Raw genomic sequence first — 71,328 nt, forward strand, 5'->3', positions numbered from 1 at the left:
GCAGAGCCACTGGCTAGGACCAGACAGTGCGGTGACCAGTTGAGGACTACAAAAGACGGTGAGGTGGAGAGACAAGGAGGCCCAAGGAGACAGAGACAGAGGGAGGTTTCCAAGTAGCCTCTTCCTCAGCCAGCAGCCCAGAGCGTTCCGGTCCCTGGAGGCAGGAGAGCCAAGCGCACACCCTCCCCCCCAAGCCAGCCAGCCAGCCAGCCAGTCCGCCTGCTTGTCTGCCCGCTGCCCGCTGCCCGCCACCCGCCCGCCTGAGCAGGCAGGGGCTCCCACCGCTCCCTCAAGCTGCCTCCCTCCTCCCTCTCCCTCACTTCCTTCTGCTCAGCCTGTGCCAAACCCATCTGGAACTGTTTAAACCCAAATATTCAGCCCCCTCCCCCCTCCAGCCAGATTCCTCCACAGTTTAAAACAAGCCCTGTGCTGGCTCTGAGAGGACGGTGGGGCTCGGAGGGGCGGGAGGGGATGATGGGGAGGGGGAAGGGAGGGGGGGCCGGGGTGGAGGGAGGCTCTTCATTTCTGTTTAATTTCTGGGGAGCGGGAGAGGGAGGGGGCGGGGATCGGCGCTTGGCCATCGCTCAGCCTTGGCCATCGCTCAATCTCGGCACATTTTTCCCATTAATGAGGAGAGGACTTGGATTTCGAGTCATGTGTGCCCGAGGAAGGGCTCCGGTCACCCTGGTGGGGAGGGGGCTTGCTCTCTGGGGAAGGGGAGGGGACTGCTCCCTTCAGCAAGAGGTAGACCCTGAGGTGCTTGTGTCCCAGCCTCAGGAAGGGCACAGAGGGGTCCCAGAATCCATCTGTGTGGCACTGGGAGAGACAGACCCAACCCAACAGAGCCCACCTTTCCTCCGCTACATGTGTGCCGCACACGCGTATGCGGACACAAGCTGGGGTGAAGTATATGAGGTACCGGAGGTAAGGACAAGAGAGGACTGAGAGAGCAATCTCCAAACTCCCCAGCTGCCAATCACACCCCCATCCTCCTCTCTCCCCCATGTGGCTGCTGGAGGGAGACCAAAAGGCCGGCAGCCACTCTCCGGTACCGGGCTCTGTCGGGCCAGAAACCCCACCGGCCCTTCCAAAGTGAGCAGGGGAGTGGACAGCAGGCCTGGGGGCTTTCCAGGATGGAGCTTCAATGTGCAGAAGTAAACCAGCACCCCTTTCGGGTTTCCAAAAGGCCACAGAGAACGGACACGTGGCGCAAATCACACACACGAGCACTCCCCAGTTCTCCATGGCTGGGCTCATTCTCTGCCGTGGGGGCCAAAGAATGACAGGTCAACACATGTAGTGGACAAAACACACAAAGCCACAGCCGCCCGCAAACACACACACACACACACACACACACACACACACACAGCTTCATAATCAGCCATGGTCTGTCTTTTTCAGACACACAGACGCATATGGTACAAACAGATCTGTCTTCCTCAGACACTCACATACAGTGAAGCCCTCCTTTACACCGATTTGGTTTGCCTTAGGCAAACACTCACTCTTACAGTCTTCACGTGTGCGGATTTCCAGAGACATCTACGTACGGAGGGCACGCACACCGAACGGTGCGTTCTCCTTACACACCCAACTGCACACGATTGCCAGCCTCGAGTGACAGTCTTGAGTGTAGTCAAGTGCAAACGCAAACACCAGCTTCTCCATACAGACTCAATGACGTGCTCTCACGCAACCACACATGAGCCTGGGCCGCATACTCATACGTGCCCTGGGAGCTCGCAGACAGCGCTGAGGCCAGCACCTACAGTTTGGATAAAGCCTCCAAGGCCCATCCTCCACACACACGCAACACACATACACACACCAAGCATGTTCTTTCTGTGAGCTGAGTCTCCAGGTGGGGTGGAGGAAGGGCCAGGAGAAGGCAGCGTCTGCTAAGAAGGGAGAGGGACTAGACCAGTCTTGGCCAGAGGTGCAGGGAAGGAGCAAACCCCAGACCTGCTATCTATGGCCCTGGCCCAGGCGGGAGCTGTCACCAGTCCAAGTCACAGGGCTGGGGGCAGGACAGGGGCATGAAGATGGTTCTGGGTGTGGCTGGGTGTGGCCTCCCCAGGTACCGCCCTGCCAGTACAATGGCACTGTCCCCAGCACTGAGCCCCTGCAGCGGGGCGGGGGCGGCATCACTTAGACACTTAGCCCCAGGAGCTTTGGGCAACCCTTCCATACATATGTTGGGTACCCAGCAAGAAGAGCCCCCAGTCTGTGTCTGACAGCCTCCCTGGGCAGCCCAGGTGTAGCTGGGAAACAGCCACCAATCCCAGTAAAGGGCCAAGTCCACACAGCTTTATGGGGGCTGCCAGACTCCACAGTACCCCAAGTCACAGAGAACACACTGCTCTGGGTCCGTGAGACCCAGGAAATCAAAAAACCCCTGAGACAAAAGCAAGAAGCCCAAGCTCCAGATGAGGGACTTGATGGGAGTGGAGAAGGTCACGCTCCCAGGCAGGTGGACAGAGAGGCAGAGCCTGGACAAGGAGGCGCATAGCCCTGCCTGCAAAGAGAGGGAGAAAACCCCCTGCCAGCCCTGAGTTTGTCCCCCTCCTCCCTGAGGGGCTCCTCACCTCGGCCAACCAACCCAAGGGATCTGTCCCATCTTCTCCCTGCTTGCCCCTACCCTGTATGTAAGCAGACATACATGATATACCAAGCCGCACACTCAGGGTGGTCAGCCTGAGGAAGAAGGGAGCCTGGGTTGGGGGGAGGGTTGCTATGGGACCTAGAAAAGCCTAACTCACCCCAAGTTACCTCTCCCTTTCTCTGCCCATGGCCCTCGATGCTGGGGTGGAGGGGAGGGGAGCATCTCAAAACAGAGAACACATTTTGTTTTCCATTCCACCCCTCAGATCGTGGGGATTTATAATTAAATAAACCTGAGAGGGAGAAGGGAGGAGAAAGCACAGAGCAAGGAGCCCAGATGCCTCCATGTTCGTCCATGCCCCCACCCTAGCCCTGGCCTTGTCAGCCAGCCAGCTGGGACCCAGGACAGACGGACAGCTAGCCCTTCGCCGGCATCCCAGCCACAGTGGGTCTGGCCAGGGGTCTGGGGGCAGGAGGCAAGAGGACATCTGGGGCCAAGGCAGCCCCTAGGGGCAGGGGGCCTCTCCCACCCCATCAGGTGCCCAGCTGTACCGAGTCCCCCCCACCGCCACCCCCCCCCCACCTCCCCAGCTGCCCAATCCCGACAAACCAGTTTGACTCAGCACAACAGGCAGGGCTACAATTTTCAAACTATGCAGGCCTGGTGATTCAGCCTCTTCATGCTGTTTAATTAGTGTAAGGCCGGGTGGCGGAGGCCTTGCCTTGCCCACGGCAGCTTAGGCTCTAGCTCCCTGCTGCTGAGGCCACAGAGCCGGTGGTGGCAGCAGCCCTGGCTGAAGGGAAGGCAGTGACAAGCAAACTGGTTCCCCCAAATACCTGCCACTGTCCTTCAGCGGCTGCTCTGAGGTGCCAGCTCGTGACAGACAGGGATGGGGTGGGGGCCGCCAGAGGCGACTCGATGCGTGAGCCAGCCCCAGAAATCCCAGGCCTGGCGTGCCCTCTCAGGGAGCACCTCCTGGGGGTCACCACTGCCGCCTCTGAGAAAGAGAGGGACACACATGCTACCTCCTTCCCTTGCACCCCACGTGCTCTGCAGCGGTCCCCACCTCTCACACCTGGCAACCAGGTCTCCCCCTCAAAAGGGTAGGCTCTCAGCAGACCTCTCCCCGGTCCCACGTGTAAGTGTCCCACGGACCAGACATCCTTCCCCTTTCCATGCCTGTTCCTGGTCTGCTCGCCTTCCGGTTCGTGGTCCTGGAGGGGAGAAGGATCTTGCCTCGGGGGACTGGGAGACGCTACTCGAAGGGAGAGTGGGCAACAAGGTGGCTCTGTTTCCCTATGACTGAGGGTAAATCTGAGGGCAAAATTGGTCTGTGTTTGCACAGGGAGGGAAGCAATCAGAGGGCAAAGGGAGGGGAGTTTTTTCAACCAAGAAGGACAAGCAAGGACCCTGGCTCCATCCTCAAGAAAAAATGATGAGGTCCTTGGATGCTGCCTTGGGGGACCCCAAGTGTGTAGGGAGGAAGAGCAACCAGGTGCTAGACAGCACCTAACCAGGGCATCCATGACAAAACAGTACGCACAACTCAGGACTCCTGGCTCTAGGTATAAAAGCCCCCAGATGTGGAGAGCCAAAAGGCTCCCCTAGGCCCAGGGCAAGCCAAATCCTGGCAAAGCCAAATGGAAGGCTGGAGCCTACACCCCCTGCCTGTAAAGCTTGGGAGTAGGGAAGCTCCTAACTAGCCCCGCCCAATGGCCCTAGCCCAGGACCACCAAGTCTTCCCACCTCACCCTTCAAGCTCCAGACATGGCTGGGGGATGGGCAGGACACAGAAGCTGCCCCGGACCCAGCTCTCATCCCATCCCAATCCCATTGCTCCCAGAGCTGAAGGGAGATGGAAGAGGCAACAACTTGCTCTTCAGATCAATCTTCCCCCATCACCCCCCCAACCCCTTCCTCTAACCTCTCTCCAGCAGGTAAGGCACACACCAGCTTCACTTCTGCCCCTGCTCAAGGGGCAGACCCCAAGATAATTATAATAGCACTTAATCCCTGAATAATAATGGCTGTGTGCTAAGTACACACATTAAGGACTCAATCTTCACTATAACTCTAGGATAGTGGGTACTACCACTATCGCATCTCAATATGAGGGAGAACTGAGTGGGGAGGCATACTTCTGTGTGGGGCTCCATGCCCCAAAGTATCTCTTTTTCCTTTCATTCTTGAGCACACACACTGAAAACCCTAAGGTCTGAGATATGGCAGAAGTAAAGGAACTGGTAAAAGCCACACACGGAAGGCACCCCACACTGGCCTGGCCTCCCAGCCACCACCTACCCAGTCAGGGAGTAGCCCCAAACACAGCTGGGGTGAGGGGGAAGGAGGGACAAAGTTGGGGCCCTGCTGCCTGCTCTTTCCTGTGCTGCTACTGCTCATGGGCCCTCCAGTCAGCCCAGTCAGCCCCTCAGCTCCTCGGCCCCAAGGCCTGGATGCCAAGCTCCCAGCTATGGCCTGCCGCTGAGGGTCTAACAGATTGTGAGGAGTGCAGAGGAGGAAAAAAGGAAGGAAGGAGTGAGCCTCTTTAGGCAGTCCTTGCTCCCCAGACCCAAACCACACCCCTGCCACCCCACTGTCAGCAGCAGCACCCACCACACCTGACAAGGAGGGTCCCGTGCCTAGCACACAGAGTCCCATAAGCACCTGTGCCTGTGTGGCCCCTCCTGGGCTAAGACACAGAGACACAGACCTGAGAACTCCAACAGGCTCCCTGGCTCACACCCTTGAGGCAATCAACAACAAAGCCCCACACTGGTTTCTCACGCCTGAGATCCTATCACACACATGTGGGCGCGACCTCAGTGTTTCTGCTGGGATTTGCATGTGTCCACCCGTGTGAACCGGCCTGTCAGCGCCGGTGGTGGCCGGTGGGCTCCGAGATAAAAGGGGTTGGGGGTTTGTAGGAACGTTTCCCAGAGAGAAAACTGGAAAGCACCAGAAGATGCCTTTCTCTCGGAACTGTGCCCTTTTTCCTTTAAGTTTACCAGTTGTGAACATACAAACAAACCAAGCTACACAGAATTCCTATTTTGTTCCTGTACTAAGAAAGTGACTAGACGTGCTGTTAAAGACGCCAAAACTAAGTACTGTCTATATTCCAATGTCACACAAATTTCTGTGGTGTCCTATCCTCCAGATAGATTAAGGTCTTCTCTCCTTTAATGGCTCCAAATTTTTAGGAAACCCTGTGTGTGTGCGTGTGTCTATTGTCTGTGACCAGTGTCAGTGCCTCTCTCTCCCGCAGGCTCCTGTCAAGTGGCCACATGTGTGTGAGCTCTCCCACCAGGGCCAACAGCATCCTGTTCCCCCAAGTACAGTCGTTTGGAAGTTGGAGCCACCCGCTCAGCACCGTCTGGATCGGTTTCACACAACCTACTGAGAAACTCGGCCTTTCCCCACCTCCAAATGGGGCAAATCCCTGAACCTCGGGGGTCCAACGAAGACCCGAACATTCCCATGTCCTGCTAGAAGGCGGAGAGCCGCAGAGCAGCGCGCACTGCCCGTGGGGGCAGCACCTCGTGTGTAACTGGCGCTCCATAAACCATAAACAATAACAGGCCCCCGCCTCTCCACCCCCGCAGCCATCCCCCGACAAAGCAGGGTGCACGCACTCACACCTCTCACAGTCGACTCCAACGGGTTCCTAACCAACACCGCCCCCCAGCCTGGGAGTCCCGCTTCGCCCCCACCCGCCACAGCCCCGCGGCATTCTCGGAGGCCCCCCGCCTCGCCCGGTGGGTCGCCCACACTTCCTCGCCTCCCGGGGCAGCTTAGGGCTCCGCTCCTCTGCGGTGAGTGCGGGGTTCTCCCCCATGAGCTCACAGCGGTTCTGTGACTTTCGGGGACGCTCAACCCGAGTCGAGCTGCCCGAGATCCACGACTCACGTACCGCGGGCCTCTGGGCCAGCTGGAGCCTGCGAGGCGGCTACGGGGGCGATCTCCCCACCCCATCCTCCGGCCCCCGGAGCGGCGCGGGTGACGGAACCTCCTCCGACGTGCGCCCAGCCCGCATCTGACCCACAGCGTGGGTCCTCTCCGGCCTAGCTCGGGCGACCCCGGCCACCGTAAGCCTCGGATGCGCCCCCCGACGCCGCTCACCTTCCAGCGCCCGGCAGCCGGCGGGCAGCAGCAGCGGCAGCAGCAGCAGCGGAGGGAGCAGCGGCAGGAGCCCCGGCGGCGGCGGCGGTGGCGGCGGCGGGCGGGCTCGGGCCATGGCCGGGGCGGGCTCCGGGAGCCGAGCCGGGCCGCGCCGGGCCGCGCCGGGCCGCCGGGCTGCGGGAACCCGGGGAAGGGTCCGCTTCGCGGGCTCCGAGGAACGCTCGCGTACGGTCCCAGGAGATCCGGGCAAGGAGAGGGTGCGATCCAGGCGGGCGGCTCCGAGACCCAGGCGGCGGCCCGAGCCTGGCGATGCTGGGGGATGCAGGCAGGTCGGACCCGCGGGAATCTGGACGGACCGGTCCAGGAGGATCCCGGGCGCTGGAGAGCTCGGAGCCGGAGAACTCCGGGAGGCGGGCCGGGGCGGGAGGGCGCAAGTGGTGGTAGTTCGCGGGCACAGTTATCCGGCGGTCTGCCGCGGGCCCGACTCGGATCCGGGGCTCCGGGTGCGCGCGCCGTCCGGGGTCCGAGCAGGGTTCTTGCAGCGCCGCTCACGTACTCACTTCTGCTGTCCCCAGCGCCGGCGCTGCCGCTCTGGGCGAGAGGGGCGGGACCGACCTCCTGCCTGTCAGCGCCTTGGCCCCGCCCCTAGCCTCGGGCCGCCCACTCACAGACCGCCAGGAGCGCGGCTTCGTCCTCAGGAGCTCTCCGCTGGAGTTCAGTTGGCGGCGCCTCCATCAGGCACACCTTCAGGGTCTCCGAAGCCTGGAGTGGGCGGAGCCAAGAAAAAGATGAATTAGATTGGGCGGAGCGATGCTGTCAATCAGACGGAAAACCCGCCTCCTGTTTCCCATTGGCCTTTAATAGCCGAACCGGAGTCCGAAGAGGGGCCGGTCACATACAACGAGCTGAGGGCGCCCCCCTGTGGCCCGTACGCTCCCAGGGACGCCCCCACGTGGCTATCTTTTCTCCAGGCGCCTCCAGACCCTAACCTCGAGTTTAGGCACTTCAAGTGGGGGGCCTATCCACAACACATCCTTCAACCAGGGCCTTCTGCTCTTTTATTCATTCAATCAATCATTCATTCATTCATTCAGCCGTTCTCTGAGCGAAGACTCTATTACTGAGGGTGCTACAGCAATCGACAGAGGTCTGTGTTCTCTGGGAGCTAGTTTAGTGGTGGAGGCGGGCATTAAGTCATCCCAGCAGAACAGAAGACAGAGTTGCCAGAGCACATGTGACGGGGATAGCTATGTCTGGCCCTGAGTGAAGGACATTTCAGCTGAAACATGAAAGATGCATAGTAGGTGAAGGATGTGTGTTTAGAGACAGGGTCAGGATGGGGTGGCTGTTTCAGACACAGCAAACACACTTTGTGCGACATCCCGGTGGCAAGAGAAACTGATATTCACTAGAAGAATCTGAAACAAGTTCAGAATATCCTGAGTGTAGGGTTAGAGGCTGAAAAGAGGCTTAGAAGTAGGTGTAGAGGGCCAGAAGAATTGTTTTCAGACTCATACGGCATTCTTGAGAGCTGGAGCTTGAAGCAAAGGCTTTGCCTTACCTGCTTAGGGTGGCTGCCCTGGGAAGCAAGAATGGGGGAGGCAAGGGTAGAAACAGGGAGCTAGAGAGGGAGCTGTGCGATAGCCAGGTGGAGGAACGTGCTGCTTTGAACTAGCGTGGAGACTGTGGGGATAGAGAAAAGCGGACAGGTCTAAGGTGTTTCAGGAGGTAGGATTCATGAGATTTGTGACTGAGTGGTTGAGAGGTACATGGTGGATGGAGCCATGATGGAGAATCCCCCCGGGGTTTCTGGATTGGCAATGAACTTCTATCCCATTTGCTCAACCAATGTTTACAACATGCAATAAACACTTTGAAAAAATAGGTCTTGTTTCTTAAGTGGTAGATGTTATTATAGCCTCATTTTACCAACAGAATTGACATCTAGAAAGGCTTGGTGACTTGCCCCAAGTCATAGTGCAAATAAGTGACAGGGGTGGGATTTGAATCCAGGACTGTATCATGTTTAGGCTCCCTTATTCCACTTCATCAGAGATCTTAGGATCACCCACATGCTTGTTAGAAACTCAGAATCCTGAGCCAGCCATTCCTCCTTGGATCTTGGGACTCAGAAACTCTGGGACATGGGGCCCAGGATTCTGCATTTTAAATAAGCATTCCAGATGCTGCTGCTGCACACTGGTGGTGGAGAATGACTATCACCATGCAGCCCGTCACTGTCCTAGCTGGAGAAACGTCCTTCCATGAGCCATCCCAGGGCCTTCCCCAGCTACCCTGAGATGTCTGGGGGGCAGAGCATAAGTGATGAGACTCTAGGTGGGTTCATACTTAATCCTCTGATCACGAAGTGCCTCAGTTCCAGTCCTGGAAGCTCCGTGAGAACAAATGAAGTCACAATCTGGTGCCTGAAGACATTGTTCTGACAGCAGGCCATCCTCCCAGCCGGAGACAGGGTATGTGTGGGCACAGAGGGCTGCAGTAAAGGGCGACCATGAGACAGAGGGCCAGACTGCACCTTAGCCTCCAGGCTCTTCTAACTCCAGATCTGTTCTCAAGCCCAAGAGATCTCTCCCGACATCCTTCAAGGCTCAAGAGCACAGAAGGGACCTTGGAGCTCATCTCATGCAACTCTCCCATTGTAGAGCTAGAAAGCATGAGGCCCAGAGAGAACTGTTTGCCCCACAGCCCCCTCTACCCTGGGGTGCTGGTTGGCACTGGGTAGTATTTTGGCAGGCGTCTGACAACAACACCTCTCAGCTGAAGCCCTGCTCGTTGCAAGGCGGATCTGTGAGGCCGGCCCTGCTGTTTGCTCAGCAGCTGTGCCAGGCGAGGCCTCACCCTGGACAAACACAGCCTGCCGGGCAGCAGGCACCAAGATCCTTTGTTCTTGGGCCTGATAGCAGGGCCAGCAGGTAACAGAGGGCCCGTCACCGGATGTTGGCACCATGGTTCCCACGGGAATGCTTCCTGATCAAGAGGCCGACAAGCTGAAGGGCACCCAGTTACTGGCTCCAACAGCCTGGGGCAGGAAGGCGACCACCTGGCAAGAGAGCAGACGTGAGTGGGGAGCAGGTGGAGGCATGGGGACCAAAAGCCAGGCCAGATAAGGAAAGCTGAGACACCTCTATCTCTTTGGGGCTAGGCGGGCAAGAGGTCCTAACCTACCTTCAGGCTGAGAAGGTGCCAAGGAACCCAGGGATTGGCTCAGCCTCTGACCTTTGATTTGGAATAAAGGGAAAATGTCCAGAGTGAGGTCCAAGTCCCTCTCTCTAGCCCACCATCCTTTGTCCATCTGAAACTAGGAGGAAGCTTCATGTCGAAGCAAGAGCTTGCTGAGACCCAAGTACAAACCCTGGCACGGTCATTCACCAGCTGGGGGATAGGAAGCTAAAACTTCTTGAGCCCAGGTATCCATGGGAATGAAGGTAGGATGGTGATCACACTTCCCTAGCAGGCCTATTGTGGTAGTCTGGCCAAGGGGCAGGAGCGCAGCAGGTGCCGGTTAAATAGTCCTGATGATAATTAATACCAGTCCCCATAACCTCTCTGGCAATGCTGACAACTAGAGGAATGACTATTAATTGAATTGGGGCTTAAAGCCCCCTGCCGCTGTGACCAACTTCAGATTCTCTTTTAAAAAGATAATAAATAGGGATACCTGGGTGGCTCTGTAAGTTCAGCTCAGGTCATGATCCCAGGACTCAGCTCCTTGATCAGCGGGGAGCCTGCTTCTCCCTCTGCCTGCCACTTGATTTCTTTCTCTCTAACCAATAAATAAATAAGTAAATAATCTTTTTAAAAAGAAGGATAATAAATATATGTCCCTGTAGGTTTGTAGGTTGGGGATTGTTGCAAGAAAATTGAAACTGGGAGAAGAGAGCTTGGAGGCAGTAAATGATGGTGAGAGTGATCTGATGAGTGCTTTGGGGGTTCTGATTGAGGACCCCGGGGTGGCAAGGAGACCAGTGAGGAGACCACAGGCGAGCACTGATGATGGCCAGGCTGGCCAGTGGTCTGAGCAGCAGTGTGGGTGGTCATTTACAGGAAGAAAAGTGAGGACTTAGGAGCCATTTGGTTGGGGAGGGGCTAGGGGTTGAGGACGGAGGGTGTCATTTTGGACTGATAACTTAGGAGGCTGGTTAGACATCCACACATGCACATCAAGGAGACAGCTGGCTTCACCACTCCCATGTCCTCCACTGACACCCCCCCCACCCGCCCTTGCTATCTACACAGCCTCAACTCTGGTCTCTCTCTGTCCCTTGGAGCATGACCTCGGGACCTTTGCACTGGCTGTTCCTTCTCCTTCTGCCTGGATACTCTTTTTCCAGTTCTTACAGAGCTGCATTCTCTCAGAATTTAGGTCTTTGCTTAGAGGTCACCCCCTCCCTGTCCACTTTGATTCCCTCCCTCATCCTCCACACCAACACTGTCTAGCCCGTGGCACTGTCTCATTTCCCTATACTACTGAGCACTAACTGAGATTATATTATTTTGTCATTTGTTTACATGTGTATCAGCTGTCTCCCTTTCTAGAATGTAAGCTTTCTGAGAACAGAGGCTGGCCTTATTTACCAACAAATCCCTGGCGTAAGGCCCAGTGTCCTGCAGGAAGTGGCCTCTCAGTAACAGTTTACAAATCAAGTCAGTAAGTATGGCCAACAGATGGTATTCATGCTGCCTCTTCTTCTCCCCAAAACTTTGGTGGACATTGCTCATGGCTTCTGCACTCTTTCTTCAACATGGTGCTGTAGGCAGCCCTTGTCAGTCAGAGTTGGCACCTGAAGTCAAACCCATCTGCCATCCCTGTGGTGGACAAAAGTCCCCTTCTTACTACTGGTGTGGTTTTGTGTGAATCTTTTCTTTCCTTTTTTTCTTTTAAAGATCTATTTATTTAGGGGTGCCTGGGTGGCTCAGTGAGTTAAGCCTCTCCTTTTGGTTCAGGTCATGATCTCAGTGTCCTGGGATCAAGCCCCACATCGGGCTCTCTGCTCAGCAGGGAGCCTGCTTCCCCCTCACTCTCTCTCTACCTGCCTCTCTGTCTACTTGAGATCTCTCTCTCTATCAAGTAAATAAATAAAACCTCTTTAAAATTTATTTATTTATTTATTTTGAGAGAGAGAGAGAGCATAAGCAGGAGGGGCAGAGGGAGAGGGAGAGAGAGAATCCCAAACAGACTCTGTGCTGACCCCGGAGCCCAACACAGCCCTGAGATCATGACCTGAGCAGAAAGCAAGAGTTGGACACTTAACCAACTGTGCCACCCAGGCGCCCCCTCCCCCCCGCCCCCATGTGTCTTTTAAAGTTCCTTGGGCCTCAGTCTCCTTCTCTCCTCCAAGGTGTAGGAGTCTTCCCATCGCTCCTAACTGCGGAGGGCCTCCCGGTGGGAGCCTGCTGCCACAAGGCAGACAGGTGGCTCTCTTACCATCTTTCCCCAGAGTCACTCTGCACTTCCTCCCTGTTGCCCTCGGTTTTCTCACCAGCCCCAGACGAGACGAGGCTAGAAGGGACCTTTGGTACATGACCCAACCAAAACCCTCATTTTCAGGTGAGGTCCTAAAGACAGGGACGGTCCATGGAGCCAGAAATCCAACAAAAAACGAGTTGCCCCCACCCAGGGCTCTGGCAGCAGCCATCCCTTCCCTGGATCTCTGGCAGGGCCTGGGCACTTGCCACCAGTTCCCTCCTCCTCCTCATCATCGCGGGGAGGGGTGGGGTGGCCTGCACTTCCTCGAACTCAGGCATATTCCGAAGCCCCAGGAGGCACGAGGCCAGGCTTCCCTTCAGGCCTTGGCAGTTGGTGGAAGAAGGATGGCCTGTGGATTCCTGGCTCCTTCCCCAACTTCCGAGCTGCCCGTTCCAGAAAGAGGGGAGAGAGGTGCAGCCCTCTTCCTCCATGGTTGCTTTTGGAAGTTGCCTCAAGTTGTTTGGACCAGGGCGAGGCTCTTAGGGGTTTCAAAGCCAATTAATGGCCTGTTGGCAGCTTCTCACCTTCATCCTCTTCTGATCCAAGCTGGATCACCCCCTTCACTCTCCTGAAGCCTTTCCACAGTCTCTCTGACAAGAGCTGGGTTCTGGCTTCCCTTGAGGAAGGGTGGAGGAAGAAATGGTTGAGTATTGACTAAACCTCTCTGTGATCTTAAGTGGAGGAGCTTCAAATGTCTCCCAGAGAGGGGAACGCTTCGGTTCCTTTGAGCTTGCCTGTGCAGAGCCCTTGTTTGCAAACTGTCTTTTCTTGGGGAGCTGCCGTACTTCCTTTTCTAGGAGCTATTTGGGGAAACTCTAATGTTTGCAGGAACAGAGAGCTAGCTCCCTGCTCAGGAGGACAATGAGGACCCAGAGGAATCCAAAAGTGCTAATTAAGGACCAATACCCATAGACATCTGGGGAAAGTTTAAAAAAAAAAATGGAAAAGGCTGGGGCTTTCATGTTTAATGAGGAAGGAGGGAATAGCAGGATCACAGAGAAATTTGGGGAGACAGAATTCAACATGATATTGGACATTTCAGCCCACTTATTGAACAGTTCCTGGGTGCTGTGGGGCACGGGCAGAGACAGGCACCGGCCCACTCTGCCCAGGGGAGGAGTCACAGACACCTTCCCGAGGTGGCAGATGCTCAGCAGACACCAGGCTAAGGCCCCGAGAATAAGAGGAGGCTGCCAGGGGAGGATGATAGATGGGAAAGACCAGGCAGTGGGCCTTCGAGGGCCCAGACATACCATGGAATCACCTGGGGAGTTTTTTGAAAAGAAGGGTGGCTAAGCCCAGAAAGACTGGTTTGGGGGCAGGCCCTGGGCCTTGATGTCAAGTGGGTCTAATGTTGGGGGGCAGGTAGGGAGATCATAAGATACAATCATAAGATCATAAGATACTGGGGGTACAGTCCAGGAGTCTTTGGTCCCTGTCAGCGGCAGCCACATGGCTCTGTGAAGGAGTTTGGGATTCAGATGAGGGAGATGGGAAGTCCCCCATGGGTTTTAATCTCCCTGCAGAGGATTAAGTTGGTCCCATTTGCTTTATAAAACTATGTCATTTAGTTTAGCTTTCCCCCGCTTCCCTCCCCCAAACTCAGCTGATGGGAAAGGTTCCCTACTGAGGCCCACTCAGGACCACTGGGGTCAGTGAGACCCGCTGGGGCCTCTCCCTTCCTCTGTCAGGCCCAGCCTTGGTCTCGGCAGTGTGGGTCCTCTGTACCCATGTCAGGTGGTGAAGGGTCATCGAGAGGCCCAGCCCCTTCTCCCCACTTGTCTTCTGTCCCCAGCAGCTACCCAAGTACTTGCTCTGGTCAGTTCCTCCTGGGCTTCTTTCTCAGCCCAGCCAGACAAGGTGCTTGATCTGCCTCAGGGTTCCAGCCGGCACAGTACAAGTAAGGCAACGTCTCCTCTCAGTTTTCCAAAGCTATCACTCTAGGGGCTGGAAGCCCTCACAGCTTTTTCCCTCTCAGAATGCGTTCTGTCAGGCCTTCCCAGGTATCTGCTGATTTCCACAAAGCCTTCATTGGGATGCCCCTCATGCTCCCACCTGGATGGAGAGCGCAGGGAGAGAAAGCTGGGCTTCAGAGTCTGTGGGGCTTGGATTAGAAACCTCTCAGGAGCTCTGTGGCCTCAGGCAGATCACTTCACCCCTGTTCCTGTTTCCTACTTGTTAAACAGCAACACCAACTTTACGGGACTTCTGAGCATTAAATGGGAGAAGTATGTAAAAGTTTGAATGGAGTACCTAGTACATAGTACGTCTTCAATAAATGCTAGTGTCATTTACTACTACTACTAATACTACTACTACTATTACTAGTGAGGGTGGGTAATAATTCCTCCTCCTATGGGGGTATAGCCATGAGCCAGATAGGTACAGTCCTAGCCTTCATGGAGCTTCCTGTCCAAGAAGGGTTCAGGGTTCAATGTTAAAAAGCACACTGGTGAGGCCAGCAAGGCCATGCTCAGGAGATGCTATGGACACTGAAATGATGAGACTGACTTACCCAGGTCAGGGAAGAGGGGAGAAGTAGCGGGGGCCAGAAGAGGCAGAAAGAATCACTCCGGGGTGCGGTACCAAATGAGACACGTTCCCCCGTAGCTTCTCATACAGTTGCAGAACCCTGAGAGTATTGTGAACTACTTCTAAATGTCATGACCCCCGCCTTGAGCCACAGGCCTCCATTGGTCTCATACTACATGGCGTCCCCGGGGAATAGCATCTGTGCCTGTGGCTCTTGCCCATGCCTTGGACCCATTCCCTGGCTTCTGGACATCTCCGTTTGGGTGTCAAGTCCACCATGTCCTCAAATCCAATACATCCAAAGTTATACTCATCTCCCTTGGCCGCCTGCCACACTGCTTCCTTCTGGGTCTATCTCAAGGAAGAATAGGCGATTCCATCTTCCAGGTGCCCATACCAGAAGTCAGAGTGTCTGTGTGGACAACTGTCCTTCCTTCACACATCCCATTCATTATCAGTCATGACAGGTTTTAGCTACTTAGAATTTCTTTTCCTGCTCTCTAGTGGTTCGTGTCCTCACAGCCATCTTAGCTACGGCCTTGGTATAAGTGAGTCCTTCCTCGCCTGCCTGTTTGGTTGCAGTAACCTAATAATTGGTCCCCAAACTTATTTTTTTAAATATTTTATTTATTTATTTATCAGGGAGAGAAAGAGAGAGTGCGCACAAACGGCGAGCAGCAGGCAGAGGGAGAAGCAGTCTCCCTGAGAAGCAAGGAGTCTGCTGCAGGACTCGATCTCAGGACCCTGGGATCATGACCTGAGCCGAAGGCAGACACTTAACCCACTGAGCCACCCAGATGCCCCTGGCCCCCAAACTTGACTATGATGTTATTCTGACAAATTACCATTTGTGTTCAAGCCAGGTGCCCCCACGAGCCACCTACCCGCGGTATAGAGATTCTGAATGTGGCTCTGAAATCAAGCAGGTGGGGTTCAAGTGCTGTCACTCACTAGCAGTGTGACCTTGAGCTCCCGTGGACCCTCCCAGGCCTGCAGTGTCTGACATTTCACAGTAGGTCTTCAATAAACATCTGTTTAGTGTTGATGACGTTCAGAGTCTTCAGATAAAACCACCTGTCATTCTTGCCAAGAGGATGGTCCTTATAAAACCTGGCTGGCCTGTGGTTGTTAGAGCTGCCAGAGTCTTCCCTCCCACAAGAGCAGTCCTGCTCCCCAGCTCAGAATCGGCCTTTTTAGGAATTGCTCAGGCTTCCCTGCTCTGGCCCCGCATGTCTGTTATTTCTGTCTTTTCAAGATCAGCCGAATCTCCCCACTTTGGGGAATTGCTTCTCCCCCAGTCCAGTGATGTGATTCCAGTGAGTCCTCCAGTCAGTGTAGCCCACGCCACAGTCCCAGGGGTGATCAAAGGACAAGCAGGAGAGCATGGATCTGCCTTTGTTTCCCAGAGCTGAAATGTTGTGAATTGGGGCTTGCCGGTTGCCAACCTCCCCAGACATGGAGGCGGTCTGGACAATAGAAAACGAGACAGAGGAGAAGGGTAGAAGGGAATAGAAGATTTGCCAGTGTCACCGAGCTCCTCCACCCAGTCTGCTTCCGGGAACAAACCCTTCCAGGTGAGGGGGGCGGCTCCCTTCTTCCTTTAGCAAACTTTGGCTGAGCTGCTAGCACATGAAATAATTCAGATACCATCACTGTCCTTGTGAGAGTAATTGTGCTGTGACAGGGATGTGTGTGCACACACACACACACACACACGTTCATTATGGGTCATGGAAGAGGCACAAAAGCCAGAGGGTACGCTGTCACCTGGGGGCAGCTCAACACAGACCTTGTGGAGGGGGTGATCCCCAGAGGAGTCTCGGATGCCGCTGGTAGGAGTAATCCTCTATGGGTCTACTCTTCAAAGTGAGAGGCTAAGCTTCCGAGGCGGGTCAGTTGGAGGTCCTGTGTGGACTTATTTCTAAGGCGAAGCCTTTGTTGTATGAACACACCGCAGAGCCGCAGGCATTCTCCCAGGAGGTGGCAAAGTGCTGGAAGGGAACCACCCAATGCGGATGCCCTGAGCTGTCCCCTGCCACAGATCTCCCATTGTGTCCTGCCATTTCCTCCGGAAGTTTCAGCCTTGGATGGCCGCCCTGACCTACCTCTTCAGGTTGATCAAATGGCCCAATTCTCTAGCTAGGATCCCAGATTGTCTTGAACTGAATGGATGTGGGTTTGGGGGGGTGGGGGCGGCACACGTCTAGTAAAGAAAGTGCCAGAGGGAGTCCAGCCATCCACAAGCTGTTAGCTGGAGCCGGCTGCCACAAAGGATCCTTTTGTTATTCCAGGAGGTGTTGTCACAAGAGCTTGGCCACCACTCACAAAGCACATCCAGGAACTGTGTTCATGAAAGGGCTGGCAGGGAACACTGTCTGGTGGCCTGGAATGGATTCTGATCTTGAGGAGTTGGGGAGGGGAACACCCGCCAGGCTACCCGGCACCACCTGTCCTGGGAGCTGGCTGTCCCGTGGGCAGTGACCAAGACGCATGGCTAGGACTCCGCGGTGACAGCAGCAGAGCTTCTCAGAGAAGGGATTCTGGGCTGTGGTCAGCTCCCTCTGAAAGTCTCCGAGGGCTGCTCCTTCCATCTTAAGCCTTATTGCAGCAACAGTTGTAGCTCTCCCCCTGTGATTTGTAACCCACGGACTCTCCTGGCCTCAGTCAAAGCCACACTGACCTCAACAGAGCTGCAGAAATCAGACCCGTCCCGGATAGGAAATTGATTTGAATTGCCACTCTCATAGCTAGGGCGACCCTCAAACCTGAACACTCCCAAGAGTCAAAGGACATGCCACTAATGACTTTACTGGAACAACTGAAACGGACAAGCAAGCCTAGAAGTTCGGGCTCCCTGTTTATTCCCTGGAACAAAAGGTCAAGACAAAAGGAAGACGTGTTGAAGCAGATCATCAGTGGAGACAGCCAGCCAGCCAGCCCATCCAAATCCCCGGTGTGCCTCCTGTCTCTTACTTCCTGTGTCTCAGCAGGAGGCTCTGAATTCAGAATGGCACAGACTGCCTCCAGACTTTGCTAAGACTTCATAGCCAAGAGTATACTCTAGATGCATTCCTGTGTAACTATTCTTCCATTGTTCTTACCACAAAAGGCTACTAAGCACAGACTAGAAGGTAGGCTTGTGCATGTGGGGGTGAGAGCACTCAGCTGGAGTGGATGGGGTTTGAAGACCACAGTGCCCTCAACCCAGTTAGTCCGCTCCTGGGGGTACCCCCTTGTGAGACTCTCCTGTGTGTGCAGAAAGCAAGCTGAACAAAAATCCCTATAGCAGCATTGTCTGTAGCGGTAAGAAATTGAGGGCAAACCTAAGGGTCCATCAATAGAGTCACGGATTTTTAAAAGGGACGATAGAAACAAACAATGCAATTTAAAAATGGGTAGAAGATCTGAATAGACATTTTTTGCAAAGAAGACATCCAGATGGCCTAACAGACACATGAAAAGGTGCTCCACATCTCTAATCATCAGGAAAATGCAAATCAAAACCATAATGAGATAATACCTCACACCTGTCAGAATGGCTGTTATCAAACATGCAAGAGATAACAAGTATTGGCAAGGATGTGGGGAAGAGAGAATCATTGTGTATTTCTGATGGGAAAGTAAGCTGGTGCAGCCACTATGGAAAACAGTATGGAGGTTCCTTAAAAACACTGAAAATGGAACTACCATGCCGTCCCGCAAGTCCCGTCATTCTGGATCATTACCCAAAGGAAATGAAGTCGTGATCTCAAAAAGACATATCTGCACCCCCATTTCATGGCATTTATAATACCCATGATGGGAAACAGCCCAAGTATCCATTGACAAATAAATGCATACAGGAACTGTGGTCATATATATAAAGGAATATTATTCAGCCACAGAAAAGAAGGAAATCCTGCCATCTGCAGCAACATAGATGGACCCCGAGAGCATTAAGCTAAGTGAAACAAGTCTGACCAGGAAAGACAAATCTGAATAGATTCCAGAGGCTGGCAGTGGGGGTGCGGAGATGAGTGAAATGGGTGAAGGTGGTCAAAAGGTACAAACTTCCAGTTATAAAATAAATAAGCCCTAAGAATGTCATGTACAGCATCATGGCCAAAGCTAAGAAGACTGAATCGTAGATTTGAAAGTTGCTCAAGGAGTAGATCTAAAAAGTTCTTGTCGCCAGGAAAAGAAATTGTAACTATGTGTGCTGATGGACATTAGACTCCTTGTAGTGACATGTCACAGCATACACAAATATCACATCGTTATGATGAAACTGAACACCTGAAACTAATACAATGATATATGTCAATTATATCTCAATTTTAAAAAATTTTAAAAGTGAGGATAATACATAAGTTAGAGATAGATGCATCAATGCGGGTAAATGTCAAAAATGATTTTGAGAGATAAACTCAAGTTGCAGGAGGACTTCCTTCCTGGGACACTGACTGTAGAAGGTCTAAACACTGGGAAGGGGACTACTTGCCACATGAGTTCTCATATAGATGGTAAACAAAATAAAGATACATGAAAATGATAAATACCCACACTGGGCTTCCATTGTATAATAGTTGTTTTTTTTCCCCAGAGATTTTATTAATTTATTTGACAGAGACAGGGACAGTGACAGAGGGAACACAAGCAGGGGGAGTGGGAGAAGGAGAAGCAGGCTTCCCACTGAGCAGGGCTCCAGGGATCACAACCCGAGCCAAAGGCAGATACCCAACGACAGCCACCCAGGTACCCCTGTGTAATAGTTTTTGAAAGATTTTTTCATTTATTTTATTTTGGAGAAAGAGAGAATGCACTCGAGCAGGGGGAGGGACAGAGGGAAAGGGAGAGAATCTCAGCAGACTCCGTCCTGAGCACAGAGCCCGCCCACTCGGAGTTTCCAGAGCCTCTGAACAGACGGTTTCAAGGTGATGCCAGGGATGAGGGCTCACTCACTCCAGTTCCCATGTGCTCCACCCTTCCCCCATACCCCCACAGTCCAAGCGTCCTTGGGGTGCTTTAACTGCTAGCCAGCCTGGAGCCCCGAAGTCCATGAACTTCTTGACAGCACAGTACGTACCCTTCATCCTTGGAGTGCCTCCCTAGAAGACGTGTTCCTAAAGAAGCAAAGGCTGTCTCTGTTCCTAAATAACTACTGCCTCTGTCCAGATTCTACTTATCTTACCACCGCCAGTTAAGTGGGAGTTTCCTCCTTACATATCTTGTTCCTAGAGGTGCAGAGTTCCAGTTCAGGAAGGTGACTGGAGCTCATCTCCTCCAGCCTCCAGCCACCCCGGACAGACATGTTCCCAGCAGCAGCTCTGCATACTCCATGGTGGGACCATACCTCACTGGGCAGACAGCTGGCACAGCTGTGATTCTTGGAAATTCCATCCTTCCTTGGGTCAAAGGTCACACTCTGTTCCCCCATCGATTGGTCCTGTTCTGTCTTCTAGAGTGGCAGCATTCTTTTCTTCCACACATAGGGTCTTGTAGGTCACAGGAAGGAGTTTGGGTTTTATATCAAGTGAAATGGGGGATAAATAAAGTATTATTAAACAGGGGATGGCAATGTGATCTGACTTATGATTTTAAAAGAACACTCGGGGGTGCCTGGGTGGCTCAGTTAGTTGAGCTTCCTCTTGATTTCAGCTCGGGTCATGATCTCAGGGTCATGGGATTGAGCCCCCCCCACATCAGGCTCTGTGTTCAGTGCAGAGTCTGCTGGTCCCTCTCCCTCTTCTCCTCTCCCTTCCTCCCACCTTGTGTGCACGTGCACATGCTCTCTCATAAATAAATAAAACCTTTTTCAAATAAAATCTTTTTTTAAAAAAAATGATTTAATTTATTTGTGAGAGAGAAAGAGCACATGTGAGTGGGGGAGGCAGGGTAGGGGGAGAGGAAGAAAGAATCTCAAGCGGACTCTTCTTTTAAATTTTTTTTTTTTTAGATTTTATTTATTTATTTGACAGAGATCACAAGTAGGTAGAGAGGCAGGCAGAGAGAGAGGAAGGGAAGCAAGCTCCCTGCCAAGCAGAGAGCCCAATGTGGGGCTCCATCCCAGGACCCTGGGATCATGAACTGAGCCGAAGGCAGTGGCTTAACCCACTGAGCCACCCAGGCGCCCCAAGTGGACTCCTCTTGAGAGCCATTTCTGCCTGAGAAAAAAAGAGCGTTGGGAAGAAAGGGAAAGTTTGGGCTTTCCCCTACTTACCCTGCTTTCCTGGGCCAAGTGGTCTCAGATCTGGTCTACTGACATCAGCCCTTCTCCCTGACCACCCCAGCCTCGCCCCCACACACCCTCAGTTCTAACTGCACCTCCCTCTCTGCAAGGCAGAGAGACCAACAGCAAGGGAGACCAAGCCCGCCTGGATTCCCAAAACAGTGGATCCTCAAACCTAAAGTTCAGATAAAACCCACTAGAGGGCACTGCAGCGCTGCCCAGAAAAGACTATCCCAGGACTGATCTCCTTCCCCCGCTGCATTCAATTAGCAAAGAAATCCTGCTGTGTTGAGCACACGTTTAGACACTAAGATACCGAGATCAGAGCACAGGTGCTGTCCACAATCGAGTTGAGGGGGCAGGAACGGGCTCAGAGTCATGGAGGTGAGTCAGGTGGTGGTACCCAGGGAAGGACTGTCTTTTTCCTGCTTCTGGGGACTTAGAGGCCATATGCACACATACAACACATTAACAAGGCACAAACAACACACAGGCATATATGCACGCGCACCACACAAACCGCACACGCACACCCCACAGTCCCGTGAGGGCTGCAGAGGAAGCAGGCTAGAACTACAAGAATAATGAGGAGCAGAGGAGTGGTGAGTTTACAGCTCGAGAGCACAACCCCACAGCCCCCAGACAATCCACACATCATTAGAGTCACTGTATAAAAGCCTATTAAAATACACACATGTTAACCACATGTGACCCAAGGGTCATGTGAAGTCACTGACACCGACTAACACATTAGCACAGATTTACTGAGCGCTGGGGAGGGGGCATCTTTTGTCAGAGGGTCCCAGGGGAGAAGAATGATAGCCAGCCTTTAAGGATCGCTGAGGACGCGCAGACGCCATTGGGGTCTGTGAGCTTTCTTTTCTTAATGCTCACAGCTCCACGAGGCTGCAGGCACGGACACATCCCCAGTTTATAGAAGGGGACACCAAGGCTCAGAGAAGGGAGGCGGTGCACCCAGGGTCACATAGCTCTGCAGGCAGAGGAGCCGTGATTAAATGCCGCCCCAGAGGCACTCACGGTTAGCTGGGAGACATAAAAAGATCCACACAACACCAGAGGGGCCAGCAAAGAGCAAGCTCATCTTCTGTCTAAGAGCGTACCATGTTTAATTTGCGGTGCTTCACCTGAGACTAAAGGAGAAGCCCCTGCCCAGCCCTACTCTGAGTCCACAAGTGGCCCTGTGTTACCTGGGAGGCTGGCAGCTGTTGCCTGAATTGCGTGACTGGCGAGCACTGTGGTGCCAAAGGGTTCTGTGGCAGGGAAAGAGGCCTTGTGGGGTTGGTGGCAAGTTCCCATGGGACTCTCGCAGTGAGACCCCTTCGCTCTCCAGCAAAGTCACATCAACTGCTGCATAGAACTATTCATCAACCATCGAAACAAAAGAAGCTTCCACGGGACACCAAGTGACCATGCAGCTGAACTGCCCATCCTGAGCTGCGTCTGGTCGGGATGGAAGGCCTGGCAGGCACAGTGTCAGTCCCTTGTACCACGGAGATGGTGTCTCCGGGATTTAACAAGGCAGGAACAGAAGGTACAGGCCAGCTGTGCCACACACCCCGCCCCCTACTGTTGTCCCAATGTGCCTCCCTCAGCTCACACCCATGGCTAAAGGGACTCCTGTCTCATCAGCTGAAGGAGGAAGAAAAAGCCAGAGCTGGGGTTACAGGTGGGCCAGCTTCCTAAGCCTGTGCCAGCCGCACATGATGGTAACGGTACAATGGCTCCCTGAGGGGCGGCCTTGACAAACGCTGGGTGAAAACCCTCCAGTAAACAGGCAGTGTTATGGATGGCACAGCTTATCATTTCCTTTGTGTGAACCGAGAAGGGTCCTGAAGTCAGAATGGGTACGATGCATGGGTGGTGACTAATGGATGAGCTAGTCAGGAGCCTGGAAGGAAAAAAGATGGGAAGATGCAGGTGGGGAACTGGGGTAGAAGATACGGGTAGACATGTGGGAGTAGACCAAAGGGTGACAATCTCTGTGTCACGTGCTAATAACCACCAGAGAGCATCTGCCACGGAAGAGGCACAAAATATCCAAGGACATGAAATGACCTTGCCAATGGCCATGGGTCAACCTCTGTCATTACACACCCCTGTGCTGGCACGATGGGTGCAGTGGCCACAGAGCAAAGCTGCAGGTGGACCTGCATGGACCCAATGGCCGGATTGTCCTTACCCAAGCCCCAGCCAGGTCCAGCTAGGTACATCCTCCTCTGAATTCCAACCTTCTAGGTGGGTGACATTAGAGAGACTCCTAAGAGTCACCACCAGGGGGCACTAGTTGAACAGCCGCCTCCTTGGGCAGCAAATGACCCACCAAATGTGGAAAAACTCCAGTCTGGGGAGGATCTGTGTTTCTCTTTTCCTACTTACAGGGAGTGGAGGCATGGAAACTCCAGGAACTGGGGAGATAGGAAGAGAGACTCAGTCTCTACCCAGGACAGGCCAAGTGAAGAAGGCTCCTCAAATATCCAAGAAAATGTTTAAGGAGCTTGACTAGTAGTGAATCTGGGTAAAGGGAGAGTTCTGCCTGTCTGTCTGTCTGTCTTCCTTTCCTTCCTTTCCTTGACTTCCTTCCCTTCCTCCTTCCTTCTTTCTTTCTTCCCGCTTTTTTGTGGTTTAAGAAAACATTTTATTATTTTAGGATTTTAAGGTTTTCAAAGTACCCCCAGGTAGGTTTTGTTTGTTTGTTTAAGTTTAGCCTAACCTCTAAACAATCTGGAGAAGTAGGTATCATCATGCTCGTCTCATTGAAAGACAGACTCAAAAGGCTTAGCTGACATGTTCAAGGTGACACAGATGGCCAGGGGCTAGACCCGCACCCAGGACCTCTTCAACTTGAATGACTAGATTCAGACTGAATCTCAGCACAGTCGGATTTGTGGTCTTTTTTTTTTTTTTTTAAGATTTTATTTATTTATTTGACAGACAGAGAGAGAGATCACACGTAGGTAGAGACAGGCAGAGAGAGAGGGAAAGCAGGCTCCCTGCTGAGCAGAGAACCCAACACAAGACTCGATCCCAGGACCCTGAGATCATGACCTGAGCCTAAGACAGAGGCTTAACCCACTGAGCCACCCAGGCACCCCAGATTTGTGGTCTTAAGCCAGAGCCTCAGGCTTTCTCTGTGACTCAGTCTCCATCTAAGTGAGGGAGAGCAAGGAGGGCTTAGTCACCACTTTTCCAGCTTTCATCAGGTACATATACTACTACAGCCAGTGGTGTGCTGGAACCAGGGGCCCCTAGGCTCCCCCAACCCCCAGATCTCTTTGATAATGTTCACAGCACACCACCGCATGCGGTCACACGTGGTGGTCTTGATGTTTACCTCAGGTGGACCTCAGCGCTGCCCAGCAGACTGACCATAATCCTCCAAACCCAGTGACCTTCAACCCAGGCTGCTTCTAAATGATGCCAGGCCCAGGCCTCCCCAAGCTGAGCATACAAGTGCACAGGGCACAGAAGGCTCCCTGGTGATCCTGCTGGAGGCAGCAGGTCAAGGACCCCATCCTCCCATAACTGAGGGGCAGAGCCGACGACCTGTCTGCTTCTGGGAGGGGCTTCCATGACTGATGTGGTTGAAGCAAGTTTGCCCCATGTCTTTCTTCATGAAGCTTCAGGGCAGTTCACAGAGAGGGAAACTAAGGCACAGAGATACTCCCCCACCCTCACCCCATCCCACCCCAGGACTGCTAGAGGATCACAGATCAAGCCCTGGAAACTGAGAGAAGTCTCGGGCTCTTAACTGTCCTGTTAGAAGCCACCTGGTTTAAAGGGCCCTGGGCTCAGGCTAAACTCTACCTTTTCAACTAGTTGCGGGGCCTTAAGTTTACCTCAGGTGGACCTCAACTTCTCTGATCTTCTATTTCTTTATCATAAAATGAAGGTAATACCCATTTATTAAAATCATTTGGAAATTTCCATTAAAACCATCTATATACAGGGGCACCTGGGTGGTGAAGTCGGTTAAGCAATCAAATCTTAGTTTCTTTTTTTTTTTTTTTCTTTTTATCGTGCTGTGTTAGTCACCATACAGTACTTCATTAGTTTTTGATGTAGTGTTCCATGATTCACTGTTTGCGGATAACACCCAGTGCTCCATGCAATCCGTGCCCCCCTTAATACCCATCACTGGGCTCCCCATGCCCCCACCCCCCATCAGCTCTTGCTTGATCTCATGGTCATGATCTCATGGTCGTGAGATTGAGCCCCGAATCCAGCTCCACGCTCAGCACAAAGTTGGCTTAAGACTCTCTCTCTCCCGGGGCACCTGGGTGCCTCAGTGGGTTAAGCCTCTGCCTTCGGCTCAGGTCATGGTCTTAGGGTCCTGGGATCGAGCCCCACATCCGGCTCCCTGCTCAATGGGGAGTCTTCTTCTCCCTCTCTCTGCCTGCCTCTCTGCCTACTTGTGATCCCTCTCTTTCTCTCTCTGTCAAGTAAATAAATAAAATCTTTAAAAAAAAACCCATCTATATGCAGATGCTTTCATAACCTTGAAACACGAATATCAAATAGAATGTTCTTCTTAAAAACTTTAAATTTTACCTATTTTTTGAAATAAGAAATAGATGTATATGGACAAAATTCAAAAAAATAAAGGACCCTCCCTCCTTTGTCCCTGCAACAAATTTCCACCCCCAGAAGGCGACTGCCCTTACCGGTTTCTGTGTGGTAGTTAATGCAGTCCTAACAGGAGCTCTGCTGAGCCCGGTGACCCCTACAGAGACCTTGAGGCCTCCCAGAATGTGCCAAATTCGGGCTCATCTAATGCTATGGAGCTCTTACTCCGTGCCAGGCTCTCTCACACATAGCCTCTTAATTATCAAGAGCAAAGGAAAAGACACTGATAATAAGAACAAAACAGTGACACCACCAGGGCCCCAAATCAACTCCTGTAACTCATTTGCCGAACCACGGCGCTCCCTCCCCAGAAACTTGCCCCCCCCACACGCCCACCTCCTTACCCCCCATGAGCCGTGAGCTCACCCAGTCCCTGTGGTTCTTGAGTCAGCCAGCTCTTCCTGCGCTTGGCTTGCCTTCGGTCATTTATAGGCCTAATGTGTGTGAACATGGCGTCCTTGAGCAAAGCCCTTCCTTTCTGAGGAGACTGTGAGCCCCCTGAGGAAGGCGAGCATGTGATACCTCTGGTGGGCCTCCCAGCACCCCAGTCAGGGTGGTACCATGTGCAAAAGACCAAGCGCCCTGGCCTGCCTGCAGGGGCTTCAGCTCAGGGGGCCGGAGTGGAGGCCTCTTTCCACACAGCCCCTGCCAATGCACGATCACTCTGATTCTGTTTCCCCTGGAAGCCCCTCCCCTGCCCCAGAGGAGGCTGCCACAATCCAGGTAGGGACGCCAGAGGCCACAGGACCCTGAACGTATAAGTTTCTCCCCACGCCAAGCTCTCATCCCATGTCTCTCTGTCCTCTGAGTTTCACACAGTGCCCAAAGGAGCACCAGAAAGAACCCACTGCTCCTAATCCTAGAACCTGCTGCCCCAGTCGCCCCCTGGGAGCAAGATCTTGGTCTCCAGTGGTGCCTGGGGCTGGAGGACAGTCAGGGGGGAACAGCTAGTCCTCCATACACCTCTGTTCCACTGGAGGAAAGGGAGCCTGGAGATAAGGGTTGGCATCTGGGAAGATATTTCTCTCTTAAACAGATGGAGCCTGTTGGAAGTCAGCCTCTCCCTTCTGAGAAGCTCAGGAAGGTTCTCCAGGACTGAGGCTTGAATGACAGGAGAGCGCAGAGACAGGCAGGGAAAGCTGGGCCAAGGAGAAGCTGTGAGGAGGCTGCCGGAGGCAGTGAGGCAAGAGAGGAAGGAAGGCAGGCTCCCCAGCACCTGGTGGGAGGGCTTGGAAATAGAGGATGAGCAAGTGACAGAGATGGGAATCTACAATAGACTTCCTGGTGGGTGGCCTCCTCTAGCAAGGTCATTAATCAATCAGTCAGCATTCATGTAGCCCGTCCCTCCCACTCGGCTTTCAAGAAAGCTTAGATTTTCACCCTACCAGTTAACTTTCTGTCCTGTTCCTTTAAAAAAAGGAACCTGACAACAAAGAGAATTTTAGGATTTTGGAATTATCTACAGAAGTGGAATCCTCACTCCACCCTGACCCTGGCAAACAAAGAATCTAAGAAGACAAAAAAAAAAAAAAAAAAAAAAAGATATAAACAGTGTTAATGAGGCGAGATGAGCTATTTTGTTGGGGGGGTGGTTTTCTGCTTCTTTAAGTAATAATATATCCTAAATAAGGTTAAATAAACCTCCCCATGCCTCAGTTTCCTCATTGGTACAGTGGGGATCTGAACAATATATGCTCCAGAGGTTTGCTGCAAGGATTAGACGAGGCAAAGTTTGTACCGTGCCGAGTATGGTGAGCACCAGGGAAATGGTAACTGTTCTTTCATCATCGGCAAATGACTTCTGAAGCTGAGGTGAAATTTGTTGCAGTGTGGTCCCCTTCTGCGTCTTGACTTTAACAGCTCGTGATTGCTCCCAAGCTAAATGTTCGTTCTCAGGAAGCATGTCTCATAGACTCTCTTTGACAGCAAACTCCCCCGTCAGTAAAAAATGTGATTCAATTTATAAAAGTTCTATTTTCGTCCCGCCATTTTTAGAACTATCTTTCTCTATTAGCTAAGGAATTGGACCAGATAAGCTGGGAGATCGTTTTCCAGTGAAAAATTCATGACTCGGTTGCATAAAGTGAGGAACTCTGTCTACTCCAGTATCTTCAGGGCCAAATATCAACAAACGCAGATTAATATTTTTGCAGAGAATGATTTGCAGACTGAGAGAGCCAAACCCAAGCAGTTAGCATCCAGGGATGAATGTCTTGTCAATAATGAGGTCATTTGTATGCAGTGCATAATTCAGAGAGGAAGCAGACTCTTGTAGGCTTAATTTAGCAAACTTTTAAAAATAAAAAAGAATTAACCCGAAGGAACCCATCCATAATGCAGGGGGATTAAAAACTTGAAGGTGTTCAGCCGTGCATTATTTAGAGACCCAATCAATAGAGAATCTCAATCTTTCACAATATGAAAACGGCTCAGTAAAGGAGGCTCATCCAAACATTTGAAATACCATGCAACCTTCGAATGGGTGCCGTACAAACTTGTGGTGCTGGCCACCTGCGCTGGTATTAGGCTGCCTGAGTTCGAATCCAGTCTCTACCACCTATGAGCTGTATGACTTGGACAACTTCATTTCTTCGTCCTTGTCTTTCTTCACTGGTAAAATGGGGATTAAACTAGTATGTTTCTCAGAGAGTCGTTGAAGATTAAATGTAAAGCTCTTAGAACAGTTGCTGATGAAGAGTAAATATTTAACAAGTGTGAGTTAATATGTGATGTTAATAACGCAGGGTGTCAGAGACTGCTAACTTAGTATCCAAGCCTTTTCCTCCTCTTCTGGGGCTCCTGGCTAGACGACAGCTACCGGCCTCCCTTTCAGGTAAGTGTAGCCATGTGGCTAAATCCCAGCCAGCGGAATGAGGGCCCATGTGACGTGGGCCCCTGCCAGGCCTGGCCCGTAGAAAGCTCCCACGCAAGATCTCTTAGCTTTAACTCTGCTGCTGGCTTGGTGGAGACCAATGCAATAGCTTTGGAAACCATATTATGGGAACGGTGGAGGCCAAGATTCTGAAATCACCACTTGGAGGAGAACAGCCTACAGATCATGAGAATTCATTTTGGACTTCCCATGAATGAGAAACCTTTCTATATTAAGACAGTGGGATTTGGAGGTTCATCAGGTAAGGCAACAAACCTGTAACTACTTCACAAAGGAGGGTTTCTTGCATTAAGTGAAAAAATACAAGAGATGGATGATATGCCAGACCCTGAGATATCCCCCAATATTTGTTCTTGGTTTCTTTTTCTTTCTTTCTTTTTTTTAAGTTGAGGAACACTTAAATACAGTGAAATGCAAAGATCTCAAATTGTAACACAACAGGTTTTGATGATTTTTACTCCCATGTAACCAGTACACTAATCAAAATTGTAGACTCTGTCCACCACCCTAGAGAATATGCTTGTCTGCAACCCCGCAAGAAACCACTATTCTCATTTCTACCACCATAAATTAGTTTCACCCGTCCTTGAAGACCATATGAATGGAATCATAAATTAGGTACTCATCTCTGTCTGGTTTCTTTCACTCAACAAATATGTTTTTGAGATTTATGCATGTTGCTCAATATATCAGTAGTTCATTGTTTTTAAATTGTTAAACCATGTTCTGTTGTATGAACATGCCATACCTTGTTTATTCATTTTCCTGTTGATGGACACTTGGATGATTTCTAGGTTTTTACTATTGTGAAAAAAGCTGTTCCAAACATCCACATATAAGTATTCTGGTAGAATTCTAATCCTTTCTCTTGGGTAAATATCTAGAAGAGGGATTGCTGGGTGTGTTTTTCTATTGCCGCTGTAACAAATTATCACAAACGTTGTGGCTTAACGCAACACAGATTCATTATTTTATAATTCTAGCGGTCAGAAGTTGGACACGAGTCTCACTGGGCTAAATCAAGGCATCCCTTTCCAAGGGCTCTAGGATTGCCTCAGTTAGATCTGGCAGCCAACACAAAATACCAGAGTTGGGGTAGTCTCAAGGACAGAAATTTATTTCCTCAGTTTGGGAGACTGGAAGTCTGAGATCAGAGTGTCAGCACAGTCCAGTTCTGATGAAGATTTTTTTTCCCCTGGCTTGCAGAGGGCTTGTGTGCTCTCACTGGCTGGGAGGAGACAGACAGACAGATAGATAGAGACAAAGAATCCTCTGGTGCCTCTTCTTTCAGAGGCTCTTTAAAGAGCACTAGCCCCACGGGTGCCTCACTCTTGTGACTTCATGTGATCCTAATCGCCAACCAAAAACTCCATTTCCAAATACTATCACCTCAGAAGTTAGGGCTCCAACATCTGAATTATAGGAGGACACAGTTCAACCCGTAGCAAAGGTATTCTGGTTTTGTACCTTTTTCAGCTTCTAGAAGCTATCTGCATTCCTCTGCAGGCAGAGGAACACCCCCCACCCACTGTCCCCAAAGCCTACAAAATCCAGTTGTTCCACATCCCTGTCAGCATTTAGAATTTTCAGTCTTCTTGGGGTGCCTGGGTGGCTCAGCTGGTTAAGCACCCGTCTTCGGCTCAGGTCTTGATCACAGGTTCGTGGATCGAGTCCCGTGGCGGGCTCCCAGGCAGCAAGGAGTCGGCTTCTCCCTCTTCCTCTGCCACTCCCCCCAGCTCATGCTCTCTCTCTCTCTCTCTCTGTCAAATAAATAAAATCTTAAATAAATAAATAAATCATTCTCTGCATTAAAAAAAAAGGATTTTCAGTCTTCTAATTTTCCTCTCCTAATGGGTATGAAGCAATATTTTGTTGTGGTTTTAACTTGCATTTCTCTGATGACTGAAAATGTTGAATATCTTCATCTGTGCTTATTGGCCAGAGAATCTTGTTTTGTAGTTTCTCTTCAAGTCTTTTATCTATTTTAATTGGGTTGTTTGCCTTATTATTATTAACTTACAAAAGTTCTTTATATATTCTGGATATAAGTTCTTTCTCATATACATGGAATATAAATATTTTCTCCTAGTCTAAGTAGGATTTTTTTCTTTTTCTTTTTTCCTTTTTCTCCCCCCACCACTGTCCCCACTCCTCTCCTCCCCTCTCCTCTTTCCTCCCAGAAGAGTCTAGATGAGTTTATCATAATTGGAATACTTGAACAAACAGCAGGTTCCTACCGGCCGCTCTGTTGCATCAGGAGCTCGCCGCTCCCCATAAGACCCCGGCGCCCCCTTGCGGACGCAGCTGTGGGAGCACTTGGTGCTGCGCCGGGGAGTGGGGGGGTGGGGGGGGCAGCAGGAGTCGCAGCTCTGGCAGGAGGCGAATTTGCGCTCGGCACTTGTAGAAGCTGGTGCAGAGGCGGCTAAGTCCACGCAGCACAGAAGAGCCTCTCCGGATGGCTGGAAGCGTGGTGGTCTTGACTTCATTTTCTTTTTAAAGTTTATTTATGTGTTTGAGAGAGAGAGAGAGACCGCGTGTGCACATGCAAGCAAGCGACCTAGCTGGGGGGGAGGGGCAGAGAGAGAGAATTTTAAGCAGACTTCCTGCTGAGTACCAGTGGGGGGTAGGGGAGACCAGGCTCCATCCGAGGACCCTGAGATCATGACCTGAGCCGAAACCAAGAGTCGGCCACTTATCCAGCTGAGCCACCCAGGTGCCCCGATTTCATTTTCTTTTCTTTTTTTTTTTTTTTTTCCCGATTTCATTTTCTTAATAATGCTTTCTGAGGAGTAGATTTTTAAATTTTTGTTAAGTCCAAATTATTATTTTTCCTTTTGGTTTGTACTTTTTGTGTCCTAAGAAATCTTTGCTTATCAGTATCACTGTGGCAGATTATAATTTCCAAATATAACTGCAAAAATAATTCCTCTCCATGTGCTCCTTCATATCATCTTGCCATTATTTCCACTTTCCTTAATTATTTTTTAAGATTTTATTTATTTATTTGAGAGAGAGAGAGTGAGACAGAAGACAAGAGGGGGTAGGGTCAGAAGGAGAAGCAGACTTCCCATTAAACAGGGAGCCCAATGCGGGATTCGATCCCTAGACTCCAGGATCATGACCTGAGTCTAAGCCAGTTGTTTAACTAACTGAGCCCCCAGGAGCCCAATTTTCCTTAAATGTTTGATAGAATTCTCTCTACCTGGGCCTGGAGTTTCCTTTCTGGGAAATTAAAAAAAAATTATTATTAGAATTCACTGTATTTAAAAAAAAATAAGAATTCACTGTATTTAATGGGTACAGGAATATTCAAATTTTCCTTTTCTTCTTGAGTCAGTTTAGGTAAGCTTACAAAGATTCTGTTCACTTCGTTTAAGTTGTTAAATTGGTTGGCATAAGATAGTTCATAATTGTCCTTTTTAAGTTTTCTTTCAAGGTCTGAGAATTCCAATTGACTTCTATCTTTTTGGCCTGGTACTGGTCATTTCTCTGTTCTCTCTCTTTTTCTTGACCAATTTTATAAAAAGTTTATCACTTTTATCAATCTTTTCACAGAACGAATTTTGGCTTTGTTAATTTTCTTCTGGTTTGACTATTGTCTGTTTTACTGATCTTTGCCCTTTATTATTTCCTTCCTTCTACTCCGAATTTAATGTACTCATACATTTCTTATTTTTAAGCTGGATCCTTTTTTTTTTTTTTTTTAAGATTTTATTTATTTGACAGAGAGAATGGCAGCGAGAGAGGGAACACAAGCAGGGCGAGTAGGAGAGGGAGAAGCAGGCTTCCCGATGAGCTGGGAGCTGGATGCAGCGCTTGATCCCAGGGTTCCATCCCAGGGTTCTGGGATTGTGACCTGAGCCAAAGGCAGAGCCACCCAAGCACCTGTTAAGAGGGATCCTTAAATCATTACTTTGAAACCCGCGTTGCTTTTCTGATATAAGCATTTAAACCCATACACTTCCCTCTAAGGGCTGCTTTGGTGTACCTCAAGAATTTTGCTGCTTTATATTTTCATTATCCTCTAACTTTAAATATTTTCTAATTTCTCTTGTGATTTCTTCTTTTGTTGATAATCTATTTAGAATCACCTTGTTTGAAAACACATGAATAACAAACACAAGCAAAATCAGACTATAAATAAAGAGAATAAACTGATGGTTACAAGAGCGGGGGGGGGGGGGAAGGGGACAGGCATAATGAGTGACAGGGAGTGGGAGATAACAGGCTTCAGTTATGGCATGAATAAGTCGCAGGAATGAAGGGCACAGCACAAGGAATGGAGTCGGTGATACTGTAATACTCTTGTATGGTGACAGACGGGAGCTACCCTTGTGGTGAGCATAGCATAGCACATAGAGATGGTGAATCACTATGATTTACACCTGAAACTAATGTAATATTGCATGTCCACTACACTCTGAAAAAAAATGTTTAAGAATATGTAGCTGTTATTAAATAATGTGAATGTCAAAAATAAAAATAAATTTAATTTAAAAGAATTACCTTGTTTAATTTCCAACAATTTGGGGATTTTCTAGCTATCTTATGGTTACTGATTTCTAACTTAATATTCTTGTGTCAGAACATACTCTGTAAGCTCTCAGTCGTCTCATATGTATGAAGAGCGATATTATGCCCCAGCATAGGGTCTGTCCTATTGAACATTCTGTGTGCACTTTAAAGAATGTGCAGTTGTTGTCTGTAGCAACCTATAATTGGGTTTCTATCTAGTTTACCTTTTCTCATACCTCACTTTCATTGGCAATTAATTCTCTCAGCTATCATTTATTTTTAATAAATATTTTATTAAATATTTTAATACATATTTTTATTTTAAATAGTTATTCTTTTATTAATTATTATATAACTCTTAATAAGAACTGATATAATAAAATTATCTTAATAATATAAATATTGTTTATTTTAATATTTAATATTTAAAAAGATATTAAAATTAGGGATTGTCAGGGTTTTTATTCAGCCATTTAAAGAGGATATTCCACTGTCTTCTGGCCTCCCTCATTTTTCATGAGAAGTCAGCCAACAGGGGTGCCTGGGTGGCTCAGTGGGTTAAAGCCTCTGCCTTTGGCTCAGGTCATGGTCTCAGGGTCCTGGGTTGGAGCCCTGCATCGGGCTCTCTGCACCCTTATCCCCCATGCTCAGCAGGGAGCGTGCTTCTCACCCGACCTGCTTCTTTGCCTACTTGTGATCTCTGTCTGTCAAATAAATAAACAAAATCTTTGAAAAATAAAAAATAAATTAAAAAATTAAAAGAAGTCAGCCAACATTCACACATTGCTCTCCTATATATAATGTATGTTTTATCTGGCTATTTTTAAGATTTTCCCTTTATATTTGGTTTTTAGCAGTTTGACCATGATGGGCCTGGGTATGGTTTTCTTTTTATTCATCCTGCTTGGAGTTCACTGAATGATAGGTGATGTTTTCACTAAATCTTGGGGAAAATTTGGCTGTTATTTCTTCACATACTTTTCCCCTGCCCCCTTCTTCTCTTTTCTTTCTGATGTCTCTGCTTTGAGTATGTTAATTATGAAGAGCAGATTTTGCTGGACAGCTAGTAATCACAGCCATAACATTCCAGCCAACAGGAAAAGAAAACAAAGAGAAGTTGGGCTCCTGGGTGGCTCAGTTGGCTGAACGTCTGCCTTTGGCTCGGGTCCTTATCTCAGGGTCCTGGGATCAAGCCCTGCATCAGGCTCCCTGCTCAGTGGGGAGTCTGCTTCTTCCTCCACCGGCTCTCCCCATTCGTGCGCTCTCTCTCTGTCTCAAATAAACAAAACCTTTAAAAAAAAAAAGAAAAGAAAGAGTAGAGGCACACTCCTTTGCTTCTGCTCATATATCATTGGCTAGCTCCCTGGACAGCTGTATATCCAAATAAAATTGTCTATCTAGGGAAGGAAAGAATTTTGATTATATCTCCAATGGAGTAACTAATATCATGTTCCCACCACCACCACCACCATAAACAATCGTGAAGTTAGACAAAATAGATGAAGCAACTGGCAGTTAGACAGTGTATTGGACAACAGGCAGGACCAGACTGTGATCCTTTAGAGAAAAGACACACATGAAGTGAATCCCACATTGGCCCTGGCTTTCTTCCTGGGGATCTTCTGTGGCTCACAGGGCATGGGGACAGCACCCCCAGGGCAGAGCATAGCGCACAGCACTCTTGTTGAGCTGAAGAAGCAGGAATTCAGGGAGGCTATGTTGGCTAGAATTTTCAGGGCAGGGTAACAAAGATCGTGGGAGCTGCATGGGGGATAAGGGTGCTAGAAACAACACTGGGGTTCACCATTAGCCCTTGGCTAAGAGCGTGGCTGAGCGGGTGCAGGTAGGACACCGTAAGGCCTAGAAGAAAGTGGTTGCTATAGGGCTGAGAGCCAAATGAGAGCACCAAAGGTTGCCAGGTATTGGGATATGGGAGAGTAAGGACCATGCTTTCAATAGGAACCACTCCTTTGGACCAAAACCGACCAAGCCTGAGAGTCAATAAAATCCACTAGTAGTTTAACTGCCTTCTAGAACAAAAAAGGACAGAGTCTGAAGTGACTAAATTGAAGAACAGAATTTTGCTGTGTAAAAATTATGCCTATAATAAAAATTATCCCTTTTTTGACTATAGATACCTCCACACGCACCAACAGAGAATAAATGGACGAGATGCCTACTAACTACTGGAGGGCGTTTTCTTGCAAACAAAACCAAACCCGGTAAGTGTGACCTGAAAAATCCTGTGATTGCATTGACTCCTACAGTAACTCCCGGGCCCTCCCAAAAGACACCAGAAGAAAAAGGCTGTGAGATCCACAAGTCCCCCTAAAGGGCACACTCTCCAGTGCCCACTTGGGACGAGACCATGCAGGAAGACACACAGGAATTATCTTGTCAAAAACCAGCCTATCCTCTCTGAGGTCAATGGACAAGGGACTACCAGATCCACAAGCCAAGGCCCACTTCCCACTTTCGGGGAAGGCAGTGTTTGTGACTGCTGTGTGGTAGGAGGGGACCCTTGCTATGAACTGGTCACTACTGGGTGTTCTCTATTCTTCCATTTTCTGAATGGACGTTCTGATTACTCATCCTATTTCTTTTCCATGGGTGCTATTCGGTATGTGAGTAAGTGAAAGTAGGGGAGACAACTTTTCTCTTGTTTATAGGTCGCCAGACAGATAGTTGCATCTAGGCCTGGAGGAAAGGACCCTGCAGCCCCCAGAGACCCTGAACTTCAGGCTGGACAAGGGTGAGTGTGTTCTGTGGGTAAGATATGGCCATCTGGCTGCCCGGCTGAAAAGGTTCACAGCCTTCCTTGCATGTAGGGGTAGTAACACGACCTAGTTCTGGACAACAGCATGTGTGCATGCGTGATGTGTGTGACTTCCAGGTCATGCCCTTGAAGGAAATGGGGGTAGGGCGTGCCTTCCATATATCGTTGTCCCTCTTCCCACTACCTGGAATGCATCGGCACTTGCAGGAACTAGAATGAAAGACCAGGAGACAGAAGTCACATGTTGAGAACAGCAGAGCAACGAGACAGAAGGGCGGCAGGGTTGATCGCCGCCCCACCCCCAACTCTGGGCAGCCAGAGCACACATGCATGGCCCACCTGGATTCCCATCTGAAAGAGAATCCAGCTTTTACTGTGTAAGCCACTGTATTTAGTAACCTTTAGTTACAGTTACCCTACCCACCGCTTTAACCCTTATATTCCCCCTCCTGTTAATTCTCTGGAATGGCATTTGGGTACAGGGGAGACGGGGCTTCTAATGTGGTAAAGGTGAAGGAGGGGGGCCTGAGTTCCCGAGCACAGGTCCTTGGACCACTCAGCAGCTCCTCTGAGTTCTGTAACAATGCTTCTTGTTGACCTGGTCACAGGGCAAGCGTCTTGCTGACATGCTGACATTTGTTGCCTACATCTGTACCTAAGAAAGTCAAGATTTCTCCTGACTCCCTTGGAGTCCAGTGGTCCTTTCAATGGACTCTTCTCCACTTGGGATCTACAGGTGCTCTGAACTACCTTGAGGCCTATCTGCAACTCCCATGGGCTCCCAGCCTGGGTGACAACCTGGTCCTCACATATAGGGTTCAATTTTCCTTCTCAAGGGTATTCAGGAAATTCTGGACATCTTGCATACCGATGAATGCCAAGAAAGACTCTGGCCAGCCTAATGCTGCCCTTCTCTCTGCCTAAAGAGGCAGAAGCTTTGCTCCGGGGCAGGTACCTGGTGAGGTTCCCCTTTCCAGAATCTCAAACTGAAACAGGGTCAGAAGCCTCTCTTCTGCTTTCGATGCTTTGGATATTTCCCTCAATTGACCTGTTTGCAACTTTGGGACAGGTGGGACACACATCTCTCACCAACTGCTTCTCTTATTCTCACCTTTCTCTTCCTTCTACAGTCCTTAGCCAAGGAAGTGGGGGGAGGGGGGCTCAGCTATTTTTCCCCACTTCCTCCTGGTAGTAGTTCTCCCTGTGTAGATGTTTATGATCAAGTTCACCAGGTGGGCCCTTGATTTATTAAAGGCAGTATTCAGGATAAAACTATTTCTTTTATTTCCTCCACAAAGACTAGCATCGGAGACTGGTCTTGCTAAGGGGATGAGAGAAATCAGGGTGGAGACTCACAGTTTTTCAGTTTTTTGGGCCTCTCTGTCCCAAATGTTTCCTGCTCCTCTTTCTCTGGGAGACAAGCTTCATGGCTCAGCCCTGGAGGAGAGAAGCTGAAATAGTGTGATATATGGGAAAATAAAGATACATGGCTTTAATATTGTTGCTGTTGCATATTTTATCTCAGTTTGCCACTTGTATTTTCACTTTGTTTATGGTTTCTTTCAAGGGCAAGCCTTTTTTAATATTGATGGTGTCAAATCTGTCAGCTTTTTCTTAATGGTTTCTGGGTTTGGTGCCCTGCAGAGGAAATTTTTCTATGCTCTAAGACTGAACAGAACTTTTAATAGTTGCAAAATATGCCATTGTGCAAACATGCAAATGTGCCCTAATTTATTTACAGATGAATATTTAGTGCATTTCTACGGTTTGAACTACCATAGCTAATGCAATGAACATCCTTGGGAAATACATTTTCCCTTCTGCAATTTAAACCATTTCTTTGGGATAGATTCTTACAGGGTTCATGGGTCTTTCTATTTTAAAAGCCTTAACAACAATTAAACATTTACCTGTTATAAAGCCACACATGCCAACTAAAATGCCAAAATTACTTTCTTTTGCTAGAACCGCAGCAGCTTAGGGAGATTATATTTATATTTCATATTTGTTAGAATCTGTGATAGTTCCAAATGATTTTAATTAACAAAAATTAAGAAAATCAATTATTAGTTGACAAATGCAATTTGTCTGATAGACTAAATCTTTTCAAAAACTGGAAAACATAACAAAATTTTTATTTTATTTTATTTTTTTAAAGATTCTATTTATTTATTTGAGAGAGGGAAAGTGTTTGTACACAAGTGGGGGAGGGGAGGGAGGGGCAGAGGGAGAGGGACAAGCAGACTCCCCAATAAGCAGGGAAAGGAGCCCATCCTGGGGGCTCCATTCCAGGACCCCCCGGAATCATGACCTGAGCCAAAGTCAGACACTTGACTGACTGAGCCACCCAGGTGCCCCTGTTTCTTATTTGATAGGGAAGTTCAGAGAAGAAAAAAGATCCTCTCAAGGATATCCAGTTCATTCCCAGCGATCAGTTTCTAGATTTCATGTATCCAGATTCTTGTGAACAATAAACTCATCATGGCCACCTCCCTCCCTATCATATCGCCCCTTGTGCTCTTCCAGCTTCTGTGGAAGCCCAGACCACTCTCAGCACTGCCATCTGAGCTGTGCTCAAGAGGTGTCGCTAGCCCAAGCTCACACAAGAGAATGCAGAGTTCCAGACGTGCTTGCACATGAACGGGAAGGCGAGGTTTCTGAGCCTGGGTCTGCTATCCCATGAGATACAGTCCACTTCAGTAATCAAGAAACCAGGTTCTACAATCAGGCATTCTGGATTAAAAAGCCCAGGGCTCTACCTCTTCCTAGATGTTGACCCTGAGTAAGTTGATTTAACTCTCTGAGGTGTACTTTCTTCCGCTATAAAAGGGAAATAATGAGAGCATTTACCTCAGAGGATCAAATAAGGTGAAGGCAAGAAAGTACAAATAATAAGATGACATGTAAATGGAAAGAGCTATCTATCCATAGCACCAACGTCTCTACTCTCGAGCAATATAAGTAATGGCCAATAAGAAAATTTCCCTTTAACACTGCCATTTAAATGTACTCCTAGACTTTGCCATAACCAAATGTCCCTCAGTGGGACCTTGTCCCCTAAGCTCACTCAAGTGAGCAAACATTTACTGACAGGATAGGGTGAACCCCCCTCCTGCCAAGCCCCAGGGGCTACCAGCCCCCTCTCTGGGCAGCATGTAAATAGATACTCTGAGCTGAAGAGGAGGAGAAACGAAGCCAGCCTCCCAGAGAGGGAGATCTGTGAACTTCTGCCTGAGTCCTCTTTTTAAAATAAATAACTTCCGTGATTTGGAGAGACTCTTTTTCCTTACGACAGGAGAATGTGTTTATCGAAAAAATTTAGAAAATAGATACAAGCAAAAAGTAGGAAATTCATACCACTTGTTATCCCATCTCCCAGAAAAAGATGTAGGTGATATGTTTTTGCACCTCTGTGTGTGTGTGTAGGTGTACACATTAGGGTGTTTGTGTAAGACACACTTTAAAAAGAAAATGGGCTTCATCTCACATAGACTATCTTTTTTTTTTTTTTAAAGATTTTATTTATTTACTTGAGAGAGAGACAGTGAGAGAGAGCATGAATGAGGAGAAGGTCAGAGAGAGAAGCAGACTCCCCATGGAGCTGGGAGCCCGATGTGGGACTCGATCCCGGGACTCCAGGATCATGACCTGAGCCGAAGGCAGTCGTCCAACCAACTGAGCCACCCAGGCGTCCCTCACATAGACTATCTTTTCACTTTATCATATAACCTAGATATTTCTCCATGTTGATACAGAACTCCTTTTTAAAAATGATTTTATTTATTTCTTTAAGTAGGCTGCCTGCCCAACGTGGGGCTTGAACTCACAGCCCTGAGATTAAGAGTCCCAAGCCCAACTGAGCAAGCCTGCCAGGTGCCCCGAACAGACAATTCCTTATGCTCTTGCTGCTCAGTTCAGTGGTCCTGAAGCAGCAGGACAGGAATTGCCTGGGAGCTTGTGAGTCATACAGAGTCTCAGGTGCCGCCTCAGATCTGCCAACTTGGAATCTGCATTTTTTAAAATTTTTATTTATTTATTTGAGAGAGATCACAAGTAGGCAGAGAGACAGGCAGAGAGAGAGGAAAGGAAGCAGGCTCCCTGCTGAGCAGAGAGCCCGATGTGGGGCTCAATCCGAGGACCCTGAGACCATGACCTGAGCCGAAGGCAGAGGCTTAACCCACTGAGCCACCCAGGCACCCCAGAATCTGCATTTTAATACACTCGCCCAGAGGATTTACCTATTGGCCCCCTTTGAGGAGCATGGCCTTATAGCGCCATTTTTATAGTTTCCCACAATATGGTGAAACCATGATCTCTTTGATCTCTCACTGGTGGGCATTTTTTCCTGTGACAAGAAGCTGGTCCCAGGAGGATCTTGGGCTTCCCAAAGCAGTCCTGCTGCTTCTTCAGCTCCTCCCTCCACCAGGGTGCGCTTCCTTCACTGGGGGTCCCCCCTCCCTTCTCCCCACTTCCCAGGTGACCCCTTGGCCACTTTAGAGTCAGTCCCCAGGAAACTCCTGACAGCTGGGGAGGCATTGTCCTTGCTGCTTGTCCACTGCTAGGTGCACCCTCCCCACCCCTGTCATGGCCTTCTTCCACCTGGCTTGGAGCTGTAGACTTCTGCTGCCCCATGGAGACTCCAAGCTGAGCCCTTTGGCAAATGCCTGCCCAGGTCCAGCAGGGGGTAGCCACGCCGCCCCTCACCCCCCACCCCCCTCAGCTCCTCACACCCCCTCCACCCCCCACCTCCCCCCACCCCCGTCTCCGCAGGCTAATGCCTCCTCCCTCCTGAAATTCCTTTCATCCCGCTATTCCACATTCCCTTCCCACTCCTGTAACCCCCAGGTCGATCTGAATGAATGTGCCCCCCAATCTCTGGGTCCCCTCTCTGAGTCCTGCCCCACCTCCCTATCCCTCCCCTATCTCTCCCTTCCTCCGGTTTCTGCATAGGTTCCTACCTCTTTAGTCCGGAAACCTGCCCCCCGCCCCCCTCCCTCGAAACAGCCTCCCACTTCGCACCCAGCCCTTCACTCCTCCCTTTCCAACTTCCGCAATTCCCACCTCCCCCCCAAATTCCAGCCCTGCCCATGGGAAAGGACAAGCTCCTCTGGTCCCACCCTGCCTGTGTGTGGCCCGAGGTGGGGCGCCCACCCCGCTCACCGGCCGGGGAAGGGTGAATGGAGCCCTGTGTGCCCGCGCTCCGTGGGCGGGACGGCATTGGCCAGCACATCACTGAGCCCAAGAGGCCCGAGGATGGTTGTGAGACGGCCCAGTAAAGGAGCCCCGCCCTAGCCGCCCAGGCGCGAACCCAAGGCTACTCGTAGGCGGGAAAGAAGACTAACGAAAAGTAAACTATGCCCCTGACGACCTCGCTGCGCTTTCGTGGGGGCCGGGCTCCCGAGATCCGAGCCACCGACCCCACCGCGCAGAGCGTGGGAGGAAAGGCTGCGTGGGCGAGGCGGGAGCCTCGGAGCTGCACCTGCCCCGGCACCCCGCGGGGGAAACACTGTGGGTCCCCGGGCGCCCTCGACAGTAAAGCTCTTCTCCCTTTATAAACCAATGATAAGCAGTTGGGGTCAGTGTTTCTCAGAGTAATACAAATAAGCTTCTTTTTTCACGGACGGAAATAGTAAGGGTTTGGGGGCAGGTTTTTTTGTTTGTTTGCGAGAAGATTTAGTGCGGAGAAAGCTTCTGAGAAAACGCGGCACCAATGCCCTGCTGGGGGGTGCAGAGTGAACTGGTCCAGCTCTTGGCAAAAGGTACTCATGAGGAGTATGAAGAGGGTTTGAGTGCTCATACGTAAAATTTGATACTTTAACTCCACCTGTGACAATATTTCAGAAGGAGTAAGTCTAAATATTCCCCCAAGTGCAGCTCTTCTTGGTACCGATAAATGAAAAAGCACTTAAGTGACAGAATATATGTGAGATAATCACAAGTGTATATATTTAAAAAAAAAAAAAGGAAGGAAGGAAGGAAGAAAAGAAAAAAGAAACGAACATAGAAGAGGGCGCCTGGATGGCTCAGTTAGTTAAGCGACTTCCCTTGGCTCAGGTCATGATACCGGAGTCGGAGTTGCAGGATGGAGTCCCCGCATTGGGCTCCCCGCTCCATGGGGAGTCTGCTTCTCCCTCTGACCTTCTCCCCTCTCATGCTCTCTCTCTCTCTCTCACTTTCTCAAATAAATAAATAAAATCTTTAAAAAAAAAATAGAATGAGACTGGAAGAAAATCAATCAAGTGGAAGTGGGTATAGTGGGTGACTTTTCACTTTAATTTTACTGTTTAATGAACTATCTCAGAGATACACTGAGCTATGAGAACGGCTATCACTGATCATTAGAAACGCAGCATATTTCCTGAAGAAGCCCTTCAGAGACCCTCCTTATTCCCCACCCTCACCCTTACCCCTGCAGTAACCTCTCTATACACTTTTATTATATATGAACAAATTCTCAAACATCACATAATGTTTTAAATGTTTCAAACTTTATATACATGACAAAATACTCTACAAATACTTCTGTAACTTGCTTTTCTCAGTCAACATGGTGCTTTTGGGATTTATACATATTGACTCATGTTAGTAAATCTAGTTCAGGTTCATTCAGTAAATGAGTTAATATTTATAAAGAATTTAGAATAGAGCCTGGCCTGTGGTGCTACCTAAGTTTTCAGGTCTCTTTGAGAAATAAAAATTCATTTTCATGGAAGTATAGTCTACTATTGGATTAATGTTATATTGAATTTATTTATCCATTCTCCTACTGATAAAAATTTGACAGTTTGCATTTTGTCCTGATTCCAAACAGTCCTGTTATGGACAGTCTAGTTTGTGTCTCCTGCACCTGTGTGTGAGAGTTTCTATGGGGTACACACCTAGGACTGGAGCAGCAGGGTTGCAAAGGGTCCCCAACTTCTACATTACTAGTTACTGCCCACTTGCTCTCCAAAGCGATTTTAACAGCAATGGATGAATTACTGTGTTCCTAATCTTCATCAACACTTGCTATTATCGAATTTTCTCCCAAATTTAATGGGTTTGTGGTATTATTTCCTTACGGTTTTAATTTGCATTTCCCAGATTACTATGAGGTTAGAGGCTAGGTATCTATTCATATGCTTACTGGTCATTTGTATATTTTATTCTGTAAACTTAGGTCCATCACCTTTTCCCTTTTTTCTATTGTTTGTTGTCATTTTCTTGTTCATTTTAAAGAATTCTTTATATATTTTGAATATTGTTCTCTTTTCAGGTGGATGTATTGCAAATATTATCACTCACCCCATGCCCTGACAACTTTTTTTTTTGGTGTCTTTTAAGGTACAGAAAATGTAAATGCTAATGTAGCCTTATTTAGCTATTTCTTTATAGTTTGTGCTTTGGGGGACTTGGTTGAAAGGTCGTAAGCTTCCCTGTATTTTCTTCTATAAGTTTTAAAATTTTGTTGGTTTGTATTTGGTCTTACATCCCCTAGATTTGATTCTTTGTGAAAGGGGTTCCAGAGAGATCTTCTTTCTCACATGGATAATGATTGTGCTACACTCATTTATCATTTCAGTCATCTGAAATGCCAGCTTTGTCATAAATCAAATTTCCCAAAATGTGTCGGTGTGTTTCTGGGCTTTCTATTTTATTCTTTTGGTCTATTTGTCTATCCTTGAGAAATACCACACTCTTTTAATTACTGTAACTTAATAATAAGTCTTGATTTCGGGATAAGCGTGTATTCTCACATTTTTTCAAGACCACCTTGACTATTTGGGGTCCTTCAGTTTTCCTGTAAGTTTTAGAGTTAGCTTCTGTTACAAATCTTTGTTGGGGTTTTGATTTAAACAATGACTTCACAGATTAATTTGGGGATGTTGACATCTTTATGATATTGGGTCTTTCTAAAAATATATGTAAGCATGGCAAATATCTCTATCTATTTAGGTCTTCTTTAAAATCCTACCATCAAGTTTTACATATTTTCCATATACATCTAACACACTTTATTAAGTTGATTACTATATACTTTGGGGTTCATTTTCATAACTGACAAAACCTCAATTATTGTTTAAACTGTTTTAATTATTGTTTTGCCTTATTATTTTTTTAGTATTGAAGAATTTAAATCAACTTGCATATTGGGCTGATGGTAAGATAATCTATAACTGGTTTTCTCGGGTTTCATAAAAAGTGTTAGAACATTTGGAGAAAGGAAAATAATTTTTTTAATGGTCTTGAGAATTGAAAAAAAAACTGTGTGATGGTAGAGGGAGGGAGATGTAGAGAGAGAGATTTATAAAAAATTCAAAAGTACAAAGTGTAAAATTGTGCGGTGAAATTCAATGGTCCAGGATCTTGGGTCCCCCAAAAAAAAAGCACTAGCTTTTTCCAAAACATCTGCTGCTTACAGGTCCTTGTAATATGTTAGTGTCTTACAGTTACGTATATGGGTGATACTTTCTCCAAAGCTATGCCATTCATTTTTGACACAAATGGAAGTATAAAATACACAACAGTTCAGCAACTTGCTTTTTTCCTTGAACAACTTATATGTAATTTCTCTAGCTCATTATGAAAACAGCTACACAGTAGTTCATTTTCAATTCCCTATTGATGAACATTAAGTTATTTCCAGGCTTCCTCAATAACAACACTGTAATCAATAGCCTTAAAAGTACCTATGACTGTGCACATATAGGAATATAACAGACAGTAATGCATATGTAATTTTGATAGACTTCACCAAATGCTTTGTAAAAAGACTGCAAAAATTTACAGTTCCAACAAATGCAAGAGAATGTTTGTTTTCATTGTTGTCATTCACGCTCATACTTTATATTATCAAATTTTTAAATGACAGGTGACTGGTGGCTCAGTGGGTTAAGTCTCTGCCTTTGGCTCAGGTCATGATCTCAAGGTCTTGGGATCGAGCCCCACATCGGGCTCTCTGCTCAACAAGGAGCCTGCTTACCTCCCTCTCTCTGCCTGCCTCTCTGCCTACTTGTGATCTCTATCAAATGAATAAATAAAATCTTAAAAAAAATTTTTTTTAATGAGGGGTGCCTGGGTGGCTCAATGGGTTAAGCTTCTGCCTTCAGCTCAGGTCATGATCTCAGGGTCCTGGGATCAAGCCCCACATCGGGGTCTCTGCTCAGTGGGGAGCCTGCTTCCCTCCCTCTCTCTCTGTCTGCCTCTCTGCCTACTTGTGATCTTGCTCTCTGTCAAATAAATAAATAAAATCTTTAAAAAAAATTTTTTTAATGAAAAACATCTTATTTTTATTTTCAGTTTGCATTTCCTTGTTTATTGGTGAAATGGAGTGTCTTTTTTCTTTCAACCATTTGTATCTTTTTCTACCCTGTGTCTATTTTTCTATTTTTTTCCCTTTACTGATTTGTAAGCATTCACAATATATTAGGGAAATTAGCCATTTATCTGATATGTGAGTTGCAATTATTTTATTATTTTTGTAATCTTCTATTTATTTTTTATTTGGTATTTGTGTTTATTTGTCCATGCAGAATTTTGTTTTATTTTATTTATTTATTTATTTATTTATTTTTATTTTAATTGATTAATTTTGGGGAGTTGACATCTTTGGTATTGTATTTTCCTCCAATAAACATGGTATATATCTCCACACAGAAAACTGAGATTTTATAATCCACATACACACAGCAACCTGAAATATGTATATTATATTGCATAAAAATATATATATGCAATACTGTCAATGCCCTAACACCCTGGAAGCCTTCACCCTGTCCTACTGTACTCTATACAAATTATAGCTTTCTCCCTCCCCAGTAGAGGGAGGAATTTCTAATTCCTATAATACCTGATTTCTGAAATAAATTGTATGTATCACTAAACAATATAGTTAATTTTGCCTTTTGTAAACACTATTTAAATGGAATGATATGATACTGTGTGGGATTTTTTTACTGTGTTTCTTTCACTCTTCATTATGTTTGTTAGATTATTTCCTGTTGTTGCCTATAGCAATGAAATGAGCAAAGAGAGAACTTATTTTGTGTATTGACCTTGCTTCCAGCATCCTTGTTAAATCTACTTATCAAATAAATACATTGTCCGTAGATTATTTTAGATTTTCTACATACACAATCACATTGTCTAATTGTATAGCGCACTAAAAGACAATAAAGATTTTAACATTTTCTTTGTATGCTTTTTTTACACTAATTTTATTGTTATACATAGTGTGCAATTCTAAAGTCTTTCACATTTTCTACTCTTCTTTTTTATAATGAAGTATTTCATACCTACAAAAATACACAAGCATGTATATGGAAGGTATAAAGAATAATTAATATCTGTATATCCATCAGCCTACTTAAGAAATAGAACATTAAGTCATTTTTAGAAGTCTCCTATGTGCCTTCTTTTTCTCAAGGAATTATTTTTTTTTTTTTTTTTTTTTTTAAAGATTTTATTTATTTATTTGACAGAGATCACAAGTAGGCAGAGAGGCAGGCAGAGAGAGAGGAAGGGAAGCAGGCTCCCTGCTGAGCAGAGAGCCCGATGCGGGGCTCGATCCCAGGACCCTGAGATCATGTCCTGAGCTGAAGGCAGAGGCTTTAACCCACTGAGCCACCCAGGCGCCCCTCTCAAGGAATTATTATTCTGAATGTTGGGTTTGTGATTCTCCTGCTTGCTGCTATAGTTTTACAACATGTGTAGGTAACCTTAAATGAAATGTTACATTTTGTACGTTTTCCAGTTTTATATAAATGATATAAAAATATATAAATATATAGAATATAAATTAATGATAATTTTATTTCCTTTTTAATTGTATAATCTTTTTCTTTGTTTTGCCTTATTATACTGGCTAGGAATCCAATAGTATCTTAAACAGAAATGGTGAAATTGTATTTTCCTCCAATTTCCCTATCTCAAGGTAGAGAATGAGGTAAAGACTTCTAATATTTTATCATTAATTATGATGTTTGTTCTAAGTGATATTAAGGAAGTTCCCTTCTATTACTAGTGAGTTAAGATATGTTATTTTTAAATCACAAGCCTAGAAGCTAAGGGGCAGAATAACAACTATAGACATTGAGAGAAAGGAGAATCACCTAAGAATCATATACCCAGGCAAGAAAGCACTCACCTGTCCTGTAAAAGAAAGATGCCAAGAACATACTCAAATCAAATAAGAAAACAATCCAAATAGACTTCAGCATAGAGTAAGATGAGACAAGAAAGAAGACAGTTTTTTTTTTAAAGATTTTATTTATTGGGTGCCTGGGTGGCTCAGTGGGTTAAGCCGCTGCCTTCGGCTCAGGTCATGATCTCAGGGTCCTGGGATCGAGTCCCGCATCGGGCTCTCTGCTCAGCAGGGAGCCTGCTTCCCTCTCTCTCTCTCTCTCTCTGTCTGCCTCTCCATCTATTTGTGATCTCTCTCTGTCAAATGAATAAATAAAATCTAAAAAAAAAAAAAAAAAAAAAAAGATTTTATTTATTTATTTGAAAGAGAGAGATCACAAGTAGATGCAGAGGCAGGCAGAGAGGGAGGGGGGATCAGGCTCCCTGCTGAGCAGAGAGCCCGATGCGGGACTCGATCCCAGGACCCTGAGATCATGACCTGAGCTGAAGGCAGCGGCTTAACCCACTGAGCCACCCAGGCGCCCCAGGAAGACAGTTATTAAGTAATGAACTTTTCATTTTATATAGTTAATATCAAATGAATGGTAACAGTGTGATTGATAATTTGTAGTATAAGTGCTAAATAAGATCTCTCTCTCTCTCTTTTTTTTTTTTTTTAGATTGATTTATTGACTTTAGAGAGAGAGAGAGTGTGGGTGGGCGGGGCGGGAAGAGGGAGAGAGAGAATCTCAAGGGATTCTCTGCTGAGTTCAGAGTCTCTGACCCTGAGATCATGACCTGAGCCAAAATCAAGAGCTGCTCGACGACTGAGCCACCCAGGCACTTCGTAAGAATTCTTTTATCAAACAGGAAAAACCTAATGTTAGCTGTAAACCAAGAAAACCAAATTGTCTTAGGAAAACCAGAGTTTGGAAAGGTGGGAGGAGTGATGAGGCAAAAATGTTTTAAAGGTTTTATCTTGTGGGAAGGAGACACACCAAAAGTGAGCACCAAGGTGGTATGAGAGGAGCGTTGTTAGCGTGTTTTGATATAATTATAAAGAAATATACTTTTGAGGGACGCCTGGGTGGCTCGGTTGGGCGACTGCCTTTGGCTCAGGTCATGATCCCAGCGTCCTGGGATCGAGTCCCACATCGGGCCCCTTGCTCGGCAGGGAGCCTGCTTCTCCCTCTGCCTCTGCCTGCCATTCTGTCTGCCTGTGCTCGCTCTCTCTCCCTCTCTCTCTCTGACAAATAAATAAAACCTTTAAAAAAAAAAAAGAAGAAATATACTTTTGATTAAAAAGCCCAGTAGTATTTCCAAATTAACAAAGAGGAAGGAAAAAATTACTGATAATGAGAATAAGCCAAGAAAAAGAAAAAGATTAAAATTAAAATAAAATAAGATGGAAAGAATAAAATCAAGTATCAACTATTACACTAAATGTGAATGAGTTGAAGTTTCACGGAAAATATAGAAACTGTCAGATCTAACTGAAAAACCAAATCCAAATGTATGTTTATGGGAGGCTCACCTAAAATAAAGTGATACAGAAAAGCTAATGAGTTGGGGAACCTGGGTGGTTCAGTTGGCTAATCATGTGACTCTTGATCTCAGCTCAGGTCTTGATTTCATCTCAAGGTCGTGAGTTCAAGCCTCTCATTGGGCTCCATTTTGGGCATGGATCCAACTTTTTTAAAAAAGCTAATGAATAAAGAAATATCAGATGAATACAAATGAGGGAAAGCAGAAATGACAACATAGATTATGTGAAATTTCAAATAAAAAGTATTAAAGAAGACGGATATTATGGGGCGCCTGGGTGGCTCAGTGGGTTAAGCCTCTGCCTTCAGCTCAGGTCATGATCTCAGGGTCCTGGGATAGAGCCCCATGTCAGGCTCTCTGTTCAGTGGGGAGCCTGCTTCCCCCCTTCTCTCTGTCTGCCTCTCTGCCTACTTGTGATCTCTCTGTCTCTGTCAAATAAATAAAATCTTTAAAAAAAGGAAGACAGATATTATGTAATAATAAAAAGTACATTTTAAGAGGAAAGTATTAGTCATAAACTTCTAAACACTAAACATCATAGCAGCTAAATATATAAGGCAAATCTACTGGAAACACAAGGAGAACTTAATCTTAAAACATGCATGCACAATTATAGTGGAAGATTCTAATATACATCTTTCAAAATCTAATAGATTTAGAAGGTAAAAGTTTTAGCCAGGACATAAAAGATCTGTGTATTACTGTCAACCAGCTCATTTTAATAACCTGTATAGACCTTTGCAACCTACAAACACAGAGAACGTTTTTTTGTTTGCCAATAAAACATGTTCGTATTTCTGTAATATATATGGTATTTATATATAAATGTATCATGTACTTGGCCACAAATAAAACTTGACAAATTAAAAAAAAGTGAAAACTTTATAGTATATATTTTCTAATCAATATTTTACAATACAAATGAATAATAAATAAAGACTCACCCAAACTATTAACTATTAGAATAAAAGTAATCTCTAGATCAATATGTAAATCAAAATTCAAATTAAGGGACGCCTGGGTTGCTCAGTGGGTTAAGCAGCTGCCTTTGGCTCAGGTCATGATCCCAGCGTCCTGGGATCGAGTCCCACATCGGGCTCCTTGCTCCGCAGGGAGCCTGCTTCTCCCTCTGACTCTGCCTTCCACTCTGTCTGCCTGTGCTCACTCTCACTCGCTCTCTCTCTGACAAATAAATAAATAAAATCTTTAAAAAACAAAAAACAAAATTCAAATTAAAAATAATCTAGGGGGGCACCTGGTGGCTCAGTGGGTTAAGCCTCTGCCTTCAGCCCAGGTCATGATCTCAGGGTCCTGGGATCGAGTCCCGCATCGGGCTCTCTGCTCAGCAGGGAGCCTGCTTCTCCCTCTCTCTCTCTGCCTGCCTCTCTGCCTGCTTAGGATCTCTCTCTCTCTCTCTGTGTCAAATAAATAAATAAAATCTTAAAACAAAAAACAATCTAGGAAGTAATGAAACCTATGTTTTAGTATGTTAAATCCATATTGAAAGATAAGCACAGTCTTAAGTGCCTTCATTATTTTTTTTTAAAGATTTTATTTATTTACTTGACAGACAAAGAGCACAAGTAGAGGGAGCAGCAGGGAGAGGGAGAGGAAGAAGCAGGCTCCTCACTGAGGAGGGAAGCCCAATGTAGGGCTGGATCCCAGGACCCTGGGACCATGACTTGAGCCAAAGACAGATTCTTAACCGACTGAGCCACCCAGGTGCCCCAAGTGCCTTCATTATAAAAGAAGATTGAAAGTAAAGAAATTAAGAATGCATTTTAAGAAATTAAAAATGCACCATAAATAATCCAGCCAAAGTAATTAATAAAAATAAAAGCCAAACTCAACACCAAAAACCTAAATAATTTGATTAGAAAAAGGGCAGAAGACCTGAGTAGACATTTTTTCCAAAGAAGACATACAGATGCCCAACAGACACGCAAAAAGATGCTTAACATCACTCATCATCAGGGAAATGCAAATCAAAACCGCAATGAGATATCATATTACACCTGTCAGAATGGCTAAAATAAAAAAGACAAGAAATAACAAGTGTTGGCAAGGATATGGAGAATAGGGAAACTATGCACTGTTGATAGGAATGCAAGTTTGTGCAGCCACTGTGAAAATCAGTGTGAAGATTCCTCAAAAAGTTAAAAATAGAAATACCATATGATTCAGTATTTCCACTACTGGGTATTTATCCAAAGAAAATGAAAACACCAATTCAAAAAGATTTTTGCACCCCTATGTTTATTGCAGCATTATTTACAATAACCAAAATATGGTAGCAAACTAAGTGTCCACTGATAGATGAATGGATAAAGATGATGTGTACACACACACACAGGGGAATATTACTCAGCCATAAAAGAGTGAGATCTTGCCATTTGCAACAAGATAGTGGACTTATTATGCTAAGTGAAATAAGTCAGACTAAGAAAGATGAATACCATATGATTTCACTTTTATGTGGAATCTAAAAAAAAAAAAACACAAGACAAATGAATAAACACACAAAAGGCAGAAATAGACCATAAATACACAGAACAAACTGATGGTTGCCAGGGTAGAGGTGGGCAGGAGGATGGACAGAATGGGTAAAGGGGAGTGGAAGATACAGGCTTCCAATTATGGAATGAGTAAGTCACAGGGATGAAAGATACAGCATAGGAAATACAGTCAATGGTATTACAATAGTGGTGCTGTATGGTGACAGATGATATACATCACCACGACACTTGTGGTGATGTATAGACCAGTGTCATGTATAGACTTGTTGAATCACTATGTTGTACACCTGAAACTAGTGTAACATTGTGTGCCAACCACAATTTTTTAGAACAAATTTTTTTAAAGATTCATGTATTTATTTGAGAGAAAGGAAAAGCAGGAGAAGGGGCAGAGGGAGAGAGAGAAAACCAGATTCCCTGCAGAGTGCAGAGCTCGATCTCAACAATCTCATGACCCTGACTGAGATCATGACCTGCGCTGAAACCAAGAGTCAGATGTTTAACCAATTGAGCCACCCAGGTACCACTAGAAAAAAAAAAAAATTAAGTAGAAGCAAATATTGGTGACATAGGCAAAGATATAATGGAAAGAATAAATCCTAAACCTAATTTTTGTATTGTGACAACATATACATAATATAGTTGTCATTTTAACCATTTATAAGTGCACAGTTCAGTGGCATTAAATACATTCACAATGTCGCATAACCATCACGACTAAATATACCCCAAACTTTTTCATTGTCCCTAGCAAAAATTCTGTATCCATTAAACAACAGCAATCCCTTACCCTCTCCCCGAGCTCCTGGTAAACTTTATTCCACTTTCTGTCTCTGTGAATTTGCCTAATCTAGGTACCTCATATAAGTGGAATCATACAATATTTGTCCTTTTGTGTCTGGCTTATTTCACTAGACATAATGTTTTTAAGGTACATCCATATTGTAGCAAATATCAAAATTTCATTTCCTTTTATGGACAAATAATATCACATTGCATGTCTATTCTACATGTTGCTTATTCACATTTTGCTTCTCTGTTGCTGGACACTTGGGTTGCTTCTCCTTTTGGCTATTATGAATAATTCTGCTAGAAGCAAGTGTACAAGTAACTGTTTGGGTCCCTGCTTTCATTTTTTGAATGTATATATAGGCATGCAATTGCTGGACCATTAAAGAACAAGGGGAAAAATCAAATATGAACCATATTACAAATGGGAAAGATCATACAACACCAGGTATAAAAGAAAGAAAAATAATTATAAAACAATTTACATACAACTCTATGACAACCAACTTGAAAATCTGGAGAAAATTCTTGAATTCCCCGAAAAACATAAATTGACACCAAAAGAAATAGAAAATTTAAATCAGTTACCACAGAAAAGATTGGAAAAGTAAAATTAATATAGGAATAGGAGAATGCTTCTTAAATATGATATAGAGTATTTACCAAAAATTAATAGCAGATATCTTCCTAAAAAATAAACAGGAAAACCCTCAAGCTATTTTCATTAGAATTAAGCACAAGGAAGAAATGCTCACTACAATCATATTATTCAAAATTATTTGAAAGACCCTATTGCATTATTAAAACAAAATGAAATTATAAAAACAAATTCTAGGGGCACTTGGGTGGCTCAGTGGGTTAAAGCTTCTGCCTTCGGCTCAGGTCATGATCCCAGGGTCCTGGGATGGAGCCCCGCATCGGGCTCTCTGCTCAGCTTGGAGCCTGCTTCCCTTCCTCTCTGTCTGCCTGCCTCTCTGCCTACTTGTGATCTCTGTCAAATAAATACATAAAATCTTCCCAAAAACCCCCACAAATTCTAACAGAAAAATAATCTACACCTACAAATGATATGATTGTATACTGAATGACCCAAAACACTAGTTAAAAAAAAAAGTTCTATTGGAGAAGAAATAAGATATTTATAGATTGTAACAAGTACTCTGCAGGAAATAAACAGAGTAATGATAAAGGGTAGCAGGCAAAGAAAGGGCTCTATTCTAGACAGGCTGGCCAGAGGAAACTTTTTTCTGTGGGTGAGCTCCTGAAGCTAGACCCAAGCAATGAGAGTGAAGAGCTAAGGGAGGGCATCCAACCAGAGGGAACAGTGGGTGTACAGTGAGTCTGAGGAACATCAAGAAGGCAGCAGGCAGGAGGGAGAGGAGGCATGAGATAGGTTCATGTGGTGGTTGGGGGGCTTGTGGGCCAGAGTGAGGGAGTTGAATTTTACTCTAAATACTGTAAGAAAACATTGAAGGGCTTTGGGCAGAGGAAAATTGTAGTTTTTAAAATACTAAATACTACGGCTGATATTTCTTTCTTTTTTTTTTTTTTTAAGATTTTATTTATTTATTTGACAGACAGAGATCACAAGTAGGCAGAGAGGCAGGTAGAGAGAGAAGGGAAGAATCAGGCTCCCTGCCAAGCAGAGAGCCCTATGCAGGGCTCCATCCCAGAACCCTGAGATCATGACCTGAGCTGAAGGCAGAGGCTTTAACACACTGAGCCACCCAGGCACCCCTACGGCTGATATTTCTAAAAGAACATTTTGTCTGTTGTGTAGGGAGGAAGTTAAGAAGAGCCCCGGGACAGACTGGAAAACTATTGATGTGGTCCAGGTGGGAAAATCACCAGGGTTTGACTTAAAGAGTGGCCATGGGGTGAAGGGAAACCGGTAGGTGTGAGAAGTGTTTTGGAGCTAGAACACAGAAATGGGATAGCTGTGGGGGGTTTTTAACTTTTTCCCTGGTACATCTTAACTCACCTCTTTGTTTTCAAACTCTGTCATTTTGTTTTAACATATTATAAACAGAAAGTAGGTAGGTTATCGTAGGCTTTTTACTAGGGGAATCTTCTTTAGAGGAATTTAGTCCATCTGCAATAATTATTGCAGTGATTACTGCAATGATATATGTTTTCTACTTTTCCTTTTGTATTTTTTAGTCTATGATTTCCCTTCCCCTTAGTCTATTGTTCCTGATTCTTGAAGGGCTGCTGAAGTCTTGTTGATTTCTTCCCTTTTAAAGCTCTCATGATCCGGAAGTTTAACACTCCGTTTCTAGTCTTCTGGTCTAGTCCCTGTTCAGGGTCTCAAGAGTCATTTTAAGCATTAACCTCATCCCTCTGTGAATCTCTACCCTCCCCCACCCCCATCCTTTTCCCTTTAACTTCCTCAGAAATCTTTGTCATCACTTCAAATCTTTTTAAGAAATAGTGAATTTCCACATGACTAAGTGAAGCTGCCCAGTACATATATATTCATTTCTCCCTTTTCCCTCGAGGACAAGACCTGAAAGGAGCCGGGGAAGGGACAGGGGACAGCAGGAGGAGGCTTCTGGCCTTCCTGGGTCAGGGCTGACTCAGACCTGGCTCGTTCGAGGACTGTAGCATCCCTTCTCTCCCAGCTCAGCGCCGGTCCGCACACCCCCAAGGCGACACCGCTCCCAGCTCTCTGCAAGCCTTGTCGGGAACACAGGGGTTCTAGCACCAGAGATTTCCTTTGTACCTTCGCCCCAGAGCCGCGGGACCCTCAGGAGGTTCCGAGATCAGCCACTAGGGGGCAGCGGCGCGTTTCCCAGAGGGGAGAGTCCCGGGAGCGTCAGGTTGTCACTCAGCGCGGCACAGTCGCACGACCGCTTCGACGGGTTCTGAGCCAGATGCAGGAGAACCTCACTCCGCACGAGGATGAGAGTGGAGTGCAGGCACGCCCCCCGATATCCACACCCCCAGCTGCAGTCCCGAGGGTCTGGGGGAGGCGGGCAGGCGCCGGGCGGGGCCCGAGCCCCGGAAGCTGTGCTGTTAGAGACGCGAGCCAGAGCGTGCTGCGTGATGGGCCCCGGGGATTTCCGGTTCGGTTCGAGACCCAGAACACCCCCACCCCAGCCTGGAGCAGTTATCTCAACGCTGCCCCCGTGCCTGAATCTCTAGCGTTAGAATCACTCCATTTATTAAGGAAGACATGTCAAGGGCACATGTGTTAACCACATGTTACCCAGGGACAGCTCATTAACCCTTCGGGACGCAGTGACGCGTAAGCACGGAGTAATTTTGCACCAAGGTAGGATTGGGCTGGAGAGACCTTTGGTCGTAGGTCTTGGGGGTGTTGCTATTAATTACCTCAAGGACTAAAATAATAATCATTGTTTATTTGTGCCATCATCTCTTTTGATAAAGAAGCATTTTGAGATCACTTGGTTAAGGTGAGGTCTGCTGCTTTTGTTCAGTGTGAGGTTACTATTTTTCTCCTTTGTAATTAATAAATATCCGGTGAAGATCCTTTGAGACCGTGACATATTGTTTCCCTTCATGTGTGCCCCCTGCTTCTCAGTGTTCTAGGTCGGCCTCTGGAATCACTCCTTGCTGTCGTTGACGTGTTGGGCACTTGGTTCATAGCTGCCCTGTCACCCCAAATCCTGCCATCTGCCAGAGTAAGTCAAGGTTTTAGCTTCCCCTTGCCCCTCAACTCCTCTTCTCTGGTTACTGCTTCTCACTCTGTACCTGGCTTGACACTCCCCTGACTCAGCCCCCTCCGTTTGCATTTGATTCCTGTCCTTTCCCTACCTACCCCCCAGAGGGCTCTTCTTGGCAGTTACTTCGCTGCTGACTTCCCACACCCTTCAAACTCTGCAAATAATATCCCTTATCCCTTCCCTGGGAACAACCAAGCCTTAAAGTGAACTGCTTCAACTCCCTGATCCTTTCTCCATATTCTCCAAACATCTCCACCTCTACAGTCATCCTCCTTCTAGCCAATCTCAGACCAAGGAAAGGCCTTTTTTGAGGCCAGCTGGAGCTCTTCAAGCAGCCTGGTGGAGTAGAAAGGACAAGGACTTTTGGGTAAGTCAAGATCTGGTGTGGATCTTGGTGCCCCAATTTACTAGCCGCACTTTACAACCAAGTTGTTTTGTTTTTCCTTTGAATTTCCTGAGCATCAATTAACATGTCAGTGATGTCTGAATAGAAATACTAATTATTAAGGATTTTAAGAATTAATATTAATGTGTGACAACTCCCTGAATCAGATTCTGTCATGTAATGCTCAATAAATGGTAGGTATTGTAGATAATATAATTATTCACAGAATGGGTCTGTTCCTCTGAAAACTGCAGGCATTACCTCTCCTCTCCTCTCCTGTGTTTTCAGCCTGTCACTCTCAACTAGTTTCTTCTCTCAGCTTATAAACAAGGTCAAATCTCTACCATCTTCAAAAACAAACAACAAGAACACCTCTGTAAAGAAATTCAGGTCACTCAAGTACTCTCACACTTTGTCGTGGAAGGAGAACCTCCCAAGCGGGAATTCTTGGCTTAACCAATGCCTTTGAGATTTCTGTTTCCTGGGCGAATCTCTCCTTTGGCTTTTTGAATCAGAGATTAGCTTATTTCATCAATTCCAGAAAATTCTCAACTTTTATCTTCTCAAATATTGCCTCTCCAATCTCTCTCCCCTCCTTCCAGAACTCCAAAGAAACATGTGTCAGGTTCTGTACCTTCTCTTATTTATTATCTCTTCTGTGTTTTTGATCTTTATGGCTCAATGCGCTTCATTCTGGATGATTTCTTCTGACTTATCTTTCTCTCCGTTGACTATCTATTATTAAACCTCTTATTGGGCTTTAATTGGATTATTGCACTTTTTAGTTCCACAGCGTCTAATTGCTTTTTAAAGGATTTTATCTATTATTTATTTATTTGTGTGTGAGAGAGAAAGAAAGCAGGAGCAGGGAGCAGAGGGAGAAGGACAAGCATACTCTTCACTGAGAGTGCAGCCACACATGGGGCTCGATCCCATCACCCTGAGATCGTGATCTGAGCTGAAATCAAGAGTCAGTTGCTTAACGAACAGAGCCACCCAGGTGTCCCTGCAATTTTTTTTTAAACCTTTTTTTTTTTTAAGATTTTATTTATTTATTTGTCATAGAGAGAGAAGCGAGAGCAAGCACAAGCAGACAGAGTGGCAGGCAGAGGCAGAGGGAGAAGCAGGCTCCCTGCCAAGCAAGGAGCCCGATGTGGGACTAGATCCCAGGACATTGGGATCATGACCTGAGCCGACGGCAGCCACTTAACCAACTGAGCCACCCAGGCGTCCCCAATTTTTTTTTTAATCTACATTGTTGTTTTCAAAATTTCCATGTCTTTATATGAAACTTTAAATTCTGTTTTTATCTCCTTGACACAGTATGCATTGCTTTATTAAAGGTTGTACTCAGGAACTCTAACATCAGAGATCCTGGCGGGTCTGTTTCTGTGGTTTATGGCTTCTGTTGATTCTGCGATATGTTGTTTTATCTCATGTATCTTGTGTGCCTGTGTTCCTTCTGGACATGTTTATGAAATGACTATTTTGAAAATTAAGTTAAGACCGAGGATCCTCTTCCAGAGAGGATCCATCCTGATCTGTCAGCACCTGATGGCACTCAGTCCAGGAACAGGGCTTGAGAGTATTCTAGAGGATGGGCTTATACTAAGTTTCCACCTTTGTAGACATTGACCAGTGACCATTGACCACCAACTGTGTCCCTCCAGCTCTACATTCTAGATTCTGAGGAATCTGCATGTCTTTAGGACACTGTGGAATGAATATCGCCACTCCCAGAATCTTGGCCTATTAGCTGCCTTCTCCCAGACAAGACAAGGAGCAAAGTCTCACCCATTTAGGCTCTTACCCCTTCAAGTTCCCATCTATTAATTCCCTTTTTTTTTTTTTAAGATTTTATTTATTTATTTGACAGAGATCACAGTAGGCAGAGAGGCAGCAGAGAGAGGAGGGGAGGCAGGCTCCCTGCTGAGCAGAGAGCCCGATGTGGGGCTCGATCCCAGGATCCTGGGATCATGAACTGAGCCGAAGGCAGAGGCTTTAGCCCACTGAGCCACCCAGGTGCCCCCCCCCCTTTTTTTTGGTTAGGCCTTCAGTGTTACAAAGAAGATGGTTTGAGGTCTCCTCTAACTTCTGTCGTTTCTTTAGAGGGAGAATGGCTTGTCAGGGAAGCCGACCTTAGTCAGGGAAAGCAGTCACCAGGAAATTGCTAATACCCTTCATACCACTTTCTTGGCTGAAATTAGGTCCTTCCTTTTATTCATCCACAGTTGAACTTTATATGGGAAGGCATTATAATATGGACAGCAATTTATTACTAGCCCCTGGAGATGGCCTAGCACATGCCCTTAGGTCCTCTAGAGGGCTCTGTGTCCTGCCAGGAGGCCATCTTCCTATCTCCCTGACTAGCCATCACGATATATGAGCATCACTGGACTGAGTACTGGGCTTCTGGTGTGCTAGTCTGATATAGATTTGATCCCAAGTTCCATATAAATTAGTGGACAGGCTCCTCTATGTGAGCAGACCTCTTTGAAAGGAGCCACCTGGGAAAGAGGCCTGTTCTTAAGTAGGTAACATATACTCAGACATGATGCCTTCTCCATGAAGACTGCTCTGACTCCCCTAACATGGACAGAGTCTCTCCCTGTCTTGTCTCAAATGGCCCATTCTCAGTGCCTGCTATGGAGCCCACATCATCCTCTACCTTGTGTAATCAAGATTTTATGTATACATCTTGCTTTCTCTTGCGTGGTGGTGGTTGTTTTTGTCTGTTTCATTTTGTCTGCCTCATTTGAAGAGGTTTGAATTACTCCTATTGTTCAGTCCATGCCATATACCCAAATTGATTTTGGGTATTTTATTTTATTGATTAATGTGTCTTCTTTTGCTCCTCTTCCCTACTCTCGATTTCCCTCTCTCTACAGGTCATCTTTTTTTTTTTTTCTTTTAGAAGGAAAGATTTATTTTTTTTAAAGATTTTTATTTATTTATTTGACACACAGAGATCACAAGTAGGCAGAGAGGCAGGCAGAGAGAGAGGGGGAAGCAGGCTCCCCGCTGAGCAGAGAGCCTGATATGGGGCTCGATCCCAGGACCCTGGGATTATGACCTGAGCCCAAGGCAGAGGATTAACCCACTGAGCCACCCAGGCGCCCCTCTACAGGTCATTCTTTTACTGTATTTTTAAAAACATTTTATGTATGTATTATGTATGTATGTATGTGAGTATTTATATGAGAGACAGAGAGAGAGAGAATGAGCAGGGAGGGGGAAGAGGGAGAGGGACAAGCAGACTCCCTACTGAGGAGGGAGCCCTATGCAGGGTTTGATCCCAGGACTCCAGGATCATGACCTGAACTGAAGACAGATGACCAACCGACTGAGCCACCCAGGTGCCCCTCTTCTTTTACTAAATTAATGTTCATCTTTGTTTTTCTGGACTTATTTTTTTCTTTTGAGAGAGAGAAAGAGAAATAGAAAAAGTGAGCAGGGAAGAGCAGAGGGAGAAAGGGAATCCTAAGCAGGCTCCAAACCTAGCATAGAGCCCGACATGGGGCTTGTCTCATGAGCCTGAGATCATGATCTGAACTGAAATCAAGAGTCAGACGCTTAACCAGTTGAGCCACCGAAGTGCCTCAATAGTCATCTTTATTTGAATGTGTTCTTGTAAAATGTGCTATTATACAGTATATCTTCTTATGTCTCCTCCTGTCAATGCTTGTACCATTCAGCCCTATTCCCATGTGACACCTAACTCAAGGCATCTAACCTCTCTGTAACTCCCCATTGTGTGCCCTGTCTCCACTCTCCCAGCAGTGGACACTCAGTTTACCTCTAACCACTCTAGGTAACCTCTAGCTACTATAGAAACATGCTATAAGGAATTTCTTTATAAGTGTTCCCTTATGTGTTTGTATGATGATTTCCCTGGGTTGTATATCCAGAAGCAGGATTGCTAGGGCATAGGGTGTGCCAATGTAGGACTTAACTTAACCAAGCAGAACCAGACTCCTTGGTCTGGTTGGCCATACCCATACTTCCATCAGTGATACATGATTGATTTCTTTGTCACCAAATCTCCACCTCAGCATTACCCAGCTTTTGAATTGTTGCCAGCCAAACAGATGCCAAACGATAACTCACAAACCTTTGAATTTGTGTTTCTCTGATTATCAGGGATTTTGAGCATCTGGTTGTATCCTTAGTCGCTTCTTGTGTTTCTCTTTTGTTTGCCTGTCCATATCCTTTGTCCATCTTTCTATTGAAGTTGCTGGGATTTTTTTCCTTACTGATGGGCAGATAAGGAGGGGAAAGGAAAGGAGGAAGAGAGACAACCAAACACATCTTTATCTGACCGCAGTGGAGCTGGGGTCAGGTAAAGAAGAACCCTTCACCTTAGACAGAGTTCTTAGCCTGAAATCATAGAAATGATCTCTGGTGGATTTCAGCAAAAAGGAGGGTTATTAAAGCAATGATCTAGAGGACTAAGGACCAGGGCAAAATCTAGGGCAGGTGGTTAGGGTCTGTGCCTCCTTCAAGTGAGGCCACTAAGGACCAACCTGGCATTTCCAGCTCCTTATGGGGGGAATCTGATACCCTAGGGGTCCCTGACATGAGCCATTGTAGGAAGGAATAATATGACACCACAGATAATGCTTGCCACAAAGGAGGATGTCATCTCTTATGCAAAACCCACTCATCTCCAAACTTTGGGAGCCCAAGGGATTTAGTGGTTTTGGAATAACAGGGAGGCTGGTCCTCAACCTTACCTGAACCCAGACTACTAAAGCCACAGGTATGTACTTTGAGAAGAGAGGGTGGTGGAGGACCTAAGGGAGGGGCCTCACAGAATGTTAGAGACCTGCAGAGCTCAAAGAATCTTCGTGTGAGGCCCCTCTCGCTGGTAGAAAAATAGCTGTTCCTGTCTCACTTCACCGTGGAGAACTGGCAGAGATCTAGACCAGGCAAGACCAGAGCCCTCCCAGCTGTCAAGGCCCTTCTCTGTGGAGCCCCAGCCTCAGAGATCCAGCACGGCTGGCAGCAAGAGTGGACCCCCACAGTGCTGGCGACTCCACAGGCCAGCACAGGCCACAGCGACAGCACAGGCCAGAGGGCAGGAAGGCGGTGGCCCAGGGGCTGCAGCCTTTCAGGGGGCTACCTAAGACAGCAGCTGGAGAGTCAGGGCCCAGCAAGCAGCGTGGACAGTTGGTCTGCATGTGGCCAGCAACATGCCGGCAGACTAAGCGGAATTGACTCCTGGGGCAGGGAGACTCCATAACCATCCTTAATGCAGAAGCTGAAGGGAAATTCTGCAAGATTCTAAGACCCTCTGAGAAAAAGTGGAGACTAAAAGCCATTAAAACGCAGATGCTCATGTTAATCGGACTGGACTTAGAGCCCCAGGCTGGTGAGACCTGGTGTATTGGTACCTCAGCCATAATAGCGAACGTAATGGTCATGCCGTGTACCTTTCTCATGTATTATTAGCTCAATGCCTGGGCAGAACAGTGAAAGCAAACGGAGCAAAGGGGCTCGACACGCCTTCTTCTGTCTCCTGTGAGCACATGCCTGAGAGGTGAGCCCACCTGATCAGCCATTGTTGGGCCGTCCCCGAGCTCCTGGCAGCCTGGGAGGTGCAGGCATTCTCTGTGAATGTCTGGTCACTGCTGGGACCATGTCCTACCAAGAGACATGAAGACAGAGGTGGTGGCAGCAGGTACCTGTGGAGGAGGTGGAGGAAGCTGCTGCCTTCTTAATAACCTCCTTACTAAATTCTTCTGTCCTCCAAGGATAAGCTGATGGTGACGGTGGGAAGAGCCTGAGGAACTTGTCCCCCTCCACATGCTGGGGCAAGCAGATCACTGGGTTTAGCCTTCTTCCTGCTGTAATGAAACAAGCATGGCTAGCACAGCAGCACAGTAAAGCCGGGCTGGGCAGCCAAGACCATAGCCTTTAACATAGCCTGTTGATCCACACCTTGGTCACTGCAGCCATGTGTAATGAAGTGTCTTCCAGCCACTGGAGCCCCTGGGCATCTCCCCACCTTCTCCTGACCCCTGACCTTAAAGGAAAGGCGTCCATGCTGGCACTGTCTACAGCCTCTCGCACCATGGTTCTCCTCCTAGCAAAGGACAAGTACTGAGTACCACCATGTCCCCTGGGTCCCAGTGGAGAGGTCGAGAAGCTCAAGGCAGAGGTCATGCTGCATGGTTGCGTGCCCGGGTGCAAAGCTGTCCTTTGAGGATGCTCACTGGTGGGCAGACTGACGTGTCTCGAGGGCCAGTTTCACTTCCTATCTGTGCCATGAGCCATGTTCTCATTTACCTGGGGCTTTTAGCTTCTGGATGGCTTCAGGATCTTTCAGTCTATCTGTCTCATTGCACAAAGGGGGTTTCTGGGCCTCTCTGGAAGGGTGGAAGCAAACACAATGTGTCTCTCCTGACAGGTAGAGGGTTCTAGAGAATGGGCTGATATGGAAGGGAGGACGAAATAAGGGAAAGCCCATGGAGAGTGAGCACCTGGACAAGTCTTTCCAGTTCTCGCTGGCGTGATTTCTCTGAGGAGGGTTAGGAAGACGAGGGTGAGAGCCGCCATATTCGCCCAAGCTCATCACTGACAATAGGCCCCTGTGTCTATGTGCTTTTTGGTCCTCTTTGAAAACAATGTTAACAGATCAAAAATCCAGAATTGCCCTCTGGGGTGGAGAGAATAGATAGGTGAGAGAAGTCTCTATACGGATCTGAAGATAGTCTAGGTGGAGAGAGTCAAGCAACATGCTTGGGCATGAAGTTGTTGGTGGGTTTCTTCACTCTTCTTTATTTTTTTTTTAAAGATTTTATTTATTTATTTGACAGACAGAGATCACAAGTAGGCAGAGAGGCAGGCAGAGAGAGACAGAGGAGGAAGCAGGCTCCCTGCTGAGCAGAGAGCCCTATGTGGGGCTCAATCCCAGGACCCTGGGATCATGACCTGAGCTGAAGGCAGAGGCTTTAACCCACTGAGCCACCCAGGCGCCCCACTCTTCTTTATTTTTAATGTGAAATTTTTTTATTGAAACATAATATAAATACAGGACGGTACCCAAATCACAAGTATACAGCTCTGTAGCTTTTCCCCAAGTCACCTTTGTAAACTGCACCTAATCTATAAAGAATTTCCCCAGAATTCCTGAAGCGCCCTCAGGAGTCCTCCTGGTTCCTTCCCGTCATGCTCACCACCATCATGACTTCTAACACCATGGGTTAGTTTTACCAGTTTGGGAAATTTATATGAATAGAATCATATATCAGTGAAGGACTTTTAAGAACAAAAATATCTAATAGCCAATATCAAGGATTTTTGCTCTGGGTTGCTGTAATACCCAGTCACCATCCTCACACAGACAATAAAGCCTGCTGTGCAAATAAATGCGTTGTGTAAGCATTTTTGTTTTGTTTTGTTTTGTTTTCCAAAGGGTAGAGGTGGAAATCAATGAAAAGGGGCTGAGTCTCCCCTCTGGGTCAGAGCAAAGGGCACTGCTGCAGAGCATGTCTACAAGTGTGAACGCAGCCAGAGCCGAAGGCAGACTCCCAGAGTCCGACAGGAGCAAAACCCCAGCCCTGGAGCATTGGAGAACCTTGGACAGATCATTGGACTTCCCTCCTGCCCAGAGTGCTGGACGGGGCTTGAGTAAATTCACCTACATTTCAAAAGACGGAGTGGCTTGGCTAACATCTGGCTAACAAAGTAGATACGCATTTCATCAGATAATATACGAAGAATTCACTTGTCATCCCCATGGACACATGGTCATCCCTATTTGATGTTTACTGGCTGGTTAGTCCTGTGTGACATATACCTGCATGAGTCAGATGACGGCGCTGAGTCAAACCTAGCATGCCTAAGTCTGGAAGACAGGACAGGGAAACTCAGGCACAGACATGAGAAGGGACCAAAGAATAACCCCCTGCTGATAGAGGTTGCCATTCAGCAACCTACACAGAAATGTTGCTGCTCGGTACAGAAGGCAGGGAGAGGGTTTCCAGGACCCGTCTTGGGCAGGAGACAGACCAAATCTTAAAGGAAAAGTAAAAAGGGAAACTTCACTGCCCCTAGTAGCAGCAACAGTTGAACCATGATCAGCTGGGTTGGGGAGGCAGGGAGCCCACTCAGCTGAGAGGGCAGGACCCACCTGCCAACAGTAACCCCAGACAGCACAAGGTGGTCCTCAACCTGACTGCAAATTGCAATCACAGGAAAGGAGTTTGTTTTTCACCTTTTTTTTTACTGTACATAATATAACATAAAATTTATCATTTTAACCATTTCTAGGGTGGCGTTAAGTACATTCACATTGTTGGGCGGTCATCACCACCATCCATCCCCCTCTAGAACTTTTTATCTTCCCAGAAAGAGGCTCTATATCAGTTAAACAGTAACCCCCCTCCCCCCTCCCCACCCCTAGCTCCTGGCAACCAAGTTTCTATTTTCTGTCTCTACGAATTTGACCGTTCTAGATACCTCATATGAGTGGAGTCATACAGTATTTGTCCTTTTGTGTCTGCAGGGGAGATTTTAAATCCTGAACCCCAGACTAATTAAATCAGGACTTCCAGGGTAGGGCCCAAACATATAAAAAGCTCCCTGGTGATTCCAATGGGCAGCCTTGAAAACCACTGCGTTAGAAGGTCTAAATCAAATTTACTTTCAGGAACCGCTTCGAATAACAAACACCTGCTGGTTGATGCCAAAAATTCCTTTAGTCGTGAGCAAAGTTAAGGATTTTTTTCTTCAGGTGGAGATGAGAGGCTTGAAATGACTGACTGAGATATCACATCCACTAAAGATGAATGTATCTTTAGTGTAAGTATTATCAGACACCGCCTCCTTTTGAAAGCCAGGATGACTCTGAGGGTAGATGATAAATAACTGTCCACTTGGAAGATGGGGAGAGACAGACACACCAGGGACTCATGGTCACTTTGTGTGTGTGTTGGAAGGGGGTGATAAAAGTTAGTCCTGCTTGGGCATCTGGGGTTAGTGAGATCGGGATCGGGTCCCGCGTCAGCGCGGAGGCTGCTTCTCCCTCTTACACTCTCCCCTCTCGTGCTCTCTCTCACTCTCTCTCAAATAAATAAATTAAGTCTTACAAAAGAAAAAAGTTGGGGCACCTGGGTGGTTCAGTGGGTTAAGCTTCTGCCTTTGGCTCAGGTCATGATCTCAGGGTCCTGGGATGGAGCCCGACATCAGGTTCTCTGCTCAGCAGGGAGCCTGCTCCCCCCACCCCCGCCCTTGACTGCCTCTCTGCCTAGTTGTGATCTCTCTCTCTTTCAAATAAATCAATAAATTTAAAAAAAAAGGTTAGCTTTGCTTACCTTCAGTTACCTTAGCATCAACACTTCAATACTTGCCCAGTTTACTGGAACGGCGCCACTGTGACATATGGTTCCCATCAGCTGTATTTTTGCACGATTTTTGAGTCCCTCCTCCCTTTTTAATTTAACCACACTGACTTCATTACAAAGGAACTCTACTTCCATGGATTCTAACTGAGGCGTGAGCAGTGTCTTGTTCAGGGAAGACCTCCTTCTATTGCTTGTTTTCTCAGAATTAGAAATACATAGAAAATGATCAGGTAGATCAAAGAGACAAAGAGACAAGACACAGAAAGATGCAAACATATATAAAATGCCAGAATGACAGGGAAGATCCACACCAAAAAGATATGGTTTTTCCATTCTGAAGGGAGGGAGGCATGGGATTGAGACAGGAAAGATCTGAATATTTATTTCTCTAAACCCTGGAAGCAAACATGACAAAATGTTAATACTTGTTCATTCTGCATTGGCATTTATTATATTACTTTTTAAACCTGTCTGTGCATTTTTCGGTCTTTAAAATATGTTAGTATACATATTATATCTTTATAAATAATTGTACATGCGAATATACATGTATAAAGAAATGGTTTTAGTGACAGGAGAGCTTTTACAAAATTTTTCAAGTTGGAAATTTTGTCATGAAATTAAATTACTAAAGCCTCATAGAACAATCGAAAGATACAAAAAAAATAAAGACACAAATGAATATTCCCCATAAAACTACCATGTAGAAATTGCCACATTTCGATGTCTTCATATTGAAGATTTTTCTCCATGCATTAAACAATCGCATCATTGATTTCAAATTTTCGGTTAGTTTCTGATGACAAAAACACTCACTCATTGTAATATGCAGCAAAAGATAGTTCAGGAAAGACAAATTACTTAAGTTCTTACTACCTGGCATGCCCCTAACCAGGCTCTCAATGGCAAAAACCAAGATGTGATGATGCCAGTTAGGAAGAGAAAGACACAGTTGGAAAGATTGGAAACAGCATACAGTATCAATAAGGAGTGTTATTACCAGGGTCTTCACCTTCCTTCATCTCCTCCTCTAGGTCTTCATATGATAAAGCTATCCAATCATTCACTCAGATATTGCAGGGCTGGACCCTAATGCTAATTTGATCTTGGCTTAAATGTTATTTCTTTTATGATTTGATCTGAAGGATTCACTCACTATTGCAATTGCCTCAATTTTTTTTTTTTTTTTTTTGAGGGAAGAAGGCTTACTATTTAACACCCTCTACCATTTTTTCGTTGTTGTTTACTTGTATATTTATTTGTTTCTTGTCTCTCTTCATTATTGGCTCCTCAGGGCCTAGAAGTATCTGACATTAGTAGTACTATTCTTGAATGGAAAAAGTGAATCAAAGAGCCTTTGGCGGTCCTGCCTACATAGGATCGTGAAAGTATCTTCCTTTAATGACCATTAGATACGTAGCCTAAGAAGGCAACTTGGTGAGGCACCTGTCCTGCATCCACACCTCTTCCTCCCAACCTCCTTATATGGCTGCAATTCTATGTCCCTGTTTTAATCAGAACCACTTGCCTCAGTCAATACCAATATCCTTCTTTTTTGCCTGTTTGCCTCATGACTGAGGAGCCTGAAATACACATGTGATTGCCTCGGCTTCTGGTTCAATGAAATCATCAATGTGTCCTTTGGTGGGCATATCTTCCCTTGGATATTAAAATTTTGAATTCTCAAGATTCAGTGTTCTTAGAATAAGAAAAAAATATTTTAAGGGATGCCTGGGTGGCTCAGTTGGTTAAAGGTCTGCTTTCAGCTTGGGTCAGGATCTCAGGGTCCTTGGATCAGGCCCCATGTGGGACTCTCTGCTCAGAGAGAGTTTCCTTCTCCCTCTGCCTGCCATTCTGCCTGCCATTCTTTCTCTCTCTCTTAAATAAATAAATACATGAATAAAATCTTTTTTAAAAAAAGCAAGACAATTTTTAAAAAAATTTGGATAACCATTTACTATTATAGTAGCCTTAACATTTTTAGCTTATCACTTATCACTTTTTAAAAAGATGTTACTCATTTATTTGAGAGTGACAGAGTGAGTGAGTAGTGGGGGAGGGAGAGGGATAAGTAGACTCCACACTGAGGGCGGAGCCCAATATGGGGTTCGGGGCTTGATCTCACAACCCGGAGGTCATGACCTGAGCTGAAACCAAGTGTCGGAAGCTTAACCAATGAGCCACCCGGATGCCCTCATTTCTCATTCTTCACCACTTTTCCCACTTGGCATGGAGGAGTGAAAGAACTACCTTATCCTCCATGAAGAGAAGTCTGTGTTGTTAAGGCTACAGATAGGCTCCCACTTTTGTAGATTTATTGGCTCCTTACAGTTTTCTTTGAATGACTAGCCACTTTATGCCCTCTGCTCATTTTTCTACTGAGGCATTCATTTTTAACTTTTTTGATTTGTATTGTTAGGAGACCTATACTTTGTCAAATATGGAGTAAAATTTTATAATTTATGTTTCCCTTGAAATTAATTTTTTTAAAGATTCATGAACACGTATTTTTATTTTTTAAGATTTTATTTATTTATTTGAGAGGGAGAAAGCACATGAGCAGGGGCAGAGGGAGAGGAAGAGGGAGAAGCAGATTCCCATCTGAGCAGGGAGCCCAACATGGGGCTTGATCCCAGGACCCCAGGATCACAACCTGAGCTGAAGGCAGGCGCTTAATTGACTGAGCCACCCACGTGCCCCTATTTTATTTTTATTTTTATTTTTTATTTTTTTAAAGATTTTATTTATTTATTTGACAGAGAGAGATCACAAGCAGGCAGAGAGGCAGGCAGAGAGAGAGAGAGGAGGAAGCCGGCTCCCTGCTGAGTAGAGAGCCCGATGCGGGGCTCGATCCCAGGACCCTGAGATCATGACCTGAGCCGAAGGCAGCGGCTTAACCCACTGAGCCACCCAGGCGCCCCGCCCCTATTTTATTTTTAAAGATTATATTTATTTATTGGGAGGGGAAGAGAGATAGCACATGTAGAGGGGGGCCAGGGGTAGAGAGAAAGCAGACTTCCTGCTGAACAGGGAGCCTGACATGGGGCTCAATCCCAGGACTCTGAGATCATGACCTGAGCCAAAAGCAACTGTTTAACCAACTGAGCCACCCAGATGCTCCTTGAAATTAATTTTAATTATAATTTTAATATATGATAAATTATTCATTGTAATGCTTAATTTCTGTTAGTAAAAAAGTTTTACATTTTTAAATATAATTAGGTTCCTCCCTTTTTTAAAAAATGGTTTCTGCTTTGGTAATATTCATAGGAATACTTGAACAACTTTAACATCATAGGAATTCTGCAAGGAACATTAGTAATAACATAGAAAAATTACTAATAATCACTACATCATTTTTAATGTATCAGACACTCACATACCTTATTCTATTTAGTACAGGAAACCTCTGAAGTAATTATTATCCCCATTCTACTGGTCAGGAGACTGAGGCTCAAGAAGACACAGTAACTTGCCCGTCGTCATGTGACTTACAAGTGTTGGAACTGAAAGTCATTTAGTCACGTACAAACTCTGGACTTTATCAGCAAATGAGTAGATCTGGGTCGCCATCCTGGCTCTGCTGTGCTCCCGGCTAGATGTGACACCTGTTCGTGTGGTTTCACCGCTCAGAGCCTTAATGTCACCTATACCTTTTGTTCCACTCTCTCATAGAGTTGTTGAGGGATTAACTGAGGGGAAAAAAGATGTAATACGACTGGCACAAAGAGACAGTCAACAGTAAGAAAGTCAGCCACCACCCCTTAATCACCTCTTTCCGTCCCCTCTCTTTGTGGGGGGTGGGGCAAAGGGGATAGAGGAGAAACGGTCAACTACGTGAGGTGCAGAGGTTGGCATCCCAAGTTTGGCTGACCTAAGGAAGGAACGGAGTGAGGCAAAGTGCCACATGGCTGAAAGATCCCACCCAGGGAGTGGCTCGGATGCTTCCAGCACAGACGTGTGTCCTTTCATGTGTGGGAGGTAGGGGTGGAGCTGGAGCAGGAAGATATCACCACAGCTTAGAAGCCGCCACTCTTGCTTGTGAGGAGAGCCCCGTGAGGTTGCCGCTCACCTGCCGGCTCTCGCTCTGCTGGCTCCAGCACACACAGCGAGACCATGGGTACCTTCCAAGGACACCTGCTGGCAGGAGTATTCTTCCTCGTCTTCTCTCTGTACTATGCAGTGATGATGTCCTTGGCCCTGCTGCGGGGACAGAGGTTACTCAGACCCCCTTTGCCCCCAAGGGAGAAGCGAGGACACAGGTGGTGGCAGCGGGTACCTGTGCAAGGGGTGATGAAGGTGGTCATTGCCCTGGGCGGCATCATTCCTGAGTTCTTCTACCCCCCAGGAGTAAACCGGATGAAGATAATAGACTGGGAGAACCCTCAGCGACCGTTCATATTTTACAACAACTGGGGTCATGTCACCATGTATGGGTTCTTCATGCTCAGTGGCGTGGTGGACATCGTGAGCCAGGCATGTCAGGCATGGCAGAACGTCAAGCTGGAGCGAGCAGCTGAGGCCCTGGCCTTCTGTGTGCTGGTGCTGCTGATGGCCGCCCACCTGGAGAACAAGGGCACCCTGGAGATCCGCGTGCATGTGCTGTTTGTGGTGCCCACCTTCCTGGTGAGCCTGGTGCTCATCATCGAGGTCTGGGTCCCTGACCAGCCCACGCTGTGGGTGCTCAAGAGCTGGCTGGGACTGGTGCTGAGCTGCTGGATGTTACAGCTCTCTGTGCTGATGTACGTTCCCCTCTCGGGGCAGCCCTGGAAGGCAGAGAACCCGGGAGACCTCACCTTCCTCACCATCTTCTTTTGTTGGTACCTGGCCTTGGGTGCCGCCCTACTGGCTGCCATCTACGGTCTCTGCAGCCTCTGGCACCATCGCTTCTCCTCCTGGAGGGAGACCCCAGGGGCCAAGTACCAGCCGTGTCCCAGAGGCTACAGCAATGAGGAGCTGGAGAAGCTGGGGACAGAGGCCATGCTACAGGATGGGGGCGTCTAGGTACAGAATCTGTCTCTGCGCGGTGCCTGTTGTCCCTAGAGTCTGAAGGGTGCCCACGGTGCGCGCAGCCCGGAAAGGTCCTGGGATCTACCATGTGGCTGCCTGTCCCAGGAGTCATCTTCCTTGTTCCTAAATAAACCTTTCAGCTCCTCGGGTTACTTCAATCTGTCCCTCTGTTTTCTCCAGGTCAGCCTCTTTCCTGCCTCACTACCTCACTGCCCCATAGGGCTCCCGACCGTGGACTTCCGTGACGTGAGAACAAGGAGTAGGGCTTTTCTCTGACAGTTTTTGGGATCCAAGAGGAGACAATGAAATGAGGAAATAGAGGAAACCAGAGAGTCACTGGGACTCTGTGGGAGAGTTCTATCAGCTTGAGGCAGAACTGGCTGAGTATGTGCGGCTCCAATGTTTAAAGGTGTGAAAGAGAGGGTGTCCGTTTTTGCGTCATGGTGAGGACTTCTGTTTTCTTCACTTCTCTCTCTGTCTTATTTACGCTGAGTGTAGCAGGATGAAGAACCGGTTCTAGAACTGTAGCTACAGTTGCTTTTAGTCTAAACTGAATGAGACTACTTCTGCCCTCTGCAGGAGCCAGGGATGAGGGGAAGAGGGTAACAGTCAATGGAGCAGGGGCTCAAGTCTGAGAGAATGGGAGCAAAAGGGAAGGGCGTCCTGGAGGCGGATGTAGGATGCTGAAATGTTATTTTCAGTTGCTCGGGTTTTGCCGCCATACAAAACTCCGCTGTCCCAACTCTTTCAGTAAAGTCTATGTTATAAGTCTGTGTGTGTCTAGGTGTGAGTGATTCTGGGCCCAGATTTCAGTTGGTGGAGGCAGACAGGGAAGAACTGCTCTGAAACTTGGGGTGAACATGAGCCCAGGAGTTCTGAAGAGGCAGGAACTCGGAGCTGAGAGAAAACAGAAAACGCCAGCCGTTGGGATTTGCAGAACTGTTCAGCCAGTCATTGAGCTTCTCCCAGAATGAGGACAGAAGGTGCCAGTAAATTCCTATACTCCATGAAATACTGAAAGCCAATTCTATAAAAATACTTATCCCTGGGTAGAGCCAGAAAGCCACTGCTTCTGATAGCATGAGTCTGCATATGTGAGACAGATAAATCCAGCCCTTGGAGATGGGAAGAAGCAGGAAGAAGGGTCATCAGGGGGCTGGCCACGGATGT

The 71,328-nt window shown here is 46.9% G+C and overlaps 2 protein-coding genes and 1 long non-coding RNA gene across 6 annotated transcripts in view; 2 read left to right on the forward strand and 1 right to left on the reverse strand.

The window, feature by feature from the left end:
- EPHB3 (EPH receptor B3) overlaps positions 1-6,839 on the reverse strand; it is an 18,494-nt gene extending 11,655 nt beyond the window's left edge. The window contains exon 1 of the mRNA XM_059391375.1: positions 6,725-6,839. Within this exon, the coding sequence (XP_059247358.1) occupies positions 6,725-6,839 (115 nt within the window). The remainder of the gene's footprint in view (positions 1-6,724) is intronic.
- Positions 6,840-28,366: 21,527 nt separating this feature from the next.
- On the forward strand, positions 28,367-57,097 carry LOC132010060 (uncharacterized). Of its 4 annotated transcripts, XR_009402139.1 has the most exons (6): positions 28,367-28,429; positions 35,139-35,226; positions 35,674-35,756; positions 55,275-55,374; positions 55,681-55,783; positions 56,867-57,097. It is a non-coding gene; the product is annotated as an uncharacterized LOC132010060 (long non-coding RNA). The 4 variants fall into 4 exon arrangements; XR_009402138.1 differs by lacking the exons at positions 55,275-55,374; positions 55,681-55,783; positions 56,867-57,097 and adding exons at positions 35,988-36,157; positions 36,389-37,259; XR_009402137.1 differs by lacking the exons at positions 55,275-55,374; positions 55,681-55,783; positions 56,867-57,097 and adding an exon at positions 35,988-36,381.
- A 12,043-nt stretch (positions 57,098-69,140) lies between these two features.
- On the forward strand, positions 69,141-70,588 carry LOC132010061 (transmembrane epididymal protein 1A-like). Its single transcript, XM_059388040.1, has one exon. It carries the CDS (start codon positions 69,265-69,267, stop codon positions 70,150-70,152), a length of 888 nt encoding a protein of 295 aa, XP_059244023.1. The 5' UTR covers positions 69,141-69,264; the 3' UTR covers positions 70,153-70,588.
- Positions 70,589-71,328: the final 740 nt, after the last annotated feature.

The sequence above is a fragment of the Mustela nigripes genome, chromosome 2 (assembly GCF_022355385.1).
Source record: "Mustela nigripes isolate SB6536 chromosome 2, MUSNIG.SB6536, whole genome shotgun sequence".
Lineage (NCBI taxonomy): Eukaryota > Metazoa > Chordata > Mammalia > Carnivora > Mustelidae > Mustela > Mustela nigripes.

What these genes read in the sequence shown, in the direction of transcription:
- LOC132010061 (XM_059388040.1), top strand. Translation starts at nt 69,265, where the DNA reads ATGGGTACCTTCCAAGGACACCTGCTGGCAGGAGTATTCTTCCTCGTC.